The 62,256-nt window shown below is 53.4% G+C and overlaps 1 protein-coding gene across 1 annotated transcript; it reads right to left on the reverse strand.

The window, feature by feature from the left end:
• Nucleotides 1–20,590: 20,590 nt before the first annotated feature.
• On the reverse strand, nt 20,591–34,488 carry FGF8 (fibroblast growth factor 8). The gene is made up of 5 exons (XM_054035435.1): nt 34,059–34,488; nt 33,865–33,901; nt 31,472–31,652; nt 25,980–26,086; nt 20,591–21,028 (listed from the first exon to the last, which is right to left on the reverse strand). The coding sequence occupies exons 1-5, from the start codon at nt 34,088–34,090 to the stop codon at nt 20,741–20,743; spliced, it is 645 nt and encodes a 214-aa protein (XP_053891410.1). The 5' UTR covers nt 34,091–34,488; the 3' UTR covers nt 20,591–20,740.
• Between the last annotated feature and the right edge of the window lie 27,768 nt (nt 34,489–62,256).

Below are 62,256 nucleotides of genomic sequence, written 5' to 3' on the forward strand. Positions count from 1 at the left end.
GAGTAGCCCTTGGTTGCAATGGGACTACTTGCAAGGTGAAAGCTTCCAGGACTGAGCCTCCAGTTTGGCCTTCAGAGAAGTTTCTGCCATGCTTCCTGTCTTGTTAGCAGAAAAAGCTTAATGACGATGACCTGCTCCTCCATTCTAGCTGAGTGCCCCGTGCATCAAGATACGATCTGATCTAAAGCCCATTGAAGTCAGTAGAAGACCCCCTTTGGCTTTAGGGGGCTTTGGATCAGACCCACAGTGCTCCATCTATAGCGACTACAAAGCATTGCCATCTGACCACTGTCCTGTGGTCCATATGAGGTGAGATAGGGGGCGGAGTCCAATTTCAACGGTCATCTATGCTTCAAAGCGAGGGGCTAGTGCAAACGGGAAAAGGGCAAAGATTTGGCATCCAGGTAATTTTTTTTGTTGAGTATTGTATAAATGTTCCCAAAGGGAGGATGAAAACAACAAATGTTCCATTAATGCAGGTGCACAGGTGACCAATTGCTGCTTGAAGAAAGCACATGAAGTTTGATTGTATCCAGCGTCTCATGACTTTGCTACATTTTTCAATGCAGAACTCGTTCACTAAGAGCTAAATACATTCTCTGGTGGATCTCCACTCTCTCCAGCCATTGCTCATCAGATTTCAGGGCTTCTCAGAGTCTCTAGGCAGCTGGTCATTTCAGTTACATGTAGGACCTCCTAGTGATGTATCAGATTTCATTCCTGAGCGCTTTCTGGTTTGCAATACAGTCTTAGTTTCAATATCACGGTTGGGTTTGCCCCACTTGTGAGTGGGTGGCTCAGTAACAAGGTTCCCAGCTTCTAAGGTGGCCCCAGCTTGGCTCTGGAGCCTTTAATCCTGGTTTGTCACCAGCTTGATATCAGCACATCTCTGGGGTCAGGGATTGCTAATGAGCTTGTGCTCCCTCTGCTGGTGCAGAGCACGAAATACGGGTGAGTCCCTCAGCAAACTACGGCTATTTCCTTTTTTGGTTTTCTCGTTTTCTCAGAGGCATTGGCGGAATGTTTTTAAAAATATTTATAACCCCTGTTCTCCACCAGGTGATGAATAAGAATAATACTTTGTTTGATAGCACCTTGTCATCTGAAGTTTTCAAAGGTCATTGGAAATGTATATTAATTAAGCCTCATACTACCTCCCTGTGAAGTGGGTTCAGCATCATTATCCTAATCTTACAGATAGGAAACCGGAGGCACGGACATTGTAGTGGATTTGCCCACAGTCACACTGCGAGCCAACGCCAGAGCATTATTCCTAAATCCTCTGCTCTGATTCCCTAGAATACTCCACTCCCATAGTCCTCACCATTTGAAGGTTTAAATTCAATGTTGAGCCTAAGCTATGTAGCAATGTCCCTTTAAAATGCTAGTTCTCCCTCCCTGGTGTCTTTGTGAATGAGGGATATAAATCCTCAAAGAATTCAGGGGGGAGGGATAGCTCAGTGGTTTGAGCATTGGCCTGCTAAACCCAGGGTTGTGAGCTCAATCCTTGAGGATCTGGGGCAAAGACAGTACTTGGTCCTGCTAGTGAAGGCAGGGGGCTGGACTCCCTTCCAGCTCTCTGAGATAGGTATATCTCCATATATTATTTATTATGAAGAGGTCCATTTTTCTCTTCATTCAGGCATGTAATCCTCAATGAGAGTCACCCGGGTGCACAGATAAGAGATCCCAAAGAAGGCTGCTTGGGTTGCAAGTGAGTTGCCACATCACATTTTCTTCACAACCTCTCCCAGCACTTAGAGAAGTTTCTGCCACCCAAAGACCACACTAACCTATGGTCAACTGACTTACGAGGAAAGATGGAAAGACCCAAACATGGACGCTGGCAAGTGCTGATTCTGGTGGGGAGAGAGCAGGTATAACTGTCAATGTGCATTTCAGATGTATAGGCCCCAAGGAAGGAGCAGAATTGATGGGGGTGTATATAACTAGAAATGATCAGATGAAACTGAGCAAAGGAAAATGTAGGCTAAATATTAGGGAACAGTTAGTAACAATAGCACAATCTACTAGAGAAGAGCTGCAAGATCTAATGCTTGAGTAGACCAGACAAAGCCCAGGAGAAGATACGTCAGGGAATAATCATGTACTGACCAGGGACTTCCTATGTCTAGTTTCTGTGATTTTTATCATGCTGCAACTTCTTCCTGACCTTTAATCCATGCATATGGAGATTGTTGTTGCACCAATGGTTTCTCAATCACCAGACCACGGTGAAGAGTAAATTAAAAGCATTTCCTCAGCAGATTGACTGTTATTGGTCATTTCAGTGTTTCCTGCAGCAGTGAGAAATCTGGGGTTTAAACAGGGTGAGCTGGTTTCTGGGACAGTCATACTCTTTCTCGGCAGCGTTTGGAATTCGGACCTGCACTCAAGTAGCTCGGGAAGGAGACTTCTTCCCTTCTGTGATGGGAATGTGGTTCACCTCTAATTCTGGATTCCAGCAGAGCCCAGCGTTCTGAGCATGTAATATCAGCCCATGAAGAACATAAGAACAGCCAGACTGGGTCAGACCAAAGGTCCATCTAGCCCAGTATCCTGTCTTCCGACAGTGACCAATGCCAGGTGCCCCAGAGGGAATGAACAGAACAGGGAATCATCAAGTGACCCATCCCCTGTCACCCATTCCCAACTTCTGGCAAACAGAGGCTAGGGACACCATCCCTGTCCATCCTGGCTAGTAGCCATTAACGGACCTATCCTCCAGGAACTTATCTAGTTCTTCTCAGAACCTTGTTATAGTCTTGGCCTTCACAACATCTTCTGGCAAGGTGTTCTACAGGTTGACTGTGTGTTGTATGAAGAAATGCTTCCTTTTGTTTTAAACCTGCTGCCTATCAATTTCATTGGGTGACCCCTAGTTCTTGTGTTATGAGAAGGAGTAAATAACACTTCCTGATTTAGTATCAGAGGGGTAGCCGTGTTAGTCTGAATCTGTAAAAAGCAACAGGGGGTCCTGTGGCACCTTTAAGACTAACAGAAGTATTGGGAGCATAAGCTTTCGTGGGTAAGAACCTCACTTCTTCCTGAGCTATATTAAAGAGTCCCGCTCTAGCTAGTCCTTTTGAATAACGTGTTCAGTTAGGATCCACACCAATTACCATTGACTTCAGTGGGCTGGGCCCTCAGTTCTTTGATATTAGCCAACAGGTTTTACTGTTGCAATGTGACAGTTCCTGAAGACTGACTCCTCCAGAATAAACTAGTGCAAGCAGAGATTTTCACAGTAAAAGACAAGTAATAATGATAACACCTTAGAGTTATTTAGCATCTCCCAGCTTGAAGGGCCCCAGAGCTCCTTACAGACCCTGGGACAGATTCTGATCTCAATCACACCCGTAAAATGAACGAGGAGTACTTGTGGCACCTTAGAGACAAGACTGATACAGACTAACATGGCTACCACTCTGAAACTGATCACACCAGTGTAACCCAGAGTAACTCCTCTCTAGTCAGCAAAGCAACTCTGTATTTATCCCAGAATAGCTGAGTTTGGAGCTGTTCAGAGATCCACCATCTCTGAGATGGAATGGGTTGGCAGGTAACAGCAGGCAGCCAGCGCTACCCAACAGAATAACCCTGGAATAGCTTGCCCATGTCAAGGCGTTTTGGCTTCACCAGTTATTTGCCTGAGTAAGACTCCTCTGAAGAGTCAACAGCAAAGGCTGCAAGTTTGTCAGGTCTGGAAACCTGAGGTGTCAGGAGATTTTAAATCCCCCATGTGCTTCCCTGTGAATTTTTAGCACTAGGTTTTCTCTCTCTTCCCAGGACCGCTCATTCTAAATGGAATGTGCTCTACCAAAGACCCTTATGGTCAGACTTTTCCCCTCACAGCCCAAGTAAGCTGCGACAGCAGGTAAGGAATCTTTCGGCTGCTTATCTGATTCCAACTAGAACCCAGTGAAGTCGCGGTTTGACCATTGCTAGCTCTGTCACCTTCCCTGATTGCCTGTGTTTGCTCACCTGTCATCAGAACGGGAGACTTCTGGGATCCTTTCACATCAACCATTACCATGGCACATGCAAAAGAAATGCAGTGGTGCCAAATATCGCAATTTCATTGCGAGTTCAATGATAGCTGGTGTTTTTCTGAAAACTCTAGCTCCTGGAGTCATGTGATTAGCTGAAAATCCCAGGTGGTTTGTTTTTTTTTAGTAAGGTTCTCACCTTCATAGTTGCTGAGAAAAGCTTATAAATATGAAAACTGAAGAGTTAAAAAACAGAAATCAAATCAAATAATCCCAGGATTTATTACAGTATTTCTAAAATCTCATGATTTTTGAGCCAACCTGTGATTTTGGGGTGGGGGGGAGGCTGACTCATGACTCTTGAATGCTAGGGTTGGCAATACTGTAAATGGTATATTAATTCCACTATACCTGCTGCTGGTGTTCGAGAACCCAAGGCATCCCATGTTCCTACCATGACCACGAAGGAGCCATCTACGTTGGTTGGCCTTCAGGCTTCGGATGGTAAAACTCTCTGTTCTTACCGTTGGCTGAGAGGAACTTGGCTGGAACACAAGAGGCCGCTTTTCCAGCTCCAGTCATCAAGCACCAGTAATCCCTCTGTGCTGGTGTCAAGTGCAAGGTGAAATCGTGACTCTGTTGGGGGAGAGAAGTGGTGAATTTGTCAGCGCCCAGTAATGATCTGTCTGAGTGGGAGTGAAGTGAGGACACGTCTCTGTGCTCCATGACGCCAGGCCTCATGGTGTGTCAGCTACTCGCTTCCTCCAGGGGCTGCCCACTTTGGGCCTACTCAGTGTTTCTCCGCCTCAGGCAGTAGGGGTTACCATGAAAGGGATTCTGTTCTTTAACGTTTCTATCCTGGTGGCAGCAAAAGGCTGGAATCAGGTCAGTCCACATTGCGCCGGGTGCTGTACAAACATAAACTAAACAACAGGCACTGCCTCAGAAAGCTTCCCCTCTCTCCCCGCCCTCTCCACGGCACGCCCAGTCCCTGCTAGCTCAGCATGGCGGGGAGGTAGTTGGAAGATACCAATGCAGTCAGACTGCTATCCTTATACTGCTACAACTTCCTGTGGGGACACTTCGTCAGGGATAAAAGGGCCTTTTTTTTAGCTTAACCTGCCAGAAGAAGAGTATTCACATGGGGAGTTACAGTGGCGTAACTACAGCAGTTTAAATTCACATCTTCCCTTATACTGATAGAATTGTCCCGTGTGAGCAGGCCCGGTCATTCCCCCCCGCCCCCCGCACACACACACTCCTTGACTGTGTCACACCTAAGAGCAGTGGGCAACTGACAAGCGGCACAAAGACAGTGAATGGGGGAACAGGGAAGAACATCTCAAACGGCTTTCAAATGCCCTCTCATAGAATTGGGAGCACTCCGGAGAAGCCATGTCCAGCCGTCTTGAGTTGGCACCACACGTGGGCTTGGAGGATGCAGAAATAAGGATGGCATTGTGGTAAGGACACTGGAATGGGACTCAAGAGATCTGGGTTCACATTCCCAGCCCTTCCAAGACTCCCTGGGTGACCTAGGGCAAGTCAATTAATCATTCTGTGCCTCGGTTTCCCCCTATGGAAAATGGGGGGTAATACTACTTTCTTTTTCCACATATGTCCATTTAGACTGTGAGCTCATGCCGTGCACAGCAGAGTCCTGGTTATTACTGCAATACAACTAATAAGGACTAGTAATCATGCGAAGGATCCAGGAAAATACTCTGGAAAGTTTGTATCTGTTTCTCCTGCAGAACTCCCTGCTAAGGTTTTTGTTCAGTTGTCATGGCTGCTGAAAGCCAGGCGCCTAATGAGGGAACGTTTTAAATGTCTTAAAAAAAAAAAAAACTCAAACCAACAGCAAAATTAACCTGGTCTGTTTATAACTGACCTTTTCCATTCTGCCCGACAGAGTCTGAGCAGACCAATACCATCCAGCTAGGAGCCAACTGCAGCAGGCAAAAAAGTACCACTCACCCCTCCTGCGTGGATGCGTTTGGCTGACAGCTGGAAAAGGAAAGAACGACATTGAAAATGTGCTGGGCATTATCACATCTTCGTATCTAATGCAAGTAGCTAAATTCCTGAGCGGGATAGACAGCAGATTTGCTCCTAGGACTGGGAGTCCATCGAGCCGGGTTCTAATTCTTGGCTCGTCTGGTGACCTTGGCTAAGTCACTTCCCCTTGGTGTGCTTCAGTTTCCCAATCTATAAAATGGGGTGAATAATACTGACCTACCTACCGCCGTCACATGGGGATGGGGAAGCTTAATGTTTGGAGATCCTTGGATGGAAGAGGACAGGGTTATTTTTATTAGATACAAATAATAAACACCCCTTACTTATTTATACTGCATGCAGGGAATGTCTAATTTGCCTAATTATATGCAGAGAAGGTGTGCTGGGCTGGACTGCTACAAGGCTGTTACTGCCCTGAGTCTGAGAGGACCACCTCACCCACGAGAGGGTGTTAAAAAAACAAGGGCACTGCACAATCGTCTTGTCAATAAAAAGATAGAGCTAGTTCTCGAAGTGACCTGGGCCTAAGTCACTTGGGCATTTTGAACGTTTTCCCCTAGTCCCTTACCCACGGCTATGCCCCCATGTGGGTGGTCACTGAGCATTCCTGGGCATGTATTTCACAAGGTCAAGACTATTCTGCCTCTAGACCGTGTGTCCTCTGTATTTACAAAGTCTTTCCAAACAGGTGGCTGTCTTCCTCCTCCCTGGACATGCTACAGCTTGAATCGGCGACTTTGATCATAAGAAAAACATCCACGCAAAGCCCTTGAAGTAGCAGCAACGCTGTGTTAGCCCCAACCAGCCAGTCTGCGGTGCACAATGCAGCCCCAGACACGACAGCCACTGAGGTGTGTGGGAGGGTGAGGGGGGCCGGCCAACAAGTTTGAACAAAATTAAGAACTGACCATAAGCCTCAAACTAAACTCCACCTGATCCCCAAACCCTGAACCTTGTCTGAGATTTGACGAACATTTCATTAGGCTTAAATAACTCTTTGTTTTCATTTCTGCTGATGCTCCTGCACTGCCTTGTTCCAGACAAGCCCCGAAGTGGAAATACCATGATACCAGCATCAGACCTGTTGTCGCTGCGTTTCCAGGCCTGTGGGGAGTGATGGAATCTCACGAGAGAACCTCTTCTCGGAAGAGTTCCCAGCCAGCCTTGCAGATCCAAGTGGGGCAGATATTTTTGGAGAAGCAGCGGAACTTCTGGACGCTCACCCGAATTGGACAAACTAAACCTTGCAGGTTCTCCTGCCGTGAGCGAAAGCCCCGGGTCGGAGCTATCTCCATCCACCTCACTGGAATGCAGTGATGTCCCACTGGTACAAAGAAAGGACCATACTGGCGGGCGCAGAATGCATAGTCCTTCTGCAGTGCCTGATACCCAATACTGTGACAGGGCCCAAACAGTGGCTAATGATTTAGTGGAAGAGTAAAAACCTTCCCTAGCACCCAGTTGCTTTGTGCTTTACATGGGTGGGTGGGTGGGGGTGAGCTTCTTGACCTCTCAGGGTCCTACTATGATGTTAGTGCATGAAAGCCAAGCTACCGTGTTTATTTTTAGCTAGTTGCCTTCACAAAGTCCTGGCTGATGAGATTTTACAGCACAGGTTGGCTCCTCCAGCCCAGCCACAATTGCTGAGGAATCAGTCATTACCAGCACGTAACTGTTAGATGGTTAACAGCCTGAACTGAAGCCAAACTGGTTGTTAATTGCGATAACAACTGATTTCAAGGGGTTGTTTCCCTGCAACCAACACGCTCAGCAATTTACTTTGACTTGATATTAGCAGGCAATAAGGAAAATCAAGAGAAGTTCACAAGCCATTAGCAAAGGGCCATCTCTCCCGGCTGGACATCAGTTTCTCATTCTGCAGAATGCGGACTGCAGCCAGCTTGCTGGGCCACATAGCACACCAGTGAATCTGGATCTCTAGGTCACACCTTATGTATTGCACAGAACCATCCACGACCAGGCAGTAGAGATGGTCTTATCCAGCTAACGGGGTCTCCCATCCAACAGCCAGACTCCTTTGGCCAAATATCGCCTTGTGTAATTCCACAGAGCTCACCAGGGATGAATGTGGCCCAGTGCGTGAACACATCCTGCAAGTCACCACAGCCAAGACTCAAGGGTCCCATAGGCAGAGGTCCTGCCAGAGGAGCCAAAGAGGGTCTTTCCCCTCACCAAGCTGGAGAATCTGTGCTGAGTTGCTCTTTGGCAGTCCTTGCTCTTTGCAGAACTCCCGGATGGCCTCAGAGTTGCAGTGATCTGTGGCTACCACAGATCTCAGGAACTGACGAGTGTCCACGCATGAAGTCGCACCAGTTGAAAATCACCCCGTTGGTTAAAGTGGGGTGGTTTTGTGTGCAGAGCAGGCCGACGCTGCTCTGCAGCTGAAAGCAGCGTGTGCCCAGAAAGGTTTTGCTGCGGGTTAACAGAACCAGTGCAGAGCTGCGATTAGACAGCTCCTTAGAAACAAAACTCAAAGGCTTTACAGCAATGGAATCATCTCCGTCCCTGGGAAGCGGGAGGGTTGTTTTGTGAGTGCCTTCGTCATGTGCTGGACTGATCAGGAGTGATACCCACCAGGGCCCGGAAACCTGGCTGATATCAGGTTAGCACATGCACCTAGCACACGGCGATAGCTGCCATCCCATAGTATCTGAGCAACTGAAGCTACTCCCATTTTACAGACGGGGAACTAAGACACAAAGAGACTAAATGATTTGCCCCAGGTCACACAGGGAAGCCGTGGTGTTGTGCTGAGTTGAGTCCCATGATAACACCCTAACCACTGGACCATCCTTCCTTCTCCACCTGTCACAAGCTGATCCAATCTGAGTCACCAGGCGTGTGTCAATCCGGGGGTGCAACAGTTTAACTAGATCAGCTTTTAAAGAGGCTTGGAAAGATTCCGTTTTTATGCATGAATGTTGTTAAACGTTGATTTCACTCTTTCACCCACCGACCAAAAATATTTCCAGTGCTAATCATCCAAACGCACAGGGAGGCACAGTAAGAACAATGCTGCTTCGGGAGGCATTGAAGCTTGATTTAAGGCTAGTCACGTTGTACGTTTTGCCACGTGATGTTGACAGTTTGTGGTTTAACGGTTATGAAGCTTTCGCTTTTTGGATCTCAGTGGCTACTGTCATTAATTATTATCCCCCCCCCCGCCCCAATCGCCTGGCACCCCTCTTCATGTCCCGCCACAGTGGAAAGTTACATACAGAGCCATGGTTTTAAAATGTTCAAAAATAACACCTCAATATTATCCACCAAAATTATTTAAAAATAAAATCAAACTCTGCCAAGCCTAGTTTTAAATTAAACCAGCGCAACTTGTGTGGGTAGGACCAGGCCTTCTTCAACTGCTTCCTAACCAGCTTGAGTTAAAGCAATGTTGCCTGCCTGGAGTGGAAAACAGCGCTCCCTCACAGCCTGTTGTACCAGTTTAACTAAATCAATGTAAAAGCCTCCTTCAGTTACGTCAGCTCAGCCCGCGTGTTGACAAGCCTTAAAACTCAGGGTCATGGGGGCTCCCAGCTGAATTGGTTATAGGTTTTAATGAGAAAAAAGCCTTTTCATGACAAAGATTTAGGCTGCACCCTGAAAAGCGGATGTAGAAATGGCAGGATGGCATCTCGGCTTGCCGTCTCTCGGGGTCTTTCGGCTCAAACATGTTTTACAGGAAAAATATGTGGTGTTTCCTAACTGCCACCCCTGGACCCTGAGTTATGATCCTTGTGAGTGCTGCTACTGAATGGCTATGAAATGTACATCCAGCTAGTCTGTGCTACCACACCCTATCAGCCTGCTTTCTATCCTTCAGCCACTTGTTCCGGCTGGTCTTTTACAAAGCAAGCTCTTCTGGGAGAGAGGGGCAAAAATCATAGCGATGGTATCATTCCATTACTAGCTGGAAATGGTAGAATTGTCAATAATAAAGCAGAAAAGTCAGAAGTGTTCAATAAATATTTCTGTTCTATGTTTGGCAAAAAGTCCGATGATGTAGGCATGGTTTATGACGACGGTGAAATTCTTTTAATTTCAACAGTAACTCAGGAGGATGTTAAACATCAGCTACTGAGGTCAGACTTTTTAAATCAGCAAGTCCAGAAAATTTGCATCCAAGAGTTTTAAAAGACCCGGCCAAGGAGCTCTCTGGACCAATAATTTTGATTTTTCATGAAGTCTTGAAACACTGAGGAAGTTCCAGAGGACTGGAAGAAACCAAATGTTGTGCCAACATTTAAGAGGAGTAAACGGAATGACCTGGGTAATTATTGACCTGTCAGCCTGACTTCGATCCTAGGCAAAATAATGGAACAGCTGATACAGAACTTGATTAATAAATAATTAAATCAGGGTAATATAATTTCATAAACATGGATTTATTGAAACTAGAACTCATCAAACTACAAATATATATTTTTGATGTGATTACAAGTTTGATAAAGGTAAGTGGATTGATGTAACGTACTTAGACATTTGTAAGGCATTCACCGAGGTACCGTGTGACAGTTTGATTAAGAAACTAGCATTATACAAATACAACATGGCACACGTTAAATGGGTTAAAAACTGGCTAACTGACAAGTTTTCCCATGTAATTATAAGCAGGGAACCATCATCCCCCCTGGCTTTATAATCTCGGGCTACTCCCCAGCACAGCGCCAAGGGGTGTCTGTCTGCACTGCCGTGTTCACTCGGGCTCTTACTCAGGTGTTGCCAGGGTTACTACATGGCCAGTTTTTCTACTACCTTCCCCATTGTGAGTTGCCAGTGAAAATGTGCCAGGGTCTCTTCCCCTGGCAAGCTGCCATCCCACAATCTTGTAAGTCCCGGCTGCAGGTCCCACGGCTGGGAGCGCCGCCGGCGTGGTGCTCAGGTCCTGCTCTGCGGGCCAGGCCCTCAAAGTGCCAAGACGGTGGCAGCCCGAGACCCGCCAGCAGGGAGGGGCCCAGGGTGGTTGAGGCAGGGGCCTCCTGGGAGGGGTGAATCTGGAGGCTCATGGGCCGAGGGGCAGGCAGGATGGGAGGGGGTGGCACCTGAGAAGGGTCAGGCAGTGAGGGCAGGGGACAGTGACCGTTTTTCTGCATCCTCATCCCACACAAACCCTCTCACCTGAATTTGGTGCTTTCACCCCATGCTAGGTGGCCTGGCTGGGGATGGCTTAGAGTCTGGATTTCACTTTCCCTCGGGCTGGTAACCCTCCTGCTTTGCAGTGCAGACACAGGCAAAAATCATACAAGTGCTACTAGTCCTCCAAGGCCTTCCCACCCTCCCCCTGTGCCCGGGACCGACAAGTGCTCCCACAATTCACTGGGGAAGAATCAGAGAGCGGCTCAGCTCACTGCAGCACCAAGACCCTGGGCTGTGCCCCACGAGTGCCAGCGACACGCCCGGGAGCGCAGCACCGGTGAGGATGCAGTCCCTCGGACAGGGCTGGCCGTGGGCTGCTCGCACCCCGGGAGGCTAACCCGGGGCTTAGACCTGGGTGCTGATCACTGGAGTTAACTCCACAGGGACGACATCCCCTGCGGACTCTGGGTCCCAGCACGTGACACGACCAGGCTCGGGGTAGAGCTGCATCTCCACAGGTTACCCCGGTGCCTGGGAGATGGGGGCAGCTGCTGAAGAACCATGAGGTCAAAGACGATGCAGAGGCTCCCCCGTGTTCCCCAGAACAGGCCCTTTCCCACCCCTAGTTTAAGTGTATTTGGGGAGGGATTCCCCCTTAGATCTGGTGACCTATTGCTCCCCCTCCCCTTCACCCCCCAGGGGGAGTGCAGGCTGTGTGTATCTGGGAGAGGTGCAAGATGGATATTGTAAGTGAGATGCAGGGTCATTAATTAGCTGCGAGTAGGTGTTTTGAATATGCAAAGTGCTACAGAAGTGCTAAGTGTTATTATTATGGCCAGGAAAGTGGCTGTGAAAATGCCAGTTTATTCCACACCCCTGCACCCCGTGCCTTCCGCTGGCCCCTGCGACGGGTCACCAGGGCTGGCCAAACCCCGGCAGCCTCAGCGCAAAGCCAGCCAGTTCGGAAATTCACCTCCGGCTTGAATATCGTAGGGGGCAGGCTGGACTGTGGGGCGGGGGCTGTGGGGCTGTGAATAAAGGACGGTGGGGACAGGGGGGGAAAAGAAATGTGATGGAGGAAAGAGAAAAAATGAAGCCGAGAGATGAACAAACCCATAAGGGAGAGAAAGGGTCCAGTGGAGAATTAGATACAGACTGTACAGGGCCCAGCACTCCAAGAACTGGTAAGGGGGGGGTCAGTTAATCTGGAACCAGGGAACAGGCTGCCTTCCCCTTCCCCACTTAAACACTGTGGGTCTCTCTCTCTCTCTCTCTCTCTCTCTCTCTCACACACACACACACACACAAGAATCACTCACGAAAAAAATCTCGTTTCAAAGTTTGCTGACAACACTACATGACCTAAGCCAGTTACATCCAAAGCAGCCTGCGAAGGTCTAGGCTGTGTCTACACTGGCACTTCCTGCAGGGTAACTGATGTCGCGCGGGGGTGTGAAAAAGCCCCCTCCTGAGCGATGTCAATCACACCGAGCTCAGCGCCGGTGTGGACGGCGCTGTCCCGCCGACAGAACTACTGCCGCTGGCAGCTCTGGGCAGATGACATTCCAGGTTGATACGCGCAGGGAATTGCACACCGGAGAATGTAATCCCAACGCTACGGACCAAGTGCTGGGGTCTAACTGAGCTGTTCCCAGCCATTGTGGAGAGTCCTGCCAAAGCCCAGAGCGCCCCCCTTGTGGGCGCCACTCTCCCTCCCCCAGCCCCGGAGCACAGGCCACCCCCATTAGTCCCAGAAGAGCCCCCCACAGCATAGCACCAGGAAGCAGGAAGGGGCCTAGGGGCGGAGCGTGGGCGGGGCCATGCAAGGCCGTTGGGGAGTCTCAGCCTTCCCCGGCCTTCGATACCGGCCGCCCATGCCACTATCGAAATCCACGCTACGTCCACACCTTGAGTAGTGGGTGTAGTTCTGGTCACCCCATCTCAAAACAGATACACTGGAATTGGAAAAGGTACCGAGAAGGGCAACAAAAAGGATGAGGGGTGTGGAACGACTGCCATATGAGGGGAGATTGGAAAGACTGGGACTGGTCTGCTTGGCAAAGAGACGACTAATGGGGGATATGACAGAAAATCATGACATAAAATCATGACTGGTGTGGAGAAAGTGAATAGGGAAGTGTTATTTACTCCGTCTCATAACACAAGAACCAGGGATCACCCAATGATATTAATAGGCAGGAGGTTTAAAACAAACACAAGGAAGTCCTTCTTCACACAAAACACACAGTTAATCTGTGGAACTCATTGCCAGGGGATGTTGTGAAGGCCAAAAATATAACTGGGTTCAAAAACAAACTAAATAAGTTGATGGAGGACAGGTCCATCAATGACTCTTAGCCAAGATGGTGAGGGCCACAACCCCATGCTCTGAGTGTCCCTAACTAAGCCTCTGTTTGCCAGAAGCTGGGAATGGGCGACAGGGGATGGATCACTTGATGATTCCCTGCTCTGTTCATTCCCTCTGGGGCACCTGGCATTGGCCACTGTCGGCGGACAGGACACTGGGCTGGATGGACCTTTGGTCTGACCCAATCTGGCCGTTCTTATGTTCTTAATTACAGGGAACAAGAAACATTTCACAAACTCAGACTCATTTGTGAGCCCCTCCTGAAAATAGCTTCATGAGGCTCCCTGAATCCCAGACCTCTCCCCAGATTTACTCCTGCCAGCCCCGTCGGAGCGGGATCCACCCTGGGAGGGTGAGCTGGGTTCTCTTCGGACACGCGGGTCACCTGTCGGCGTGCTTGTCAAGGCGGCTCAGACTGCAGGATCTCCGGGACCTGCAGGGGTATCAGAGGCACAAAGCAGCCAGCTGGGGTGTCACAACCCGCACCCGGGGGGAATGTGTTGCCCCTGCAGGTTGAGTTTGGGAGTTTGATCCTGCTGCGCGCTGAGCGCCTCCAGCCCCTGCTGCCTTGCAAACCAGGCCAGTTTGATCTAGAATAAGAGAGTGAATCAATATGGGACACCCCTGCTGAGATGTTCTGAGTCCCTTTTCTGGCTATAAACCCCCTTTAAAAGGAGGGGGGGTAGAAAGTGCAGCGGGTGCGATCAGCAAACCCCGGAGAGGAATTGCTCTCCAACAAACGAAATGTGTGTAATTAATGGGCTAGGGGGCTGGACAGGTCTTAGATGAAAGCGTTTCCTGGACTTGTCCTTCATTTGCATGGCATCAGAAGCTGTTCAGAAGGTGTGACTTTTCCCACAGGGAGCCCTCAGCGCCTTGGCACAATAAAGCCAGGAGTTCTTAACCCGAATTAATTAAAGGAGGGGGAGGGGGAATGGCAAGAGAGATGCTTGAAAGCTGAGCCCGATGCAATAAACAAAACGCTCCGGCCTCTCCTTCCTGAGCCGAGATGGCCCAGCCAGGCCCCCGTCTTCGGGGTGCTGGGCCATGGAGCCAGGCCCCCATCTTCGGGGTGCAGGGCCATGGAGCCAGGCCCCTGTCTTGGGGGCGCAGGGCCATGGAGCCAGGCCCCCGTCTTCGGGGTGCAGGGCCATGGAGCCAGCCCCGTTCGCCGGGGGCCGTGGCCGAAGAACAAGCATTTTCCGAGTCAGCTGCTTGGCAGAGACCAGCGAGAAGTTGGGTAACAATCCGAGACAGGCCTCAAGTTGCAGCGCTGGGACTGGGTCACAACATCCCCCCGAGACTGGGGCCAGTCACCAAGTCTGGGTCCCAAGCTCTGGGGAGTTCAGAAAGGAGACTCTGCCATGGGCTCATGAAACCCTGGAGAAAACGGGCGCAACGGCCCACTGAAGATACAGGGCATGGCAGCCACTCAGGCCAGGGCCGGCTAAGGAGAAGAGCCATTCGGGGTGAAAGCTACGAGCTCTCCTGGGGATCAGGGACATGGTGGGACTCCAAGCAGGCCTTTGTCACATGGGAGCTTTGCAGCCAAGTTTTCAGGTGTAGAATACACTAAGGGTGAATGATGACAGCCCTGCGTGCATGGAGCACCTTGCAAACAGCCATTAATTAGGCCTCACAAACAACATCTGCATGTGGCATGACCACAGCATGGAGCCAAGCAGGAGGATTTCTCAGGGGGGGTCTCAGCATCCAGCCAGGACCCATCGGGTGCGGCTCGCCCAGGGACGGCTCCCTTCGCTGAACGGCTATAAGCTCCCGGGTGCACACCTTGCTGGAGTGTCCATGGGTGGGACACCTGCTTAAACCAGGGGTGAATTTGTCTGGTGAAGTCTGATTGGCCGGCTCAGTGAAATGCCATCACTCACCCGGCTCATCCTATCTAGCTCGGTTCCGATGTGGCCCTGTCACCGTAGTATTGGAGCACCAAGGACCAACCCGGCAACAAATCTCTCCTGTGGAGCGTCCCGCCCTGAGCAGGAGACACCTGCTCGCTCGCTGCAGCAGGGGGCACGGCTCAGCGCTCACGGTGCGTTCCCCGGCAGTACCCAGCCTGGGGACCAAATTCAGTGATGACTCCTGGCCACGTGCCACCTCCAGTCCGTTGTGCACACGCTAAGCAGCAGCACAATCACCTCCCAGGGGTGCCAGGGGACGGGTCTGCAGCTGCATCTCGGCCCAGCCCAGCCCCTGGTGTTCTCAGAGGTTTTGTCGGGGGAAGGGGCGGCACACAGTGGCTGCTGTAGGACGGCAATTTCCCACCAGGCTGCTTCAGAAGGTACTAACCCGATCACAGGGCGGGGCCGCTCGTCCCCTCCAGCCCATCAGCAGCGCCGTTCACACAGTCCCTCCCCTTCGCTCTCTCGCTGCCCATTGCTTAATCATCACACGCGGCCTTCATCCATCTGAACCTTGCCTCACGTGCCTCCCTGGGACCATCCCCATTTCACAGATGGGGAAACCGAGGCACGGGGAGGGGAAGAGATTTGCCCAAGGTCACCCAGTAAGGCAGTGTCAGAGCAGGGTTTAGCTCTCAGAAGCACCTGTCTTGTAGCCTGGAGCTCACACTATTAGGGCACAACTGTAATGGAGGTGAACATTACACTGGTGTAGACACACCCTCTGGCTACGCTGCCTCTTGTGTTCCTCTGCTTTCTGTCACACATAGCGTTCTAGTCCCACTTCAGCCACTGCCTCGCTGTGGCGCTTAAATCACTTCCCCTGTGCCTCAGTTTCCCCATCTGGAAGGGAACAATAATCCCCCCAGGCTTCATTAATGTTTGCAAACGCTGTGGTTAGCAAGCCCTAGCAAGGCGCAGAGGGGGCTCATGCGGTGTCCTCGCTAAAACGGCTGAGCGAACTATTCTCTCGGGGACAAGGACCCCAGGTGTCTTCTCCCTCGTGGGGGGAGGTAGCACTCACCCCTCTGGCTTGGCGCCCGGGGTCGGCGTCTCTCGGGCCAGGTGCTGCCGTTGCCCTGAGCCCTCCCAGCAACGACGTCCCCTCGCGTGCTGCGGCATCGATGTGGGGGCGCCCACTTCGGAGCGCCTGGAAGCCAGGTGGCCCTAGAAGAAATTCCCTGTTAAATGCACCGTAGAAAAACCCACCCAGAATCAGGGTGCTTCAAACAGCTCCCCCCAGCCCCCAGCGGTGCGCGAGCCCAGGAACTTCAGTGCTCAAAGCAGGACCGGCTCCTGCATGAACCAATCTTCAAAGGGCCCAATGCTTTCTAACCCCCAGACCCCAATGTCTCAGCCCTCCGCTGGCCCATGGGCTTCACAGCCTCTGGTTAATTATTATCTGTAAGTATATTTGAGACACTTCAGTGCCGTATCCTTGAGACCAGAAGTGGGAAATCTCATTAGTTTCCTTTGCCAGCGCAGCTCTGCTTTGATCAGCCGGGAGGATTTTCCCCCGATCCCTCCCTTTGAAACCGGAGGGCGTAGAGACCAGCGGGTAGTAACCAGGAGCTGGCGTCTCCTCCGCGCTGCGCTTCACGCCCGTGCACAGCGGGGGCACAATGCTACCAGCTCAGCGTCACTTTGCACCGGTGCAAGGGACTCCACAAGAGTCCACCAAAGAGGTACGCCTTCGGCGCCTTCCTCTCAGGAGCCTGGCTCCCCCAGCCAGTGCCCCCGAAGTCAGTGAATGAAGACACATGAGGAAGGGCCCTGAGCTGCTTACTAGTCAGTGCAGGTTGGGCTTTTTCAATCTGGGCCTGGGTTTTCACGGCTAGTGACGCCCCGCTCTGTGCCTCAGCTTCCCCATCTGCAAAATGGGCTCAACGGGGGACGGGACGTGGATTCATTCGTTAATTTATTCTGGCAGTCAGTAGTAGAGGGCTCCTTCCTTTACCCGAGGAAGGCAGAACAACATTCAGGGGCTGGAAGTGGAAGCTGGATCCATTCGAACTAGACAGGAAGTAAGTGCAGAATCTGGGGGAGGGGTGTTGGGCTCATTAACCACGGGAACGACTTACCTAGAGCTGTGGCGGATTCTCCATCGCCTGGCGTCAGGCTCGGGTGTCTTTTAACCCAGCCACTCCAGCTCCACCCGACGCCGCAGGGAGGTCAGCTGTGCTCTGCAGGAGGTCAGCTGTGATGATCCGAACGGTCCTGGCTGGGCTCAGAGGCGATCCGGGACTAGCCTGCGTGCGGCAGATGCCGAGTGCTGAGTTCTGCAAAGCGAGGCCTGGCCTGGGGCAGGCTCCCAGCTTAGAGCCAAAGACACCCCAGAGAAACACCCAAGCAGCCCGGTCTCCGTCAGCTCCCCATTTCCCAGCAGGTGTCTGCTGCGGGCGGGAGTCAGGGGGCGGCTAACAGGCGACCCGGGCCAGGAAGGGTGAGGCTACAGGGTGACCCAGGTGAGGATGTCAGCAGTGCAGCTGGAGATGCTGGGCCGATCCCAGGAGCGGGGGGCGAGGTTCTGTGGCCGGTCAGGCCAGCCGCGCATGTCGCTCCCATCTGGCCTTTGCGTCTATGAGTCTATGGCTCCAAACACCCCCCTCCTTGGCTCTTGTCGGCCCCCTCCTCGGCCACTGCAGCAGAGGAACGAACGAGTCAAGGGACGCCGGCTCCTGACTCAGCCCTGCGGAGCCCTTCTCAGGCAGGGGTGAGGATCATTAACAGCTGGGGGATGCCTGTGTAGCACCCTGCTGAGGGGACCCCACGAGGAGGCCTCCGGGGTCGTCCAGCCAGACTCCTCTCACCCCACCGCCCTGCACAGGGCACCAGCCCCTCCTCTAAACTCTCTGTCAAACTAAGAAGGTGGGAAGAAACTCGCTGGGCATGAGTCTGGAGAGCAAAGTGCTGCCTGGTCAAGTGGCTAAGGGGGTCTTTGCCCATCGTGAGGCCCAGCGGGCCGGACGCCAGGCACGGATTTCACCCACCAAACCACCTCCTGGCTGCTATTGGAACCAGCAGGTTCTACCGTGGAGAGCCTGGCCCAGGACCTCAGTGAGCTGGGGCGGCCTCGTCCCAGGTCCTGGCCGACAAGCCCTCACTGCCTTAGCTAGCCCCCATTCTGCCCCCCGCCCCCTCCAGCAAACACACCATAAATCAAGTGGGCCACTGAGTATGAAAGGGCAGTCCCCCATAAAGGCAGTCACACACACCCCCCCAAAACCAGGTGGGGGTGGGAAGCCGGCAGCTATTCTGTATATACCTGAATTCGTTGGTCTCCAAAGCCAGGAAGCCAACACCACCTCCCACCAGACCAAATCTCCTCCTCTGCCCCAAACCAACTGTGATCTCGGCCGGGACTCGGCCTGCTCCGAAAGCGAAAAAGGCCCTTTTCTCCCCACAAGCTCTCGAGTCCTTGCTGACCTCAATACAGGGCTCGCTTACTTAGGTGACTTGATCGCAGTGGAAAAGCATCTTCACGGGGAGAAAACACCACGTGCTAAAGGGCTCTTTAATCTAGCAGAGCCAAGCACAGCAAGGATCAGTGGCTGGAAGCTAACGCCAGACAAATTCCAATTAGAAACGAGGCACAGATCCTGAACAGGGACGGTGATTAACCACTGAAACAACCTGTCAAGGGAAGCGGTGGGTTCTCCCTCTCTTGAACCTTCTAATCAAGACTGGCTGCCTCTCTGGAAGACGCCTTAGCCAGGCTGAAATTCTACCCCTGTGCTATACAGGAGGTCAAATTATGATCGGCTGGTTCCTTCTGGCCTTAAAATCTACGACTCTAAGTGGGAGCTGAACTCTTCGGAAAATCTGCTCCCGATAGTGTATGCTGAGCCCTGGGGACTCCGGCCCTAAAAGGCTCAACACAGCTGCAAATCACTAAAACCTCCTGGTCCTACAAGTTCCAAACAGGTTCCTCATTTCCAGGCCTCACTCTGTCCCTCTCTAAAAAAATTCCTCCCCCTACCCCGCCCTTGAGCCCGGAAAGCAGACAAGCCCGTTCGTACTAATACAAATTTTAATGCACATATTAAATAAATATTTCAATCATTTCATATTAAATTTGTACACAACAACAAAAAATCCTCAAGGAAATAAAAACAAACAATCAAAAAGATCGGCTGAGAAGCCACCCGGGTTCTGGCTTTGCTAGAGTGTCTCTGTTCTTTCTCCCCAGTCACAATCTCTTTTAACCCTTAGGTGAGTCCTCCTCCTGGGGCTTGGTTCAGAGCCAGGATGGCTGGAAATTTTTCCATCAATATTTTCCCCCCAAAGGAAAACTGGGCATTTGACAAAATGAAATTTGTCATTAAAAATGGCAGCTTTCCTCAAACCAGTTCCATCTTTGTGTTGGAGGACTGGAACCTGACAAATTTGGCCTGAGAATGGAACATTCTTTTAAAAATTCAGCCAAAAACTGCTGAACATTTTTTGGTTTTTGGAATTTCTGTTTTAGCCAAAAAAAATGTTTAGTTTTCAGTGAAGAGTCGCAATAGTTCATGGGGACAAAACCCCCGTTATCCAACCCTCCCCAGTTCAGTCACTGCCCCCTGCCCTCCATCGCAGCTTTAGAAAATTCCCAGGTTCCTTTTGTTAACAGAGGGGCCATCTCCAGTCAGGATTTTGCCTGGGGGCATCTCTATCCCCCCATCCACTCCAGCCTACTGTGGAAAGATGGGGAGCTGGGAAAGAAGCAGTGTTGTGGGATCAGAACAGTATCAAACCACCCCTTGTCCAGCTAAAGATATAGATATATTGATTGTGGAAAGCCGTAGCCAACCCAATTACCACCAGAAACCCAACAGGCCTCTGAGTAGAGCTGGGGAAAGAACCCAGGAGTCCTGGTTCCTAGTCTTCAAATCCCTCCCCCACCTCTTTTATTTCCCATCTTTTTTTCTTTTCAAATAAGCATCCATTGCTTTATTTGAAGTAGTACTTTGGTCCCGGATTGGGGTGGGGTTTTGTTGTTGTTTGTTTGTTTGAAAACGATTTTTTTGCCCCCTTTCCCCTAGAGCTACAGAAATAAAACACAACCCCAAACCGACTAGAACGAGTCTAAGTGACGGGGCTTTCCCCATTCATGAGTCTTTGAACATTTCATTGCTTTTTTAAAGTTGGAATACAAAAATAGAGCCTCTTTCTTTTCTTTTCTTTTTTTTTTTTTTGTAAAAAACAAAACAAAACAAAATTATAAACAACTCGATTGGGTCGGTTTTTTTGTCCTCCTTTTTTTTTCTCTTTTTTAATAACCGTATTAAAAAAAGTCTCTAGTCACAGTCCAGCACATGTCTACGCAGAAGAAAAGGGGGCGGGGCTTGGGAGGCAGGGGGCGGGGCAAGTCAGGGGCCCTGCCGAGGGCTGGAGTTTCGAGTCCTTTTACTTCTCCGGTTGAACGGGTAATTGAGGAACTCAAAGCGCCTGTGGGGCTCGGTGGTCTGGTGGCCCTTGGGGAGCCTTTTCATGAAGTGCACCTCGCGCTGGTGCTGCCGCGTCTTGGAGCCCTTGCGGGGCCGGCCCTTGCGGGTGAAGGCCATGTACCAGCCCTCGTACTTGGCGTTCTGCAGCGCCGTGTAGTTGTTCTCCAGGACGATCTCCGTGAAGACGCAGTCTTTGCCTTTGCCGTTGCTCTGGGGGGGGACACAAAGATACATTCAGCCATGGTTGGACTTCACTGTGGCCAGCCCCACCACTCACAAAGATGGAGCCAGGCCCCCAAAATCATGAGACTGGCTTCAAAAAAAGAGAGCTTTCAAAAGAATAGATGCGGGAGTCTCCTTCTGAGCCAGGAGGGGTCACCTGCCCAAGCTTGTCTCGTCTCCACCACCGCCGGGGAGAGAGACACTATAAATGAAAGCTGGATTCTCCCATGATCCCCCGTCCCTGGGAGGTGGGCTTTCAGCAAAGCAGCCAGCATCCCAAACTCACCCGATTTGGCAGCGCTGCAGTTTGTGCTGCCGCGGAGCCAAAGGACGTGGCCCCGACTCTTTGCAGGAGCGGCTGGTATTTCCTGCTCCCGGCTAGGCCAGACACATCCCAGGACACTGGGAGCCAGGGTCTTAGTTCTGCCACTGTCGTCATTTCCCCTCCCTCACTGGTTCCTACATCCCTCTGCTCTGGGAAGCAGAAGGAACAATAGCACGTAACGCTGTCCTGACGTCTTTATTTCAGATTCCCGACGCACGTCACCAATCTGAACTGATGTCACTGGAATTTGGGGTGCAAAGAAGCATTTTTATACCCGTCTCACCAAGTGAGAACCTGAGGCACCAAGAGATGAGCTGACTTGCCCAAACCACCAGTGGCAGAGATGGAATTAGAACCCACGAGTCCTGTCTCCTTGTCTCCTGCTAGACGGCGCTCTCGCCCTGAGGAAAAAACAGGACAGAATCTGCGTCCTGCCAGGAAACCCCAGAAATCTCAGCGGGAAACTTGCTCACGTGAGATTTCCAAGCACTTGAGGGTCTGTTCGGTGTTGGCCAAGCATCCGCGCCTGCGCTCTGCTCTCTTCCAGGACCCCTTGGAGACACCCCCCTCCCCATCGCTCAGGTCTGTATTTTATGCTGTAACTCAGGGGCAGTCAATTGGTTTTTGTCAAGATTAGGGTGACCAGATGTCCCGATTTTATAGGGACAGTCCCGATTTTTGGGTCTTTTTCTTATATAGGCTCCTATTACCCCCACCCCCCTATCCCCGTCCCAGTTTTTCACACTTGCTGTCTGGTCACCCTAGTCAAGATCCAAATTTCTTGGTCAAGTTATAGTCAAGGTCCAGACTCCAGAGAAAATAATAAAAAATAATAATAATGATAACGATAACAAGTAAAAGCTTTTGGGGTCTGTTCAAAAGCTGGCAGTCCGGATTTGGCTGGCGGTCCGGATTTGGCTGGCGGTCCAGATTTGGCTGGCGGTCCGCCTCTTCGCTACCTCTGCTCTAATTGGGGCTTTAGTCCTCTATCCTCTCCTTTGATTGGCTCAAATAGTATCACATGACTACTTAATTTGCAACCGAGAAGGGCGGGCGTGTGCTGAGGAGGAGTGCATAGCGCACTTCCCAGTCCCCAGGTGGCCGCAGTCACGGTTAGGAGGAAGGTCTCACTTCCGCTATTTAAAACACACTCAGGATGCTGCGCTGCAGACGGGACAACCCTGGCCCCAGGCTAGGACGGTCCCTCTGGCCCTGCTGGAACGCCTAGTGCCTGAGGCCGCAGGCCAGGGCATGGTAGCACATTTCCAGTGATCAGGGAACAGTCCCTCTCGCTCTGAAATGTTCCCAGGGGCTGAGCATCTGGGCTCCCCCTGACTGCAGCTGTAGGCTGGGTGCTCAGCGCCTGGGAAAGCTCACGCCCGTGTGACACACCCATATATACACGTCCCGGTAGGCATCCTCCAGCCCCCATCGTGTGCATCGCCTGGAGCATGGAAGGAGACAGGGCTGAACCCGAAGAGCTCCTAACACTGCATCCCAATCCCAGATTTGTTGGGTTCCGGCTCCAGACACGAACCCCTCGAACCTGGAGGGGCGTTTGGCTACCAATCCAGACCTAGACCCAACTGCCCTGATAGTACCAACATTTACACACATGCTCCGTTATACCCACACGAACAGCCCCATGGGGTAGGAGCTGTCCTCACTTGTCTGTACAGCTCCTAGCACAGTGGGGTCCTGATCCTGGAGAGGGCTCTGTAGGCGCTGGTGCAACAGTCATACTCAATCACAAGGGGCTGTGGTATTTTCCATATCCCTCCCGGCGTGAGCCTTAGGCTGTGTCTACACTGGCAATTGAGTGACAAAATGTTTCTTGTTCACAGGTGCTAACCGCCCCCCTGACCCTGACAGACAAAAGTTTTGCCGCAGCAAGTGGCAGTGTGAACAGTGCATTGTTGACAGGAGCGCTCTCCTGCCGACAACGCGAACGCCCCTTGCTGGGGGTGGAAGTGTTTGCCGACAAAGAGCGGCTACACTGCCTGACTTTTAGCCGCACGGCTGTCACTGAAAGCTGTGTAGTGCAGACAGAGCCTTGGTGACCGCAGGCCAGCTGGGCAGGCAGAGGGAGAGAAAGAGACTGATAGACGGGTAAAACCTCAACCCACCAGCACTAGAGATGAGCTGGAATCTCTAGCCCTCCTGGCTGGGGTGAACCGGGCTCCTGAGATACAGAACTGAATGTGATCTGGGGCAGCCCTGTCGTAAACCAGCGACCAGTCCAGATCTCCCGCACTGGAGCTGCTCGGATGCTGAAGCCCCGATTAAAAGGGCTGCAAATCTGAGGCTAGAAAGCAGCAAAAGAGGTGGTAGAAAGAGGGGGAAAGCCTGGCCCAAGTGAAGTCCGGGGGAGTTTTGCCCACAAGTTTATACTGCTGGAGTGTGGACTGAGTAAAAGGGGAGTAAAGAGCCAGCATCAGGCCTGACAACAGCAGCGCCTGGCGTGTCTGGAGCAGTGCGTGAGGACATGTGGGGGTCGCTCCATCGACTGCAGAAGGGAAACTGGCTCTGGGGTGAAGCACGGAGCCTGCACAGCCGCGCACAGCAACACTGCCTGACGAGTTAGCACCGGAAACACAGAGTGCGGGGCCTGGGCAGCACCAGAGGGTGACGGAGCTCTCAGAAGGCAGAGGGTCAGTTCCCAAGCTGGACACCAGCGTTAATTGTCTGGCTCCTGAGACGAACGCCCTGGGATCTCCAGCGAGCAGGAGCAGCCAGTCTGAGCCTTTGTAGCAAGGGGCAGGCAGCATCACGTATGCACCTCAAACCCGAGGTGGAGCCCCCTTTCCAACCCTCCGCCTCGGGTTCTCACTAGCCCACCGATAGCAAGGACTGTACCATGGGCCCCCAGATCTTTAAAATGGGTGCACACGGTATGCAGAGACCACAGGTCCCAGCATGCATTGCAGCCCAGCCTCTCAGATCATCCATGCTGGGACCAGGAGTCTCCCCGGGCTGCACCAGTTGCAGTCTGCTCCATCTGTCGCCAGTCCCCTGGGCTCCCTGGGGGCTGGGCACTGTTTGAGCACCCGGAGCACTAACCGTGTTAGACGACGTTTGGCTCCTTTCTGGGGCCCCGCACCCCGATCCGAGCCCCTGCGCTGTGACGCCTACGGCAGCTGCATGTGAGCAGTGAGATCAGGCACCCAAGCAGATGGCAGGACCCAAACAGCGCAGGGAGCTCATAATCCCTCGCAGTCAGATCACACATGCAACATCCGGAAAGAACTGGCTGGGGGAGGCGGGGAAGAGAAGCCGGTGGGCAGGGCAGGCAGTTAACGTCCGGCAGCAGAGCCAGGCGAGCTCGGAGTCAGGGAGGAGGGGAAAGGGGACAGGGCAAGGTGGAGAGAGAAATCAGATTTAAGCAGGTTGCACTAACCCTTCCTGCTGCTGCTCCAGACCGGGAGCTGGGGAAGGATGGACGGGGCTGGGGACGTGGGCCAGGAGGCGCCGTTTGACGTGTGCGCTCCATTCATGCATACAGCTGATGAGCCTGTGGCCAGCCAAGCCCCCGGCAGAGTCAGCGTGCGAGCGAGACATATGGCGCACGCCTGCCGAGCTAAGCCAGGCACGCGCAAAGATCTGCGGAGCTGCCACACTCCCTGGCTAGCTGACGTCAGCAACTGGACTCTAGAACAGGACACCACCCCCTCCTGGCTGAGAGGAGGAACTGCCCCGATAGCGCTAGGCCCAGCGGAACCTCCTCCCACAAGAACTTCTTCCCGCCAGGCCCCGTTTCCCCAGCGCTGGGATGCCTGCGTGCGCAGAACGTACTCCGCTGCCCCAGGGACAGAGCACCGCAAGCAGGAGCCGGTGCAGGAATTCCTCACGACCCAGCTCCCCGGCTGGTGCCAATCAGAGCCTGCGGATTGCAAGGGCACGCCCCGATTTGCACCAGCCGCTGCGTTCCTTGTGTCTAAACTAGGCTCTTAAACCAGGGCCCGCCCGAAGAGCAGTGAAATAAACGTGCGTGGAGCTATGGAGAGAGGGAAGAGGAGATAAAGGGCCCACAGGGATGAGAGCCAAAGAACTGCCAATCTATGTACATGCAAGTGGGGGCAGCGGCAGAACGGGGGGACGGGGGGAGGGGGCTGGTTCAGCTGGCAATGGAGGGGTCTGGGGGCGAGAGTGCAGGAAGCAGCTACCGCCGCAGGTCTGTGCATTGCCTGATCTCCCCGATCACCCCCAGACGAGCGCCAGGGAAGGAGAGTAACACAAAACCTTCCAGCCAATCCTGGCCCGAAAGTGGAGTTTACCCTCCCGCCGCCCCACAGAGCAGCTCCCCCGTGAGGAAGGAAGCGTTGGGAGTTCAGAGGGGCGCGTACAGGAAGGGCCAGCCCCCCGGAGCAGCTCCCCCGTGAGGAAGGAAGCGTTGGGAGTTCAGGGGGGCGCGTACAGGAAGGGCCAGCCCCCCGGAGCAGCTGAACGCTGCGGGTGCTGGTCCCAGAACCGCAGAGCAGCCCGGCTGTGGAATTCGCCCCAGGCCGCCCAGCTTGCCAGCCCCATCGCCTCCTTGATCCCCGCAGCCACGTTCCCCCCTTCCCCTGCCTCTTCCCCGGGGGGCGCTGGGTCCCCAGGCCTGCCCCCCGCCCTTACCTTGCCAATCAGCTTCCCCTTCTTGTTCATGCAGATGTAGAACCCAGTCTCGGCCCCTTTGATGCGCACGCGGCTCCCGAAGGTGTCCGTCTCCACGATGAGCTTGGCTGGCGGGAAGGAGAGAGGCCAGGTCATAGCGACAGACTCCAGCAGGCACCCCCCACTCTGCTCCCCACCTGGTGGGCCAACAGCCCCCACCCCACCGGTACCCGCACCTGACTCTGAGCACACCAGGACCATAGTCGGCTTCCTGTTACGCCCGGGCTAGATCCGCAATCAAGCCGCACCAGACCCAGCACAGAGCGCCGGCCCAGCTAGCCGGGCGTCCCACCTCTGGCCAACACTAGATGCTTCGGAGGACGTTGCACAAGCCCCAGAATGCACCTCTTGCTGGGCCAGGCTATGGTGAAGGGCGCTTATTGGGCAGAGAGGTGCCTCACTGTCAATCTCACAGGAAGGGCACTGCCTGGGACTAAGGAGACCACAGATTCCCTGGGTGACCATGGTCCAATCACTTAGTGGCTCCATGCCTCGGTTTCCCCTCTGTGAGAAGGGGATGACGGCACTTCCCTGCCTCACAGGGAGACTGGGAAGATCAATAAGATCATGATGCTGGGATAATAAGAGCACAGGGGCTGCGTCAGTACCCCAGGGATCTAGACTTTAGTTGGGAGCTGCAATCCATATAGATGGAGAGAGAGCAAAGTCACCCTGGACGCTAACTCGACACCGAAAGGACAGGCAGGGAGGCAGATCTGGGAACTGAATCCAAGCCAAGGGGAAGGAAGGGGGAGCTGCTTAACTCTCCTTGCATCTCCTCCCCCTGCGGTTCAGGCCCTCGCTCCGTCGCTCACTGCCCCAAGCCCAAGCGGGCAGAGGGGGGCCTCTCTGTGCAATGACTTTGTGGCTGGCAGGGGAGACGCCAACGGGCACGGCCACCCTGCTAACGTGTTTCACCTTTGCGGGAGTTGAGGGGGCGTATTGATTCGGGCTCCATGTTTTAATGGAGCCATCGATCGGCGGCCGAAGGAGCGATGCAAATCGCCGATCGATGGGGCGCCTATAAATAGACCTGTCACCACCTCCTCCCTGGGCGTGTGCTGCCCGGAGCAGGGAGCTCCCCCCAGGACTTTAGTCATGTTGATGCTGCCAGCAGAGAAAGCCTCTTGCAGAGGGAGCTCGGGAAAGCCCAGCAGGTACCTACTCTTAAATATCCACTGGCGTGATCGGATCCCACCCTCCTGCAAACGGGGAGTAAGTCTCTCCCGGTCAATGACGCTGCCCCGGGGTGAATGGGAGGAGTTAAGCCCTATAACTACAGGATGCAATTGACATGAAACAGGACCAGATCTACACTCCTGAATCAGCAAGCAGCCCCCCACCCCCACCCCGTCACAACCTATGGCTGAGGCTGGCAGGATCGGGCCCTCGTGATACTGTAGCAATCTGGGGAGCTGGTGATTAGAGCTTCCCACAAGGGCTGTCGCTGAAGCTTGCACTTCATGGCCTTGAGGATTGGAGCGCCCACAAGGGCCCCTGAGATCACTGAGCGAGAGCTGGGTATCAGGCCACCTACGCACGCCCGTGACAAGCGAACGGGCAGGCTTGGATTGGCACGGCACATGCGGCCCAGTCGCCGTGATCTGTCATTGTCAGTTCAGCACAATGGATTTCCCGCCACACCTTCAAACTAAGGCTCTCAAAGCACCTTGCAAATATTGCTTCGTTGAGCTAGATTAATAGTTGAATCAGCAACAATCACCCCCATCTTACAACGCACAGAGGGACGTAATGACGTGCCCAAGTCATTGGTGCGTCCAGGAGTAGAATCCAGGAACCCCCTGGCTCCAATCACTGGAAGATCCTTTCTCCCAGTCCACAGGACTCTGCCCTTTTGCAGACACCTCCCATGGCAAGAACTGCTCTCTCTTGTTTTGGCCTTGTGTTGCTTGCAGGCCAACAGCTCCTGCATTCTGCCCCAGAGGCAGCTGCACTTCAGGGGCGAACGAAGCGATGGAATGGTTCTGGTAGTGCGTTGGGATCCTTGGGGATGCAGGCGCTGGATTGATGCGAGGGGCTGGGGCTTTTTAGAGAGGATCCGAAACTACCTTTGAAAACCAAAGGGAAGAATTGCACAAAGAGCAGCCAGACTGGGACCAATCTGGGACAGGGACTGCCTTCCTTGTGATTAATCTGTACAGCGCCTTGCACAGGGCATGACTGGAGTCCCTGGCACTACCAGAAGGCCACCACTGCCCCTGACGTCACTGAAGCAAGGGCCCTGCCCTCAGAATCGTACGCTATTCAGTCACAACAGGACAAATCAGAGTCAGAGCTGCCAGCCTGGCACACCAGCTCACCCTGCAGCCCGGCGCGCCGGCTCACCCTGCAGCTGCTGTTAAGAAAGCCCTTTGAAAACCATCCCCAGGAGCCAGACCCCCCTAAAAGAGAGAGGGGCTTCGACACACAGGGAAGCCTCAGCCAGGGGGCCAACTCCTCCGTTCCTGCAGGTCAGTTAGACAAATGGGAAGACTCCAGCGAATCAAGGTCCACTGAACGAGCAGGAACCCTTGTCCCAGACCCCCAGCCTCATGATGCCAGCACAGCCTCCCACCCCCAAACGGTCCGGGCAGAGCCTGACGCCCTGCTGTGGATCTGGCATTCAAAGCCCACTGGTACCAAACCCGCTTGGACTGGGTCTCTCCCCCATGGGCAGGCTGAACGTTGAATTGATGAGCTGGAAAGAAGGACATGCCTATCCTCTGCCCCTCGCCCCCGTCACACCTCCTCTCCTGGGCCCGGCACCTCCCAGAGCACACCAAAATATCTCCAAAAGCACAACTTGAGCCGAACAGAGTCCCTGCAACGGGGACCCCTTCGTGATCTGCCTCTGGAGGGGGCCAGGGGAGCGGAATTGATCGGAGAGGCAGTAAAAGGTTTAAAGAGCATTGATTTTCTTTCCCTTTGCTGATCGATTGACAGATCGGGGGGGTGGGGGGGTGGAGGAAAGCCTGAGGAAGAGCGGCACAAACCCACAGCTTTAAAGATGCACATCTCTTTCCTCTCCGCCTCCTCCCCTGATTTATAGCCCTGTTGGTCGCTTTTGCTTCCCCGCACCAGCCTGGCCAGGGAGCCGCTCCGATGCCGGGCAGCTGCTCACGCCGAGGGCCCTGTAAGCACTCGGCTCCAGAGAGCAGCTCGATAGAAACAATGGGGGCGCAAAAGAAAAGACAAGTCCCAGCCTGTCCCAGGGACATGCAGCTCCCAGGGCTGCATGCTGGATTCGGGCAACCTGCGCCCTTCCAGAACCAAATCCCCCAGCCCCCAAAGGTGCAGCCTGGATTAAATCGTACAGAAATCAGAGCGCTTTGGGATCGTTCCTGGGGGATCCAGCACCATTTCCGAGTCACTTGGCCTGCGGACATTGTAATCCGGATTAAAGCCGCTCAGGGTTGGTTTTTGTCAAAGACACAGCTCAGGAAGGATGAGGAGGGCTTTATCATCCAGCCCACTTTGCCCATAATTAAAAAGTCAGTCAAATATTGACAATTAAGACAAATAACCGAGAACAGTGCACGACATTAAGTCGGCAGTAAAAACGTCACAGCGGGGAAAGCGGTCAGTTGCAGAAATAAATCAACCCTTTTATTCCCATCCGAAAAATATAATCCAAATGCTTTCAGTTTTTAATTTTTGTTAAAGGGGATTTTTAAATAACAGTTGTTGGGGTTGATTTTTTTTTTTAAAAAAGCTTAACATATTCAACTCTATTCTTTCACTTAAGTGACAGATTTATCCCAGTAAAATTATGTTTCATGCTAAAACTTTGAAGGGAAAGTGGCTACGTAAATGCTGAAAAAATGCAGCGAGACACACTTGATCCCCTAACTGGACTGCGAAGAGGAGAAAGTATTCAGGAAATGTTAAAAAAGGTGAAAGTCAGAAGAGTTTTAATAGCTCTTCCAGACATGGGGGTCTCTCTAGAGATTCATATAGAACAATCCTGAACCTCTATTTTAACATTTACAGACTTGCAACTCTTTTAAAACTTTACATCTGAAAAACTGCTTGTACTTTTTCTGTTTTAGATCATTCTTCATTTTTTTTCTTAGCTCTTCAAATGCTTAACCTTTTTTATTACTTTTTAATAGAGGGTTTCATGCTGCCACTAGCCCTCCCTCTTGCTGGCTTTGTTTAACTTGGTCATTATTTAGATTTGCAATAGCTGCTCTTCTTTTTTAAAATACATATATATATATATATATAAAACAAGAAGAGATTTTTTTCATTTCCTGGGAAATAATCTAATACCCTTTCAACCTGGGGCTGCTTTATGCCAGGGATATGTCATTTGAAAGGTTAATATAGAGCAAGATGTGGAATCCACACTTAGCTCTAACTATTAAAGTTCATCATAAAATGTTCAGCCAAACCAAAATATATCTATTTTCCGCTAATCTCTCTGAGCAAGAAAGGGAAATTGCAGCTAATACCAAAGAAAAACAGTAATGATTCGAATGTGTAGCACCTATAAATACATACACAAACAACAGACGTGAGCGTCTCCTGCCACTGAATTCGCCAGGAGCGGGAGCCAGTCTGTCCCCTCATAGCTGCGTTCCACATATACGCAGAGACTGCCAAAGGCCCGCAACAATTTAGAGTGTCCACAGCTTTGCTAAGACCCCTGACCTCCGGTATGTGTTTGACCATTTGATTGTGTAATTAACACACATGATCAAAGTATTTAGACTTTCACACGTCTTGGGGCTGCTCTGTCACACCCTTTCCCCTTTGAGAGTGAAAGCTGCAGGGCCTGGTGTCTTTCCATGGGTGCCCTGTCAAAGGCCCCATCTGGAACACCCTTGCAAGTGGCCGAGGGAATCTGTCCCTAGACTGATCTCCAATTCCAGAGCCTCCTCGCTTTTGTCGCTGGAGCTACACTGCAGTCCTCTTCACCTCCCTCCCTCCCTCCCTCCCTGCACCTTAGCTCCGGGCTAGCCCGGGTAGGTGTGGAAGTCTGGGGCACAGAGTATATTTCAGGGAAATACCACTCCCATTCTGGGGTTAGTTCTAATTTGCCCCCCCTTCCAACAAATCAGTAACTCATTTATGTTTCTTTGAAGGGAATATTTGCAGCCATCTCCGTCCTGGAGCCTAGCCTGCCACTAGCTGCAGCAGCTATCAGACGGCAGGCCCTCAACGCACCCGGGGTCAGGTGTAAAAAAAACCAACCCCAAAGCTCCTATTCCCTCCTTAGATACGGTGTCGCTTGGAACACACCCTGACAATTGGATCACGTCAGAGCTAAGTCTTATTATAAGCATTGATCCCCATGTTCTCCCTTTGCAGGACCCCACGACCCAAACGATTTCAATGATTCCTGGCTGACGAACGGGACGGGAACCATCAGTTACTCCGCTGCACCGGTAACGCTCCCCCATCACCGTCTGTTCCCCCGCCCCCGTGTGCGCCCCGTCCTGTGCCCTTACCATGAGCGTCCCCGTCCTCGGCCATGGCATTGATTTTCTTGTTGTCCAGGACTTGCACGTGCTTCCCGCTGGTCCGGCTGTACAGCTGGTAGGTGCGGACGAGCCGTCGGCTGAACTGATCCGTCACCAGGCTCTGCTCCCTCACATGCTGTGTAAAATTAGGTGGGGACTGAACAGTTACCTTTAGGAAATTAAAAAATATACAACACACCATTATAATCTCTGCTCCTCCGAGGGGCTAATGGGCTGTGTGACGGTCGCTGGCCTCCAGCGGGGGTTTACGAGGCAGCTAGTTTATATGGTGCAAAGCCAGGATCGCTATGGGTTGTAACACTCATACAGTGCTTTCCAAATGCAAAGTGCTGCACAAACATCAATCAGGGGCGAGAAGGAAACCACTGACTCCAGGGGTGCGCAGGTGATTATACCCAGGGCGGATTCGGACCTTAGTTATCTCCGTTTTAGAACCAGTGCCATTCCATTGACTTCAGAGGAGTTCCTTCGGATTTATACGGGTACAAGCCGGATCAGACTCCAGGCTGGTGCATACTGAGGAGCAAACTCCTCTCTCATTTACATTGCCTGCCGTCAAGCCACTGACTATAAGGGAGTTACTCCAGATTTACCTCCAAAGTGACAGCAGGATCTGTACCACTACATTATACATTGTCCATACATTTCCGTGGGAAGAGACTGGTTCTCGCATTATGTAACCACGGTCCTAAGGTGTCACCTAGCCGTGTGCAAGTATGTATAGACAGTATCATTCCCATTCGTTTTTAACAACTGCTTTTCTCTCTGGCCCTTTGCTCTTCATTTTTCTGCTCTTTCAAACCACCCCCTTCTGATTTTTGAGTCCTCATTCAATGAAAACCCATCGATCAAGGCAGAGCCCGAAACTGCTCCAAGAGAACCGTGCCTGAGACCAAAATAACCGATGGCACAGAAGGCAAACACAGCCACAAATGATCCCCCAACTGGACTCAGCCCTGTGTAGCAGCCAGGCAGTTTGCAATCAATTTTCCCTCTAATATTTATGAACGGCTCCAGCGAGGGGTTTCCCACCAGCAGTCCCCCCCCAAAAAACATTCCGATTAAACAGAAACCCGTTAGCACCAGATCAATTACTGACCCAGTTCTCTACAGAACCAACTGTGCCACTGGGGGGCTTTTGTTCCCGGTGAACGATTTGGGGAGCACCAAATCTGCTTTTCCTCTGCCAGTCAATCTCTGCTCGGAATTCCCTGGCTCTGGGCTCAAATCCCTCTTTTAAGTCTGGAAGGTTTCGCTTGCCCCTGACATTTATAAAGACGTATTCTGAGCAAATGTTGAGGAGATCGCTCTTTTCAGCATCACCCGAGCCCCCCGCCCCACCTCCATGTCAAACATGAAGGATTCCTCCCTGCTATCAGAACAGCCACTGCTTCCCCAAAGCTGAGTTTATATAGATATCTCCCCCTGACAATTTAATCTCGCTCACTCGCTCTCTTTGTCCGTGTATTTCCTATGGATGTTTTTTGGATAATATCTCTGGGTTCTCTTGCCAACTCTGATGAGGGTACCATGTGGAGAAGAGGATTGCCTGCCATACGGCTATTTGGTCTCCATCTGATACTCCAAAATATTGTAACTATGTTTTAACACAACTCCTTCTCGCTGGGTTGGCTCCGTTCCCTTTGCTTTCCACCCCCTTCATGCCGGAATCGTTATTTTTCCAAGCTTCCAAAATTGTCGATCAATGTCCTTTTTAAACAAAACCTCCCACCTGTAATCTCTCGATTGTTCCCACCCTGGGTTTGAAATCAGAGGGATCGCAATTCCCCGAGGTGGGTTTTGCACAGCATCTAGCTGTGTTGAGGATGGGCTGTTGAATATATTCACAACACGATTCGAAGCTTTAGCAACCAGAAAGAGTGATGCTAAAGACTGACATTATGGGCTGGGCCAAACCAGATTTTTTTTTTAAAGTGAAGGCGTGTGTATAAAAAAAGACCCAATAGTGAAAAACCCACAATGCTACTTGCAATTAAAATAACCACGCCACTTACAAGTTGTGCTCTCTAATTTCAAGCCATCAACTTATATTTCCTGCTTTGTATTTTGGGTCTTCTTCTCGTTTCATTTCTTAAATCTGCAGCCTGCAGTAACCTTTTCTCCTTCAACCTACTACAGATGGATTATTTCCCCTGGATCTTGGTGTAAAATAACTCTCCTTTCTGCCTCATGTCGGATGGGTCAAGAGTTACCACCAGTTTCCCCCTTCTTCCAAAAACTCCCCTTCGATTATTGTTATATTTTTGTTAAAAAGCAGATTTGACTCTGGAACAATTAAACAACAAGATTGTTTTTACTGGTTGGCTTCAAACAAAGAAAGAATAAAAGAAGATACTTACCTGAGCTTGTAAGGAGAGAACAAACAAGTGCAATAACCTAGAATGAGGGGGGGAAAGAAAAGGGAAGGGGGGAAAAAAGAGGTGTGAAGTGATTGCTTTGAAATGGAGCCGAAATAAATGTGGAAAATAAAGGGAGGGGGGGTTGCACCAAGGCTGGGGGAGGGAAAGGGACAAACTCAGCCGAGATTACTTACAAATAGCTAAATACTGAGGAGGAGGGCTCCATCCTGGGACTGAGTGGTTAGACAGAGCTGTAACTTTGTCAGAGGTGGGCGGCTGGTGCTGGGGGGAGAAGGGGAGGCTTAAAGGGCTTTTCCAGCACGGTCCTTTCCTTGATGTTGTTGCAAAAAAAATATTAAAGATTCAGTGGGGCCGAGGGGCGCGTCCCCCCCAAACCAGCTGGCCGCAAGCAGAGAAGGCAGAGGCGGCTACTCAGTGCAGGGGTCCCCGACTGGCTCGCCCGCCCATCCCCCTGCAGGTCCGATCACGGAGGGGGGGACTAGAAAGGTGGGAGGGGGACGGGCGAAATCTTCCAGTGCGAGCGCAGGACCTGAGCAGCGAGTGGGGAGCCCGCGGTGCGTCCCAGCGAGGAGGGGGGACGTTGGGGTGCAGGTGGAGGGTGAATCGAGGGGGCTCCCCCGTCTTATGGCAGGATCCTGAGAAATCCTTGAAAGTGACCGGCGCTGCGGCGGGGCTGGTCTCGGGGCGTGCCCTGTCCGTGCGCCCGGGCGGACCCCCTCTCCGCCGGCTGGTGGGAGGCTCCACGGCCTTTCTGCGGGGCTCGCTCTGCTGCCACCCGCGACAGAGGCGGCTTTGGGTGGGGGGCAGCCAGCCAGGGGGGGCTGGAGGGAGGCGAAGCGAGACCCGGCTTTAAAAGGGCCAGGCGAGGGGCGCAGGCTGGCGAGGGGCGCAGGGGCCCCGGGGCATGGCTGGCAGAGATCCGAGCGCACGGGCCCCGGGAGCGCAGGGGAAGGCGCCCGGAGACGGGTCGGCGGCTCGGGCTGGGCGCTGCGTGTCCCGCTCCCCGCACGGGCTGGGGGAGTCCTGCGGGCAGGCTGGTGGCGGAGGCTCCCCGGGTGATGGCCCCGTGTGGGGACGGACGGTGGCGTGTGGCTCGCTCCTCTCCCGGCGCAAAGTGTGGGAGTGAAGCTGGTCCCTCCTCTCGGCTGCAGCTCTCCAATGTCAGACCCCCTTCCCCTCTGGCCTGAGAACCAGCCCCTCGCCGCCCGGCCTGTGCAGCGCAGGGCACCCCACTCTGCCGCCGAGGGGCCGGCAGCGGAAACCGGCCGGCTGCCAGGGCAGGAGGCAGATAAAGGGAGGGGGCGCGGGGAGGGCGGGGGGTTGTAGGGTGTCAGAGGGTGCCGGGAAAATGGGCTTGTGGGTTAGAGCCACAGCAAGGGTGGGGGGGTTGTGTGCAGGGGTTGTGAGCTGCACACGTGTGTGTCAAGGAGCAGAGGTGTGCTTGGGTTGTGGCTGAGCCAACACAAGTCATCAGTGGGTGCAGTACAGACCTACACACTACAGCGGTGGGTACAGCGGGGGTACAGTACCCTACAGGGGAAAGCACAGCCCTACACACTACAGCAGTGGGTACAGCGGGGGTACAGTACCCTACAGGGGAAAGCACAGCCCTACACACTACAGCGGTGGGTACAGCGGGGGTACAGGGGAAAGCACAGACCTACACACTACAGCGGTGGGTACAGCGGGGGTACAGGGGAAAGCACAGACCTACACACTACAGCGGTGGGTGCAGCGGGGGTACAGTGCCCTACAGGGGAAAGCACAGCCCTACACACTACAGCAGTGGGTACAGCGGTGGGTACAGCGGGGGTACAGGGGAAAGCACAGCCCTACACACTACAGCGGTGGGTACAGCGGGGGTACAGTACCCTACAGGGGAAAGCACAGACCTACACACTACAGCGGTGGGTACAGCGGGGGTACAGTACCCTACAGGGGAAAGCACAGCCCTACACACTACAGCAGTGGGTGCAGTACCGACCTACACCCTGCAACAGAGAAATGCCAAGATCCGTTTAAAAAAAAGGCCTTGGAAAAAATAAACCCCAAGCGAGATGGGGGGAAATCCTGGACAGAAACAAAAGGAGCAGCCGGCTGGGGGCTGCTGTTATCAAGGAAGGCTAAGGGCTGAATATATGCTGCATATGGTGCCACCTGTGGACCTCCAGTGCCCGCGGTGGTGCTGCCCAGTGAGAACCAGGCTGAGTAGGTCCATGTGTCTGGACTGAGGATATGGGAGGGGGCTAAGAAGCGGGGGCCAAAGAGAAGGAAAGCAATGTAACAACGCACACAGCTGTTGCAGAAGGAAGAAAACATTCATTTCTAACACAGAGAGAAAGGCCAGACACCCAGGGCATTACCGATGTGCCCAGACATGCCCCTGTGCCCATCACACGGGGCCCCTCAGAGCCTCACCCCCTCTCTTCCATGGGATGGGGGCCAGGTTCTCTTTGTGCTTTGAGGTTCCTGAAGCAGAAACTTTCCTCTTCGAAACCCAAGAAAGCTTTTTGGGGATCAGGGGCTGAAAGTCTAGAGGTAACCCAGACCCTGTCCTCACCCCTTACCCCCAAATCCTAGCCTGGCTGCAAACGCCTTCCCCATTCGGCAGCGCTACCAACCAAGGCTCTTGTCCAGCAAAGCACTTAAAGTACCTGCTTAAAGTTAAGTACCTGCTTAAGTGCTTTCCTGAAGAGGGCTGGTTTCCTCAATGATGGCCTATCAGCTTGGCCAGAGATACAGACACTGAGTGTGTCTCCGAATGCATGCACAGACACACAGATCTGTATCATCCCCATCAACCTGCGGCCTGCGGGGCTTGTGGTTATGCTGTTCTGGGCCAGCGACAGTGTTTGGTCCATTCCCCTAGCAATTGTTAGAAGGGTCCAGCCTACCGATAGAGCAGCCAGAGCTGGGTGTGCTGTGTCTTTGTGGATTGGGGCAGACGGCGGGAGGCCGAAGTGCGAGACATTAAAAGGATTACAGTGGAAAACAAGAGTTTTGGGGGCAGAAAACTGTCAGCAAATATATAAGCTGCAGGGCCCGTGGCCTTCACGCTTAATGGCACATTCTTTGCTACGCTCCCCCAACACACACAAATACACACACGCGGCACCAATGCCCAAGAACCCCGAATGACAAGCAGTGCCAGTCTTGGGATCGGGGGCCAGCAGCAGCAAATGAAGCCCCTGGAGACCCCCCGGCCGCCTCCCCGACATGCTATTTACCCTCTGCCGCTATCTCAAGCCCAAACACAACAAACAGAGAGGGGGGGCGAGAGGGATCCCGGCGCTGGGAGAATTCAGAGAGCGGCACACCTTGTGCTCTGGGGTAATTCTATCCCCGCTGCCTGCTGATAAGGCCAGTGCAGCAGCGCCACAAACTGCCAGAGCATGGAGAGAGAGTCTGTGTGTGTGTGTGTGTGTTGTGTGTGTGTGTGTGATGACTCACCTTCAAATACAGCCTGGTGCTGGCTGGTAAAGGGAAGCGCTGGGCACTTTTTCTTGTAATGACCTCTGACCTGCCTACCATTCAGTTTCCAGTAGACGAGGGATGGGTTAAACCCGACCTAACGCAGAGCAGGATGGGCATTTCAAAAAACAAAAATCTTGTCACCCAAACCAAAACACTCCACCACACACACAGCTCGCCCCCTGGGGCGAGAATGACTCACGCGTGACAGATGTCAGTCACGGTGCCTAATGCACGATGGGTAGGCGCTCGGGGGGATAGAACAGACCTGTGGAAGCAGCAAGGCACCAGAACAGTAACGTCACATGAAAAGATTGGAGAGATGGGTGGATTAATCGGACAGTCCAGCCTGCACTGATACGCTGCTTCTAACTGCTGTATGTTGTACTAGTTACAACTAATCTACTGCGAACGCTCGTCACTGGCCAGAGGGTGCTGGAGTTTGTGTTAAAGCAGCCAAGAGCAGTCAGACTAAAGCGTTTGCTTTCAGCCAGGAAGCCTACAAGGTTAATTACAGTTTCTACCATTCAAACGTGCTGAGTCAACCTGCTACAGTGCATGTTTAAAAGCCAGCCAAGGAAGATGCCAGTGATCTTTTTAAAGAAGAACTTTTCCTTGTCTATTGCAAAAGGAGGTGGGGCTGTTTAAACTTTACCTCTCCTCCCTCGAGCTTCCAGCATGCTTATTTAGATACACAAACACACACATCACATGAAGACGATGCTCCCTACCTGATCCTGCAGGCCGGCCCATGCACCTGGATGTGCATGAGATGAAGCAAAATAGAATCACTGAAAAAAAACCCAAATAAAACAAAGGCAGAAGTCCTGAAAGCAGGCAATTCGAGGATGTGTTTGTGTGTTGGAGAGGCCAGGTGAGCTGCGACGTTGCAGGTCAGATGGAAAAGCCATCAGGAAATCTGTGTCCTCAGACCCTCCGTAGCACCCGAGGAAGGTTGTACAACAGCTGCATTGGGTCCCTACAAACAACATCCATTGGGATCCTAGACCCAACCAACCTGCCTGCCTGCCACTGAAAACAAGCACCTAACAACTGACCTGCCAGGGCATGTATGTTTCCTAGTAAAGAGACCCCAGCACTACACACCCACCCGCCACCCTTGGGAGCCGGAGACCAGGACAAAGCCAGAGAAGGGTGGGGAAGGGAACAGACACTGTGAAATGACAGTGCAGGCAGAGATGGGAATCCCATTTGAAGAGGGGAAAGGGTGTTAGCTCAACACACAGTGAGTGGCCTGATTTGGCCAACCCATGCCCTGCACGGATTGGATAGATTCTCTCTGGTAAATCTAACAGACTTTGCCCCCCTCTGAATCTGGACTGCTGTATGCGCCCTGATCCCAGAATCCCAGCTTCCCAGAGTCACTCATTACGTGGAAATGTTTCTCCAGTGAGAGGGGGCCAAAACTATTTCTCTAGATCTCAACGTCCCCGACCCAACTCGCTTTCATTCTCGACAAGGCCCCAGGGCAGTGGTTCTCAACTTATGTACCATTGTGGGCCGCATCCAATACTACCTGTATGGCCCAGAGGATGTCACATGGGCCGCAGCTGTGTGCTGATTGGGCTGCAAGTGGCCCACGGGCTGCAGGTTGAGAACCACTGCTCCATGGTAACCTTGAGTAATACCCAGGGAGCCTTTTCTAGGACACTTGGGTCCCAACTGAGCAGCTGTCCATGTGAGCGTCAGGTACTGCCCCAGCATCGAGATCCCCTAGATAATGGGAGGGAGCAGAGAGCATTCCAGCCAGCAGGAGGAGAAGGAGGAGATGGCTGCAGGAAAGGAGGCATGTTCGGTGCAGGGGACCCATGTGATGGGCGTTTAAAGAAAACACCAGGTGGCAAAATCGATCCTCTGTGTTACACTGAAAAACTCTAGGCCGCTCACCTGTCATGAGCGCATCCAAGCAGGGCTCTTTCCACCAAGGGAGAGGATGGGGAGGGCACGCTGCTGTCTTTTCACTCTGCGTGTGTGTGTCCTTTTGCCCATCACAGATTAGGTTACTGGGATCTTCACACCTGTCGAGTAAGGGACAAAGGGCATGAGAGGGAGAGAGAACTGTGACTCTGATAATGACGCGCTGCCCCAAACGCTGCCGGTTTGCTTGATGAGGCAGAGAAATTACCTGGCCAAAAATGTTTATCCCCTTGCTGCCTGCTCCTTCCCCCCCCCCCCGCCCTGCAGTGAGTGACAGCTGCTAATTCACGGGCTGCCCCCTCCCTCCCCCCTTCTCGCCCTGCTCTCTCTCCTCCTCTGCCTCCTTTATCTTATCAAAGCCCGTAATTACAATTGCTATTTTGTTTCCTCAAATCAGCAATCAGTGCTATCGGGCAGCGCTGGAAAGCCAGCTCCTGTCAGCCTGAAGCCTGAGTGACAGAGTGAAGGAGCTTCCCCACACCCCGCCACACCGTACATTCTCTCTGCCACACACAACACAACACAACACATCGGTCACCCCCACGCACCCCACACCCATTCCACCAGCCACTCTCCCACACCATGCATTCTCTCTGCCACACACAACACAACACAACCCCCACGCGCCCCACAACCATTCCACCAGCCACTCTCCCACACCAGATATTCTCTCTCCCACACACCCCCTCCCCTCTACGGACACACACCTACATTCATCACACCCCTCTCCCTGCCCTAACACAAATGCACATCCCTCCTTCTTCTCATACCGCAATGTCTCTCCTCCTGTGGGGAATCTCAAGAGGGGAGACCTGCTAAAACTGGACTAGAGAGCATGTGGAATTTAGCTCCTAGGCCAATGCTTCCCCGAAACCGTCACCTCAGCTAAAGTGACCTCTAGGAAGAGGGAGGAGACAGGAGGCTGCCCTAAAAAGCTCTGGGAGAAGGAATGTGACGGGTTAAAGGATCCTAGGTTAACTTCATCACAAAGTGCAAATGCCCCCGGTCACTTTGCTGTGAAACTGACACAGTGGCTGGCCACCAGCCCAGGTCGTGCAGTATTTGCTCAGTTTACCAGTCAGTAAGGGCCATTTCCAATGGCTGGATCTGCAAATTTCCACCTGGTCTAATCCGGACAAGCTCTTTTTCCCTGTCACACCCCAGCAGCGTGGAGCTCCCAAGGCTGTAGCCGGGCAGAATGGACTTCAGCTCCCTCTCCCATCGCTGGGGTGGCGCAGGCTGGCTAGAGAGAGCAAACACATGGCTGCATCAGTGAAGTTATTTTTAAAGTGGGTCCCCCGCTTGCTTTTCACATTAGGAATCCAGGTCTTGTCTAATCCTCTGTTACCCAGAAGATTCTATGGACAACTGAAGAACTGGAAGGACTGACAGTGAAATCTGATCTGCTGAGTGGGGAAGGGATTTTTACCCACCCTCTTAGCAAATGCTTTGCTTGTGCTAAACCTATAACTCAAAGCTAGGAGACACACTTGGGAGAAAATCTTTCTCTGATTAAGGGCCGAGAAAGCTCCCCAGACCATCTCTCTGGGTCACCCGAGGAGACCTCCAGCAAAGCCGGGGGTGACAAGATTAGATTTTCCTGCTATTCTGAAGTAAAATAAGCCCCCCTCCTTTAAAAACCAAAATCAAACACGGGGTTCAAACCCCATCTCCCTTCTCCCAAGCCTGCCCGCATTGAAGTCAATGGCCAAACTTCCTTTGCCTTCAACAGAAGCCAAATCAGGCCCCGTGTTCATATCTTGCTATAAGGGAATGGGAAACTCTGCCCACCCCTTCATTGTGTCTTGGTAGCATCCCCACGGCACAGACAGAGCAGCAGCATTCGAACCCCCACCCCCGCCATGCGTAGATCAGATCCCAGAGCAGACACACAGCCGGCAGCGGAGAGATGGGAGCAGGCTGCACTGACCGGGGGAGATTTATGACAGGCGGTGCGGGGTCAGGGTCAGCAGCGAGCTAACACGCTAGGCTAGCAGGACTCAGCCAGCTCCGGGTGCCCCCGCTCTTGACATGCAGGTTGAAGTGCCACTCACAGCTGTAAAATAGTTTCAATGGGGATAAGCCAGAGGCAGCCGCACTCTCCCAACCGCCCAGCATGACGCCAGGGCTGCATTTATCCCGCACGGGGGGTCCAGCTCCCACCGTCGCTAATAGGCACAGAAAACTGCCACCACATCTTGCCTGCTGTTTGTCACTGAGAAGATGAGAGCAGTGTGGTTTAGGGGGTAGAGCTAGGTACCAGGACACCTGGGTTCTATTCCTAACCCTGCTGGGTGACCGGGGCAAGTCACTTTCCCCTCTCTGTGCCTCAGTTTTCCCATCTGTGAAATGGGGCTGACACTTATGCTCATTTGGAGATCTACGGAAGCCTGAGAGGTTTGATTGTTTCTTAAAGGGCTTCCCCTCACATACATTCAGAAGTTTGGTCTCATCTCCCCTAGAAGGCTCTATGGGTGGCTGGAGAACTGGTCGGTTTATTGTCTCATTGTTTCCTTGGACTCCCCTCCCCCCCCCGTCTGTATCCATCTGTCATATCTTGTCTCACACTTGCGAGCTCTTTTTGTCCTGTGTTTGTGCAGCACCTAGCGCGCTGGGGCCCTGGTCTGGGACTGGGTCTCCTAGTTGCTGCGGTAATACAATTAACAATCCCCGCAGGCATCCCTCGGAATCAGGAGACGCACAACTTGGCCTTTTTCTAAAGCAAGAAACCAACCCACTGGGGATTTCTTTATCCGCCTGAAAGAAACCCGCAAAGGCCCCTCTGCAGGCCGCCTTTAGCGAACCGGGAGAGTCAAAACACTCAGCCCCTGGAGCGCAGCTCGTTTCACAGCTCCTCAGCTGCTGTAAAAGGGGCGTCACGGAGGTCGGGGGGGCTGACGCGCCGGCCCCCGCAGCCTAAGGGCAAAATTCTGCTCTCCAAGACCTCATTGCACTCACTGGGAACTTCCCCTTTACAGCTATGAAGGCAGGAGAGACCATTGTGGCCCCTAGTCCGACCTTCTGCGTAGCACAGGTCAGAGCTCAACCCAGCGAGTCCCACCTCCCTAGGAACGGGCTGTCCCCACCCCCTGTGAAAAACATGGGCCTTATTTCTAGTCTGGCCTTTCATCTTCCACTCCCTGGACCCCGTTCTGCCTCTGCTAGGTTAAAGAGCCCTGGGCTATCAGCATTCTCCTTCCCACGTAGGTACTCCTGGTCCAGGATCGAGTCACCTCTCGCTGTTCGACTGCTTCCTGATCTCCTGGCTCAGGGGGCCTATCCTCGTGGGCAGGCCGCAGAGATCAGAGCCACCCCATGTGCCAAAGCTGGTGTGGGCTGGATGGGTACAACTGGGGATCAAGGATTCCCCCCATCCCACTCCATAGTACCCCCTTTTGGGGGACATCTACACTGCAGGAGGAGGTGTGATTGCAGCATGTGTAGACATGCCTGAGCTGTCTTTGACCTAGCAGTGAGACCATGGCAGCACGGACGTCGATCTGGCTAGCGACCCAAGTAAGCACCCAGGGAGCCGGGCGGGCGCATTCAGCCTGCGCTGAAGTCCGGGGCTGCCAACCTTCACGGTAGCTCCGTTCCAGCAAGCAGGGTGGGGCTCCGTGTGCTGCAATCCCGCTGCAGTGAGGGAGGAGCCAATCCTGCCCCCTGCCGGGGATAGGGATAGGGCAGCACAAAGCCCAGAGCTCACAGCCCTGTCCCCTGAGAGAGGAAGGGCCGGCAGGCGAGGCCACTGGGTCAGAACAGGCGCTGCCAAGACGCCTGGCAGACCCAGGGCCGCACCTAGAATCTCTTTCCAGGCAGTGCCACAAACCAGTCCCTCTGGCCCCGGCTGGGCTGGGATCCCAGGGGGTTCTCCCTGTCCCACACCTTCCTGCTTCAGGGTCTCCTGCAGGAGTCTGCCGCACTCCACTCACTGAGCGCGGCCTCCTATGGCTTCCTGCAGGAGGCCTTTTCCCCAGCAGCGTCCACAGCCTCCCCGCCCAGCGGACTCCGGCAGCCTTTGCCAGGGGACTCCCTGCTGCACCCACTCCCTGTTCCTCTTGTGGAACAGTGGCCCCAGGACCGCGCTTCCCCCCCGGTGCCTGGCCCCAGGACTGACTTCTGCCCCACCTCTCCACCGCGCCCCACCGGTCCCAGAACCGACTGGCACCTGGCCCCAGGATCGCCCTTCCCCCCCGGCACCTGGCCCCAGGACCAACTTCCCCCCGCCCCACCGGTCCCAGAACCAACCAGCACCTGGCCCCAGGACCGACTTCCGCCCCCCCCCCCGCCCCACCGGTCCCAGAACCGACTGGCACCTGGCCCCAGGACCGACCGCCCCAGCCCCAGCACCTGGCCCATTGTTCCAGGGCCCACTCCAGGAGTTAGCTCCACTCCTCACGGCTCTGCTCACCAGCCACAACCCAGCTGGGCTGCTCTCCTTCCCAGCCAGCTCCTAGCTGCAGGGCTTCCTCCCTCGTTAAGCCCTACACCCAGCGAGGCTAATCCCACAGGGCTGGCTAGCCCCAGGCCGCCTGGCCCTGACAGGCGCGCACAGCTAGCACCCATCTGCTGAGCGGGCGCGCACACACGCAGTCACAGGGTGCGTCCCGTGCCAATAGACCCCCTCATTGTGACTGCCCCGGGCACGGCCGGCCCCGGGCACATGCTGTCATATTCACACTAGCGTTGCAGTAGTGCTGAGAGCTCAGCCGTGCCAGGGGCTGTACCCCCAGGGTAGGAGACACCTGAGCACCCTCAGGTCCCAGTGCCCTTGGGTTGGCACCTCCTTGTGCCCTCAGCTCCTGGCATCTGCAGGCCAGTGAGGGTCTCACCAACTCCGATCCACCCTGGGGTTCTGGCGTCTCTGGAGCCCAGCTCCAACCACTTCACAGAGCGTGGAACGTGTCCGCCTGCTGCGAGTCACCTAGACACCAAGGCCAGTGGCGCGAGGAGCCAGCGCCCCAGCCTACATCCGACAAGCCGGGTGGCTGCAGCATCTCCAGCGTCGCGCTCGGGGTTCCTGGGTCATCGTGAGCCATCACAACCATCATAGTGTGCCCAAGACCCCACAGCCGCTGTCCAGTTAGTCTGGTGTCCCGTGGAGCCACCGTGTCTCTGCTAGACTCACGGCTCATCTCCTGCCGGTGCCAATTCCACCCTACCCAGGTGTTTGCTGTACCAAGCAGCGATTGCTGAGGTAGCGATGTGGCAGCCCAAGATTTAGACCTCACAAGGGATTCCCTGCTCTGCTCAGCGGGCAGCTGCCACACAGAGGTGTGTGACGCCAGCCCTTCCACAACCTGAGACTATCCCCAGAAACACCGTCTATGCATAGGAACATGTAATAGCCCATGTACACATTGCAGTGTAGACACAAACACAGTCTCCTCCACATGCGGAATCTCCCATGTGGGTGCACACACATGGTGATCTGAGCTTATGCAGGCGAGAAAATTCCCCTGCATGTAGGGTGACCAGATGTCCCGATTTTATAGGGACAGTCCCGATTTTGGGGTCTTTTTCTTATATACGCTCCTATTACCCCCCAACCCCATCCCGATTTTTCACATTTGCTGTCTGGTCATCCTACCTGCATGTATAGAAATGTCTGCGTAGCGCTTTGAAGATGGTACAAATGATTTGGGCTCCGAGTGAATGACAGACAGACACACACACAATTTTAAATCCGTTCTAAGGGGCTCATGAAACACCCAGAGAAACTCCCCAAGTCAGCGAAGGTCCTAAGGTCAGGGACTTTTCCCCTTCAGGCAAAACATCCTCAAGAAGCTCCACTTTACCGCCCCTTAGGTTTAGGGTGATCTCCTTGAAAAAGCATCTTCAAAGTAAATGCTAAGAGCAACCTCTTGGCAACGAGACAGATGTTTCCCCTGCCAGTTCTGCCTGTCTCCACAAGGTGGCATCAGTAATATTAGGTAGGCATGGAGAAGAATCCCACAAGAGAGCTCGGTGGCCAGCTGTTTGTCCCAAGGATGTGCAGGTGCGGAGTGGGGTTCCCAAGATGGGGATCGTTTCCCTTCCCAGTGCTCCCGACTCGGCCCCAGCGCCCTGGTGCAGGATCCGGGAGCTGCTGCGTGCTGCACCAAATTCCTCCTCCTAGCAGTCCCGCGGCAGGCGCCATCCTTGGGGGAATGCAGGCCATTCGCCGTGCCGGCGCCATGCGCTTTCGGAAGCCAGGGAATCTGATTCTCGTGGAAGAGAGGAGCTGAGAGCATCAGCAACGGGGTCAACTCTGTCCCCAGATGCAACGGAGTCCAGGGGAGCCGCAGGCAGCATCTGGGGGCGGAATCCGGCCCAGCACAAGTAGGTGCTCTGCAAGCAAACAGCTGAGTTGATCCCCCCTCAGTCCCAGCCTGCAGCCTCCTGTCCCACTATTCCAGCCCTAGGCTCCCTCCCAGCTCTGCTGCATGCCCCTCAGTCCTGCCCTGCAGCCCCTCTGCACCCCAGCCACGTGCCCCCCGCCCCTCAGTGCCAGGGCAAGAGGGAAAGCTGGGGTCTGGTTGGGAGCTGCAGTGTTTCCCTGCAAAAGGGACCCACAGGGCAGAGGAATGGCGCTAGCAGCCTAGAGAGTGCTGGCAGGGCCTGCGCGAAGGGCCACAAGTGGAAACTGGAAACGCACGGGCAGAGATTGCTGCTCGAGAAGGGTCCTGCAGCAAATCGCTCAGCGAGATCCGCAGGAGGGGGAATGCGGAGTAGAGCCCCTCGCAGCCGGGACCAGCCTAGCACGCCCCCTACAGGCTCAGCCGAAGAGGCTCCTTCCAGCCGAGAGCAGCCCACTGCCGCTCCTCCCAGCTCAGCCACTGAGAGGCAATTCCCAGCAGGGCCCAGCCCCCAGCTCAGTGAGGAGGAGGCGACTGCCAGCAAAACCACCCACGTTCCTCCCAATTCCCAGCCAAGACCAGCTCGGCGCGACTCCTGCTATCAGCTCACCTCTTGGATCAGCTTCTGACGGAGCCCAGAGTCTAGCAGCAGCAACGCCCAGGTTGCACACACAGAGGGTGAGTCCACACTCGTGTCTGGCCGTCAGCGGGTGGATCCTGCCACATTGCAGGGTTCTACTGTGACTGCTCCACTGACCACCACGAGGAGGAGTGGAGAGGTACCCTCAGCCAGTGCAGCCTGCCCGGTCCATTCAGCAAGCAGGTGCCTTGGACCTGGGCCATCTCACACCCTAAATTCAGACAGCCAACCTGAGCAGAAAGCTCTCTGCCCCCACTTCGTAAACCACCTTTTAGGAAAATGGGGAGATCTCGATGTTTCAGGAGGATGGAACGACTGACTGAGTTACAGAAAGGCCATGGGCCTCGGATGAGGTGGGCTCATTTGAACAACGTATGTTCTAATATGGTGTTGACACAGACATCAGGGAGGCATTTGGCTTAGTGCGGCAGGACATTAGCACTATGCAAAGTCATTGCAGCCCATGTTAAATGGATTAAAAACTGGCTAACTGATAGATCTCAAAACCAAATTGTAAGTCAGTATCATTATCCAATGGGGGTGTTTTAGGGGGATCCCAGTGGGGATCTGTTCTTGTTCCAATGTTACTCACTATCTTTATCAATCACCTGGAAGAAAATGGTAGAATTTTCAGATGACACAAAAATTGGCGGAGTGGTAAAGAATGACAGACAGTTATATAGACTAGCCGGTATCTCTGGGTAAGACGGTCTCATCTGAACATGAGTTTTAACACAGCCAAATGCAAGGTCAGACATCTAGGAACGAAGAATGTAGGCCACAGTTACAGGACGGGGGACTGTATCCTGGAATGCAAGGACAGTGAAAACAACTTAGGGGTCATGGTAGAAACCAACTGAACATGAGCCCCCAGCGTGACACTATAGCTAAGAGAGCAACGCGATCCTGGGATGTGGAAAGCAGAAAAATATCAAGTAGCAACAGGGAGGTGGCGTTACCCCTGTATCCGGCATTAGTGAACCCATTACTGGATCCTGTGTCCTGCTCTGATGGCCACACGTCAAGAAAAGACGTTGACAAATTGGAGAAGATTCAGAAAAAAGCTACAGGAACATTCTGAGAACTGGGAAAACTGCCTCATTGTGAGAGACTCAGGAAGCTCAATGTATTTGATTTATCCAAGAGAAGGTTTAGAGGTGGACACTGTGATCAACTCATGTCCCTACATGGGGAGGAGATTTCTGCTAGCAGACAGCTCTTTCATCTAGCAGAGGAAGGTCTCACGCAGGGGTTCTCAATCTTCATTGCACCGCGAGCCCCTTCTGACAACAAAAATGACTTCACGACCTCAGGAGGGGGGGGGGGCAAAGCCTGAGCCCACCCAAGTCTCACTGCTGGCGGGGGGCAAGCCTGAGCCCCAGTGCTCCAGGCAGGAGGCCAGTAACCTGAGTCCTGCCACCCAGGGCTGAAGCCCTCGGGCTTTGGTGTCGGCCCTGGGTAGTGGAGCTCGGTCTTCAGCCTTGAGCCTCAGCAAGTCTAAGCCAGCCCTGGCAACCCCATTCAAAGGGGGGTCCCACAGTTTGAGAACCGCTGGTCTAACGTGATCCACCGGCTGGAAGTTGAAGCTAGACAAATTCAGACCGGAAATAAGGCGTACATTTTTAAGTGACAGTAATTAATCATTGGAAGAACTTACCAAGGGTTGTGGTGGATTCTCCACCGCTGGCCGTTTTTATATCAAGATGGGACGTTCTTCTAAACACTCTGCTCTGGCTCAGACAGGAATGAATTCAGGGCTGTCCAATGCCCCAGGTTCCGTAGCTGCTGAGACTAGGTGATCACAACAGCCCCTTCGAATCTATCAACTCAAAACATTCTGTAGGAACATGTTGATTTCAACAACATTTTTGCCGGAAACAATGTGGCAATGAATCATTTGAACTCCTTTTGTTTCAACAAGGCAAAGACGTTTCATTTTGACTTGAGAACCTTGATTCATTTCATTTAGAAGTTTGCACTAGATTAAAATCGTAATTTTAATTGTTTATTGGGGCTCAAATCATGCTTTGACATTATTGCAATGAAACGGTTTTACCCGATTGAAACAAAACAAGTCAATGTTTCGGGATTGTATATTTTTGGAACCTCCAAGCCATGAGAAATTTCAGTATTTTCATTACCATTCGGAACAAAAACAAAAGAGAAAATGTTGGAATTTCCCAACGAACAGAAATTCTGTTTTCTGACCAGCTTTCCCACCTCTTCCCACATAGCCTGGTGCCTAAAGCAGGGGTTCCCTACCTGCTGTGCACAGGTGGAGCCCACCTAGCTCCTGAGAACACGGGAAGGGCGTCTCAGTGTGGAAAAGGCTGAGATCCCCTCGTTTAGAGCCCTAACTGAGATCAGGTCTCCAGTGTGCAAGGTGCTGTACACACTCAGTCAGAGAAAGTCTCTACTCTGAAGCACTCACAATCCAAACAGATAAAAGACGCATTGTCTTAGGGCATAGATGGACCCCCTTTGCCACTTGAGCTAAAGGAGACTCTCCACTAGCTGTTACCAACGTAGGGCCTATGACACAGAGTTGAGCAGTTCACATGCTAACCAGGAGAGGGCAGTGGTGCCTCACACGGTACCCACGTATCGCAAGAGGCGATAATACGCTACTCACCCTCAGGACAACGAAAGCTCCCAGGCTCCAAGGCCCTTCCGATTCCGTGGAGTGGCTCCTTGCGTAATGGCCTTTCCCCCAGAGAGAATCACTGTGCCTTGGCGAGATGGAGATGGCAGCTCTTCCGCCCCGAGGGCGCTGGGACACTTTCCGACTGCCCCAAGGGGACGCCAGAACCGGGCAATTGCACACAGGAAAGGAGCCTTCCGGTGCAGAGACCTGGACGCCACATCCCCCAGCCTGGACGCCAGGGAGCGGTGGGTGGCCAGTGTCACGTTAAGTGACAGTCTCTACCCATGTCCCCCAGCCTCGCACATGCTCCCGAGGGCGCCGCCCGAAAGACAGGCGAAGGGCAGGGAAATCGGGGCCTGGGGCAGGTGTCTGACTGGGCTAGGACAAGGTTTGGGCCATCGCCACCCAAAGCACACAAGCCCAGACGCCCCTCAGCCAAGAGAGATTCCTGCTCTCCAGCCTCCCGCTCCCGCCCGCCGAGCCTGTACAAAGGGACCCCGGCGCTAATGGTGCGTTTCAGAGTCAACGGCAGCTTGTCCATGGCTGAGCAGAGCTGAGTGCCCCGGGCGTTCCTGCTGCTTTTCATTAACACTCCCCCGCACACAGGTAAGGGATGCCTTTAACACCTCCCCCCGGTGTGATACATGGGAATGACCTTGTATTCTCTACCCACAGCATACAGCTGGCCCCGGGGCAAAGCGCGCAGGGTGGCTCTGGGCTGGGGGGCACAGCTCCTCCCACTAGTTACTAGCGACGCATAAGTCATGTATGCCACGCACAATGGGCCCGTCAGGCCATGAGATCCCAGAGTCCCCCCGATCCCGGCCTGCCCACCCGCTCTGCCCCCACATCCCTGCACCTCAACTGGAGATGTCAGAGCTGGAGTAGCCCGAGTTAGCTCATTCCCTGCCTTGCTCCCCATAGTCTGTCCTTCGGGGCTTTACCCCAGGCCAGGAGACTCCTACTCCCTTGGGACTGATGGATTCCAACGACGGCGCTTTAGTCTTTGGAAATGAAGCCCATTCTGGGAAACGCAGCAAGATCCCAGTAAGCTCCGAGCTACCGCACCCAAAGAGCAAACCTGAGCTCGCACTACAAATCTCCAGAAAAATCACCTTTCCGGAGCCATCTGGCTGCAGCCATCAACTCCGAATTGCACACGTGGACTCTTGCCATCAGAAGGCCGAGCCCTTCAGTACAAACCTGACTATCTAGTGGCATGGACCCTGGCCTTCAAAGCAGACTTTGACTCCCTCAGGGAACTGATGGACAGGATCCCCTGGGAGAATAATATGAGGGGGAAAGGAGTCCAGGAGAGCTGGCTGTAATTTAAAGAATCCTTACTGAGGTTGCAGGAACAAACCATCCCTATGTTTAGAAAGAACAGTAAATATGGCAGGCAACCAGCTTGGCTTAACAGTGAAATCCTTGCTGACCTTAAACACAAAAAAGAAGCTTACAAGAAGTGGAAGATTGGACAAATGACCAGGGAGGAGTATAAAAATATTGCTCAGGCATGCAGGAGTGAAATCAGGAAGGCCAAATCACACTTGGAGTTGCAGCTAGCAGGGATGTGAAGGGTAACAAGAAGGGTTTCTACAGGTATGTTAGCAACAAGAAGGTGGTCAGGGAAAGTGTGGGCCCCTTACTGAATGAGGGAGGCAACCTAGTGACAGATGATGTGGAAAAAACTAAAGTACTCAATGCTTTTTTTGCCTCAGTCTTCACAGACAAGGTCAGCTCCCAGACTGCTGCACTGGGGAGCACAGCATGGGGAGGAGGTGAGCAGCCCTCAGTGGTGAAAGAACAAGTTAAGGACTATTTAGAAAAGCTGGACGTGCACAAGTCCATGGGTCCAAATCTAATGCATCCAAGGGTGCTGGGGGAGTTGGCTGATGTGATGGCAGAGCCAGTGGCCATTATCTTTGAAAACTCATGGCGATCGGGGTAGGTCCCGGATGATTGGAAAAAGGCTAATGTAGTGCCCATCTTTAACAAAGGGAAGAAGGAGGATCCTGGAATCTACAGGCCAGTCAGCCTCACCTCAGTCCCTGGAAAAATCATGGAGTGGGTCCTCAAGAAATCAATTTTTAAGCACTTGGAGGAGAGGAAGGTGATCAGGAACAGTCAACATGGATTCACCAAGGGCAAGGTCATGCCTGACCAACCTGATTGCCTCCTATGATGAGATAACTGGCTCTGTGGATATGGAAAAAGTGGTGGATGGGATATATATCTTGACTTTAGCAAAGCTTTCGATACGGTTTCCCACAGTATTCTTGCCAGCAAGTTAAAGAAGTATGGGCTGGATGAATGGACTATAAGGTGGATAGAAAGCTGGCTAGATCGTTGGGCTCAACGGGTAGTGATCAATGGCTCCATGTCTAGTTGGCAGCCGGTATCAAGCGGAGTGCCCCAGGAGTCGGTCCTGGGGCCGGTTTTGTTCAACATCTTTATTAATGATCTGGATGATGGGTTGAATTGCACCCTCAGCAAGTTCACAGATGACAGTAAGCTGTGGGGAAAGGTAGATACAATGGAGGGTAGGGATAGGGTCCAGAGTGACCTCGACAAGTTGGAGGATTGGGCCAAAAGAAATCTGATGAGATTCAACAAGGACAAGTGCAGAGTCCTGCACTTAGGATGGAAGAATCCCATGCACTGCTACAGACTAGGGACCGACTAGCTAAGTGGCAGTTCTGCAGAAAAGGACCTGGGGATTACAGTGCATGAGATGCTGGATATGAGTCAGCAGTGTGCCCTTGTTGCCAAGACCAACGGCATATTGGGCTGTATTAGTAGGAGCACTGCCAGCAGATCGAGGGAAGTGATTATTCCCCTCTATTCAGCACTGGTGAGGCCACACCTGGAGTATTGCGTCCAGTTGTGGGCCCCCCACTACAGAAAGGGTGTGGACAAATTGGACAGAGTACAGAGGAGGGCAAGGGAAATGATTAGGGGGCTAGGACACATGACTTACGAGGAGAAGCTGAGGGAACTGGGATTGTTTAGTCTGCAGAAGAGAAGAGTGAGGTGGGATTTGATAGCAGCCTTCAACTACCTGAAAGGGGCAACAGAGGGTCCTGTGGCACCTTTGAGACTAACAGAAGTATTGGGAGCATAAGCTTTAGCAACTACCTGAAGGGGGGTTCCAAAGAAGATGGAGCTCAGCTGTTCTCAGTGGTGGCAGATGACAGAACAAGGAGCAATGGTCTCAAGTTGCAGTGGGGGAGGTCTAGGTTGGATATTAGGAAACACTATTTCACTAGGAGGGTGGTGAAGCACTGGAATGGGTTCCCTAGGGAGGTGGTGGAATCTCCTTCCTTATTGGTTTTTATGGTCAGGTTTGACAAAGCCCTGGCTGGGATGATTTAGTTGGGGTTGGTCCTGCTTTGAGCAGGGGGTTGGACTAGATACCTCCTGAGGTCCCTTCCAACCCTGATCTTCTATGATTCTATGTGCCGGGGGGAGTGAGTATGCAGGAAGGAGACTAGTGAGGGCGGTGTGCTCACGGGGGACGGATGGACGTGCACACATGTGACGTGCAAGAACCGTGCATGCATTACACTGATCCTCACCAATAAAATGCTGATCCCCTCCCAGGGATGCAGTGTGGTCTGGTGGACAGTGCTGGGAACTGGGGCCTAGGAAGGCCTGGGTTCTAATCCCAGTCCTGCAGCTGACTCGCGGAGCAGCCTATGGGTAGGGTGCTTCCTCTCTCTATGCACACCCCTCTCAGCTATGCAAAATGGGGCGGCACGGCCTCGCTGGGCTGTGAGTGCGCCAGGGGTGCCCAACGTGCACATGGCTCTGTGGGTGAGGCACTGGAGTGGGGTTGGCTTCAGCAGCCCCTGCCAGGCCAGGGCATCAGCATGGTTCCACTGGGTGTCCCAGAGCCGATGCCTCTGCCTGTTGCTAAGGGAGAGAGAGTCCCTTGCTGCCTCCCAGGAGAGAAGTAAGGGGAATTCCCAAGCGGGTGCGTCACAATGGGTCTGGCTAGGTGTGGGGAGGAGAGCAAAGCTGGGGAGCCAACGTGCATGAGGCTCGCAGGCTCAGGGCCCTTCGCTTGTCGTCCTGCCCCTGCAGGAGAAGGCAAAGAGGTTCCAGGGTGGCTGCTGGATCTGCGCCAGCTGCCAAGGCTTTGGGAAACCCCGTCCCAGCGGTTGCTGCTCACTCCAGAGAGAGCTGCAAATCTCAGGACACAGGGCTGGAGCCAGGTGGAGGCCCTGGGTTTTGGCTTATAGTTACCATGAGCAGACTGGATGTTACTAAATGCTGGTCAAGGCGAACCCTGGGGGTGGGGAAGGAGCCCGCCCGGAGCTGTAACTCTAGCCTCGTTTGTTTGCTTCCAGCTCCAGCCTGAACGCCCGTGTGTGTCAGGACCCCCGGCCCCGCAGCAGCTGAACCGCTGACCCCAGGAGTTTGCAAAACACCAGGGTTATGCCCCTTCTGACATCCTGGCCCCCAGGACAGACAGCTCCCCCCGACCTCAGTGCAGGAGAGCCAACTGCAGGGTGCAACCTTGCGGCATTCGGGTGGGGGTGGGCAGCAAAGGAGAGCCAGTCCTGGCAGGGGGTTAAATGGAGGGACACTGTCACCCCATGGCACTGAACCCAGCCCCCCTCAGAACTGCCGAGCCTGCTCTTATGGGGGGGGGCAGCACAGCACACAGCCACGTTCCCTCCATGCTGCCCCCCGCTGACCCGCCTGATCCTGGGTCATGAGGGGAGCCCATCCAGGGGGCGACACCCCACACCCATCCAGCCGTGGACCTCTCCACTATGATGCCAGGACCCCCATCCCCCAAACACAACTTATTTCACAAAGAGCCTCCAGCTATCCTTGGCCAACATTTCCTGTTCCGGCCCCGTGTTGTGCAGGGCACCAGGGGCTAGCCAGCAGCAGCTCCCCACCCCAGAGGTGCTGCATGTCAGAGGGGCTTTCAGCACATCTAAGGAACTTTTACGGGCCCCACCACCGTTGTCTCTGAGCGCCTCCCAGTCTCAATGGAGGCCTGCCATCCCCACTGACCAGATGGGCACCTGGGGCATGGAACTGAACCTGCTCTGACCACTGGACCGTCCTGCCTCACGCACAGCCAGTCGGTGAAGCAGCTTGGGCCCTCTCAGAATAAAGACCCAGGAGAAAAGGAGTGACGCTGGATAAGGAAAAGTTATTTACTTATTCCCATAATACAAGAACTAGGGGTCACCAAATGAAATTAATGGGCAGCAGGTTTAAAACAAATACAAGGAAGTTCTTCTTCACGCAGCGCACAGGCAACTTGTGGAACTCCTTACCTGAGGAGGTTGTGAAGGCTAGGACTATAACAGCGTTTAAAAGAGAACTGGATAAATTCATGGAGGTTAAGTCCATGAATGGCTATTAGCCAGGATGGGTAAGCAATGGTGTCCCTAGCCTCTGTTTGTCAGAGGATGGAGATGGATGGCAGGAGAGAGATCACTTGATCATTGCCTGTTGGTCACTCCCTCTGGGGCACCTGGCATTGGGCACTGTCAGAAGACAGGATACTGGGCTAGATGGACCTTTGGGCTGACCCGGTGTGGCCGTTCTTATGTTCTTATGACGTTCTCGAGTCTGCAGGACCAAAGAGGAACCATTCATTGGCTCTGCCTGGTTCCTGCTCCCATCCTTTCGCACCGCCCTGGGGCCACCCAGGAGGGGAGAGAGGGTCCCAGCTGCCCCGGCCAATCTCTCTCCACCAGAGACCCCGGTCCAAGCCCCCCACGCCGGGTCCTACCGTCTCTATATCTGGTGAGAGCGGTGCTGAGGGGACACTGCTGTCTGTGCCATTCACAGCCGCCGCCCCCCCCTGCGCCAACTGTGACCCCCGCCCCCATTCTGTTTCCCGGCCTTTTGGGGGGTTTAAAGATTCAATATGAAGGAAGAAGTTTGAGGAAACAACTGACCTCTAGAGTATCAAACCCAGACACCCTGCTCCCCGCCGCAGATGCCCTGCTGGCCCCACGGGATCCCCCAGCGCGCGCTGGCCAGGCTGGGTACCCCAGGACGGCGCGGGGTAGCGCCAGGGGAGCTGGAAAACAAGCATGAGACGCAGAGGTGAGCTCGCGGCACCCTTTGGAACAGAGGAGAGGCAGGACGTGGTGGCGGTGGGCAGGATGGGGCTGGTCCCGGGGCTGTGGGACACAGGCAGACCCTGGGGTTCTCTCTGGTTCTCGAGCTGGCCATGCCCCTACCCACCAGACCTACCTTCCCTCTCCCCCCGCTGAACGTGGGAAAGGTCCTGTTCAGGATGAGGAGTCAGACTTGGCACCTAGGCCCAGCCATGCAGCAGGCAGAGAAGAACACGGGCTCCAGCCACCCCCAGGCGGGTGTGGGAGAAGGTCCAGATTGAAGAACACTTCCCAAGCCGCTCAGCTCGGGGCCCAGCTAGAAAAGGACGACGGAGACCCCGGCGTGGAGCGGAACGTACCTCTCCCGGGGTGTCCGGTGTCTCTATGGACCGCGGCCTCACAGCAAGTTTGGGAGCAAGTTTGAATCTTAGGCCATGGTTCAAACTAGACACAAAGTGTCGGGCTGATTTCTTTTCTTCTCCTTTATCTCCTGCCGTCTCGGACTCCTGGGTTCCAGCTGGGCTTGGAAGCAGAAACTCTGGAATCTGCGGCTCTTGGGGCAATCCAGCCTTGACCCAAGTGGTTGGCAGACATGGGAGGGACCTCAAATGCTGCCCACACTATTCAACGCCATCTCGACGCGGCGCAGCATGGGGGCCATCCCACCCCGAGGCTACTGCATATACAGGCCGTCTGCCCCGGCTTCCGTGCGGCCCTGCTACATGGCTGGTTTGCACTCTCTGACCACAGACGCTTGCTTTGCAAGGGTCCTGCACATACCTTCCCCTCCCCCAAAAAACCCAGCAGGTTTCTGGGTGACTCCTCTCTCTCTCTCACACACACACCCCCAAGGTGGCAGCTTCTCTCCTTTTGTTTCCTGCTCATATTCTCAGTCGGTTTAGCTCAGAACCTTGTCTCCGAAAGATGTAACCTCCAGCTGCACCTACCACCCCGCTGGGTTATCGGGGCCGGTCCGACTGCCAGGGAAGAGCGCCCCCTACTGAGAACCCCACTCCGCTGCCAGCAGTTACAGCACCCTGGGACCCTGGGGCCAGCACTGACTCCGCAGGGAGAGCGCCCCCTGCTGAGCCCTGGTCCCTGCAGCACAGCACCCCCTAGTGCCCCAGTCGGGCATGGGGTCAGGGCTCACAGAGTGGACCTCTGTTGCATCTCACTGTTCCGAGGCACTGGAAAGTCAGTCCTCTCTCGGCTCTCTGCTTTATGGGCTTCTGCTGGTTTCTCTGGCTAAACGCTTGCTTTGATGCAGTGTCACGATGATTTTATAGGGCCCGTGAACATACCGAGGGCTTCAGAGGAAACACAAAGTTGGTTCCCTGGGCCAAGCAGCTTGCAAACTAAACGGTGGGCTGGGCAGACAGGTGAGAATGGAGCAGACTGCAGGAAGGGGAAGGCACCAGCTGCTAGAAAGGAGCCGACCGGTACTGCTGTTAGGCAAAGTGGGTCTCTTGGTGGTTCAGAATTTTCCTTTGCTGCTTGTTTTTCCACAGGCGACGCTGTGGGAAGAAGCATCCAAGCGAGATCAGAGCAAGGTGGGGACGGAGGCCAGCAAGTCGATTTCAAGCGGGCAGGCCGTGCCACCAGCAGCTGCCATGAAAAAGACACAGGGACGTCTGCGGGAAGATGAGAGGGCATTGAGGCCGCTCGTGCTGGTCAGGTGTGTGTGGGGGGGTGTCACAAAAAAGGAGGCCAGGGGCTGCATGATGGGTGGCATGAGAACAAGAACAGGGAGTGAACTGGGGGGCCAGAGAAGAGTCTCGAGCAGGGGGGATGGATTTTGGCAGCAGCATTTGGTGGGGGCAACAGGCCAGGGATGAAGAAACCCAGATTTCAGTAGACTCCTCTGTCAGAGGCTGACATCCCCCCCTTTAAGAACACTGCCCCCCGCCTGTCCCCTCTAGACCCCGAGTTCAGATTCAGCCCATTTTTCAGCAGCTTGTCTGAAATGAGTTGGACCAGATCTCAGCCCAATTCCTGGTTCATGTCTCCAAGAAACCAGGATTAATTTCGGCCTCTGGTCAAGAGTCCCAGCAGAGAAGCCAAAATCTGAATGGGCCACAGAGACCAACCTCCCACCTGTCCCTTGTCAGGATGACAGGACAATGGGTGCAGAGGGACCTGGCAATACCAGGTCATACCCGCTGTGCAAGCAGAGGGCATACATCTCTAGGGCTGCCAATACAGCTGCGCCCACCGAGACTAAATCACCTTTCGAGAGTGGGCGAGGGAGAAACAGCATGGGACCTCCCCAGGACTGGAACTGCTGCAGCCTTCCGCAGACCCGCTATGGAACGAAAGACATAGCCTTCTCCCGAGGAGGAATACCTGGGCAATCCCAGACGGCGCCTGTCACGAAGGCGGAGGATGATGAACTGGCGGGGCAGGGAGTTGCCATCAGAAAACAAACATCATTTTAGCTTTAAAGAAAAAAAAATACAAGCCTGGATGTCTGGAACAGAGACACCGAAAACCATTTTAAAAGCACACAGGAGAAAGCAACGGCGAAAGCAAAGGCCAGGCGCCCCCAAGATGACTTTAGCAGCCGCATTCCCCCGGCACGTCCCAGCTCGGCTCTTTGAAAAACCCTCCCTTTCAAGTGACGGCCTTCTTGCTTCCCTTGTTGCTAGCGATGCGGTCCGATGCCCCCCACTCTGGAAAGGCACTTAAAGATGCAGGGATGTTTGCACTGTAATGCCAACGAGTTCAGACAGGATTGGGGTACCTAGCCCACCCTCAGCTCTCTCTCTCCCCCACTTTGGTGCAGGGCCAGAAGGCAGCTGTGTATTTGTTCTGTGCTTGTGTCTTCAGTTAATACCAGGATCATAATCAGGGTATCTGCGGAGAGTGGGGAGGAGGTTTACAGACTAGCCCCACCGCTGCTGCTGTGGACTCCGGCTGAGACAAGAGCCCAGGACCAATGCTTTTGAGATGCTTCCTGGAGGGGAGAGGCAAGCAACGGTACATTGCTTTGCATTTAGCCAAGCACAGCCCCCCACCCAGGCCCACAGCAGCACCTCCCATCTCAGTTTGTCTTTCAAAACTGGCCAGCATCCAACTGACGAAGTCTCCCCTCCGAGAAACATGGAGGAATGTGCCCTGCATGTCGTCTGGATACTCTCGGCACCTTTGATACCATCCGGAAATAGGAGCTGACCTGCCCGCCCTGGACCAACAGATCACCTTCCCCAAATATGGGCCGAGCAATAACTCAATACTCAGTTTACAAACCCAAGGAGCTAAATGGAACCCTTCCCCAGTGAACGCAGCATCATAAAGACCGTTATAAATGTTACCCAAGGCACACAAGCAGAATGGAAGGTAAGCAAACAGCAGGGACCAGACTGAGCAGAGAACACGGGGAGGCCATCGGTACACCGAACTGGAGGACAGGAGCTGCAGCGTCATGCACGCGGATCAAAGCAACCACTTTGCAAAAGTTGGGTCACTCTGCGTAGCACAAACCGCAAAGAAATGCAAAACGCACCAGGCCAGGCCCAAAACCTTAGCACTAACTTCTGATGAGCTTCCTAAGCCAAAAGAATTAACCTGGACATAGCCGCAAGAGCTGTATACTAGATTCGGCATCGCCCACCCTTGTGGTATTTGGTGTTTTTCTTAAAGACCCAGCGCCCGGAGCCAGGTGATTTTGGGAGGCTCTCAGTTTTCATTAAAAAAAGGAAGTTGGGAAGAAAAGCCTGAACCTATGACCCAAGTGCAAGGTAACTCAAAGGAACCCACAATATACTGATTTTCTTTTCAATCTCATGTTTGGGGGCAGGGGCAAGACAGGCTCATGATTTTTGGACACTTGGGACTGGTACCACTTAGAGTCCGAAGAGATGGTCACTTGCCAGGGCAATAGTTATACCATACACCCCAGGGTCACAGGTCCTAGCAACCTTGGGGAGACACAGAGACCCCTAAACCAAGCCAAGGAAGAAACTGGCTGTTGCTCGAGCGTGCTCAGACAGCAGCTGACTGTACCCTGTGCCCAGCCCAGCCTCCAACACACAATGTCAGACAAGCGCCAATGAACCGAGACAGCCCCACCCACCAGGCACCTAATGCATAGCGAGAGGGGATGGAAGAGCCCTTTGGCAAGGCATAGGCTGCCAGATCCGTCAATTGGAGGGGTTTCGTAGGCACCCAAGCCCAGCATGAGCTGAGGACCATGCCACCATTAGAACCAGCATGGAGTACATCCTAAGTAGAGATAGTATCAGAGGGGTAGCCGTGTTAGTCTGAATCTGTAAAAAGCAACAGAGGGTCCTGTGGCACCCTTGAGACTAACAGAAGTACTGGGAGCATAAGCTTTCGTGCATCTGAAGAAGTGAGGTTCTTACCCACGAAAGCTTATGCTCCCAGTACTTCTGTTAGTCTCAAAGGTGCCACAGGACCCTCTGTTGCTAAGTAGAGATAGTCTCATAGCCTCCATCGTTGCAGGTATGGGGGGTTGATTTTTTTGGGAGCGGGGAATTGCTGTTCCTGCTGCTTCCTCCCCTCCCACCTCTCCAGCTGTGAGTTGGGCCTGAGAACCAGGGTGAATAAAAATTGATGATTTCAACAACAAAAATGGGATTTTTTTGTATTTAAATCAGATTTTTTTCTATTGTTTATCAGAGTAAATTTTTCCTTTTAAAAATAAACCTGTTTAAAAACAAAATCTGACTTTAATACAAAATATGTGAAGGTCTAAACATCTTATAATCTCTCAACTAAAAAATAGCACTGCCGAACCCCTGAGCCTCTACCAAAACCTCTGAGTTCAAGGCGGCTTTGCTAGATAACGAAAGAATCGGGATAACAACGTCTACCTTATGAGGTCAAGCTGTCTCAATATGGCACAATAGGTCCTGTGCTGTATTAAGGGCTTGATCCTCTCGGGGATGTAGGGAGTCTCCTGAGGTCCCTTCCAAGCCTGATATTCTATGATTCTATGACTGTGTTACCGGGTGCTAGATACTGGCAAAGTCATCACAGGCGCTGGGATCCAGCCTCTGACTCCAGGAGATACCGTCATGCATCTCATCTGGATCAGCCACTGAGCCCACCTGGGTGGTCTCATATGCCTAACGTATAGCTGCTCTCTCTCTCTGAGTGCTGATTTGCTCAGTTCTCAAAATTATGAATATTTATGACCCCCCCCTCAGCAGTGAAACTTACTTACTCCAGATCACGTATGCAAAACATTGACGGTTGTGCTGTTTAACCAAAATACTTTGTGTGTTTAATTAAATTCCAGTTACCATCCTAATGCAGCTTGACACAAACCATGAGCAAAAAGTTAATTATCTAGTAAATAAGCAATAGATCATTCACCATTTCCTAATGTACTAAAAATGTACAAGTAATAAGAATCTGAAAATATTAAGCTATATAAATTGCTTCCATAAATATCCCGTTCTTTTCTTAGCTAAAAGATGTACCAAATCTAATGTAAAGGCTCTATTTAGTTATAAATCAACATGTTTAATGGTTATGTGAGCTACAAAAGAGAACACACCTTTCTATAGAAAATAAGGGAAGTACAAATGGAAAAGTTGATTAAAATGGATGATTTAAATTGAGGCTTTCCATTGGTGATTTAAATCGAGATTTTCCATTGGTGATTTAAATTGCTTAGATTTAACTCAATCCACTCTGCTGAGATGTTTTCACTGTGGGGAGGCGGGAGAGAGAGGACAGAGAGGGTCCCATGTCCCTTCTCCAGCTCAGCCCCTGGGCCGCAGTCCAATCTGGAGGAGGCAGAGGAGCTCCCATTTAGACAGGTGCCTCCCCAAACCAACCCTGAACTCCACATGGTGGAGGCCTCGCCCATCACTGACAGGCCAGCGTGGGACCGAGAGTGAGGCGGCGTGAGGGGAACGATTGGAGGAGCCAGCGATACCCGAGTGGCTTGTTCAGATGGGCGCTCTGAGGCCTGGCAGTCAGGCCCATTCTTCCGCAGACCTGGTGGTCAGTGGCTGGGCTGGAAATCTGATGGGAACATGATTTCTTGGGTCACAGCTGCTGGGGGGAACCTGGGTGGGGTGCAGAGGCGAGCATGGAAAAGAGGTGTCAGAAGGGGAGAGGAATTGTGGGGCCGGGCCAGGCTTGCAGCAATTTTCAGGGGATGTTTTTGGGGGGAGAGGGGCTGTTGAGGGTTGTTATTTTACCCAGGCTGGTTTGCCCGCTGCCCGGGCATTCAGGGAGAAGCTCTAATTGGCATATCACCCCCAGACCTCCTGCAGCAAGGGGCCAGGGAGCTGTGGCTGGTGGACTTGGCACCTGCCCAGCCAGCCTTGGCTGGGATGATTTAGTTGGGGTTGGTCCTGCTTTGAGCTGGGGGGTTGGTCTGGATACCTCCTGAGGTCCCTCCCACCCTGAGATTCTCTGATTCTATGACGGTCCCGCTGTAAATACAGCCTGGCAGCTGGGCATCAGCTTCCCAGCGCGCAGTTCTCCAGCAATGCCGCCTAAGCGGGCCCCTGCCCAGTGCCCCGTGTTCAGAGCACATGGCTTCTGGGACACTGAAGGCCCACGGAGAGATGGGATGAGGTGGGAGTCGCTCCCTTTGGGGGTCACCGTCAGCTTCCAGGACCCCGGAGTCCTGAGACGAGAGCTGGGAGGAAAATCATCGCCGGGAGAGTTTTCCAGGGAGAAACACAATTTTGGTCCAGCAAAATGTTTAGATTTAGACATGTCGATTTCAGTTAAAATTTGACAGGAAAATTTCAACTCGATTCCAAATGGAGCTCGGATGTGGCTTCCCAGCTCCCGCGGCTCACGGGTTTGGCTCAAAGAAGTAAAAAATACGTAACCAACCTTTCCTTGTGTTCTATCTGAGTCGATTATCTTCACCGTCATGTGTGGCTAGCACTGTGCTGTAGGATGGATCCCGTTTCACCATCGCCACAATGAAACGTTTCGACCAAGTCGTTGCGATGCATCTGAATCAAAATGTTCCCGACTCAGGGCGAAAACAAATATCCAATTCCCAGCGTTTCCCACAGGCTGGAAATGCCGTTTTCTGACCAACCTAAGACACCTTTAAAACTGCCCAGGGCGGCCTTCCTCCCGCCCGCCGGACACCCCCCCCAGGCCTCACCCCAGAGCCACCTTCCTCCCGCCCACCCACTGGACCCCCCCCAGGCCTCACCCCAGAGCCACCTTCCTCCTGCCCACCCCCTGGACCCCCCCCAGGCCTCACCCCAGAGCCACCTTCCTCCCGCCCGCCCGCTGGACCCC

Source organism: Malaclemys terrapin, chromosome 7 (genome assembly GCF_027887155.1).
Source record: "Malaclemys terrapin pileata isolate rMalTer1 chromosome 7, rMalTer1.hap1, whole genome shotgun sequence".
Classification (NCBI taxonomy): domain Eukaryota; kingdom Metazoa; phylum Chordata; order Testudines; family Emydidae; genus Malaclemys; species Malaclemys terrapin.

Bases quoted from the DNA above. Each gene is read 5' to 3' on its own strand.
- FGF8 (XM_054035435.1), bottom strand. From the start codon at position 34,090: ATGGAGCCCTCCTCCTCAGTATTTAGCTATTT. The intron at 31,653-33,864 runs GTAAGTATCTTC...AATTTCCTAAAG, and splicing joins TTCTCTCCTTACAAGCTCAG to GTAACTGTTCAGTCCCCACC. The intron at 26,087-31,471 runs GTAAGGGCACAG...CCTTCCCGCCAG, and splicing joins CGAGGACGGGGACGCTCATG to CCAAGCTCATCGTGGAGACG.